Source organism: Nymphaea colorata, chromosome 1 (genome assembly GCF_008831285.2).
Source record: "Nymphaea colorata isolate Beijing-Zhang1983 chromosome 1, ASM883128v2, whole genome shotgun sequence".
In the NCBI taxonomy this organism is placed as follows: domain Eukaryota; kingdom Viridiplantae; phylum Streptophyta; class Magnoliopsida; order Nymphaeales; family Nymphaeaceae; genus Nymphaea; species Nymphaea colorata.
The window spans coordinates 5,990,685-6,062,773 of NC_045138.2; the positions used below are offsets into that span (position 1 = coordinate 5,990,685).

A 72,089-nucleotide genomic window follows, 5' to 3' on the forward strand; every position below is an offset into this window, starting at 1 on the left:
TTACTCTTGCTCTCTCCTTTATTTTTCACTTAAAGTTTCTCTTTGATTTTTTTAACCTTTTCCCCTCTTCATGTCTCTCTTAAAATGTCTCTTTCTATTTTTTATTAATGTCTCTATCTCTCTCTCTTGAGTTTCTTTATTTCTCTATATTTAAATCTTTCTTTCTATCTCTCTCTCTCTCTCCCTCTTTGATTCATCTATTAAATTTTTTCTCTCTCTCTCTCTTTTGTATGCTCTCTCTCACACACTCTCTCCCTTTCTCTCTTTGATATCTTTCTTTGATTTTTTTTTAATTTTTTTTTGTTAATGTCTCTCTCAATCCTCTATTTTTCTATTAAAATATATCTTTTTTGTGCACACCACATAATGCTGGTGCATTCTTTTCAAACTCCATAGTGCTTCTGCTCTCTTATATACCTTTAGGGACCGTTAGGCAATGAAAGCAACTTGTAACTATTCCTTGAATATGCTGAAAGAAATTAGAGCAGATTCAAGAAATACTTAAATTATCTATCAACATGCTCCAAAGATCATGACATATCATGTAACAGTTACAAATTGGTCTCTTTGCAAAATAAGCACTTATGAACTGTTACATTTTTTTGTTTTTTCCAACCTGAAGTTTTGTTGAAGGTCAAGCTCTGCTCTCTCTCTTACATTATGGAACCTGAGGGTGGAGGCATTTTTTATGTTAAATTCATATTATTGACCTTTTTTCAGGCAAAAGTAAAGTAACCTGCAAAAATAAAATTGCCGTTGTTCACCTTGCCTTGTTTTCTATTTTTCTTTTTTATGATGAGGAACCTTCGAAGAAAGAAAACCTTATGAACCGTTCGATAACCTTGGATTTGGGATCACTGGGAATCATAGATTCGCAGATTTCCCTCCCATCTAGTCTTATATATGAGGTTTTAGTTGTAGGCCAACGATTTCAAGTCCTCTTTTCCATATGGTGGTAGAATATGGTATTTGTTTATGCAGTGCAACCCACATGAAAGGGATTGGCCTATTTTCAAAAAGTAATATCATTGGATATAAATACATGCACCTCGCCTCACTATTTAGGACCTAATCTCCATAAGCAAGTTAAGTTAACTCATGGAACATGCCCGAATAGCAGCCACCAGAACAGTTAGAGAGGTTGTTTGACAACAGTGACAATAATTTAAATTAGTTGCATTTATTGAATATTTTAAAAAGTATTTTATGAATCTACGTAATTTTTTGGAGTAAAAATATAAAACAGTGTGAGAGAATAATACTACATCAAAGTACAAAAAAAAAAAGGAAAAAAACAAAATGAATCAACTATCAAGAACCTCACCTATGAATTAGGTAGCGATATCAACTAATGAACCTATCAAACCGCACCTATATGTTTAGCAGCTTGATAGTCTTCCAGTCGGGGTTACAGGCTTTAATAGAAAACCAATTCAATTCTTAAAACTAAAGGTTCTTGAAGCACCAAAACCTTGAAGTTGCGTTCCCACTTACTGCCCCATTCAAGTATTTCCTCCACTCCTTCAATGGTTCTTGAATCAACAAAGCACAAAAACCATTCAACGAGTTCACTCAATGGCTCTCTTGAACTCCAGCCAATGCCATCACCAAACCAGCCATCTCCTGGTCCTCTGCAATTCCTCTCAACCAAATTAAAGGTGAACACCGTCTTCCATTTTCCTTGCATGAATTTATAGACCTGAAACAGGCCCAAATTCCTAACTACTTCTCATGATTCTTACTCCATTTGACATTCCAATAAGATTTTATACAAATCCTTCCAGAATGCTCTGATTAACCCTTTCACTATCTTCTCATTCTCTCCATGCAAACTTATAACATTCTTGTTCTCCTACAAAATGCCAAAGATCCGTTTCCAATCAAGGTGAATGACATTTAGTTGTTGCAACACATAACAAGCACTTTCCCAAAGTTACTTTCTATGCACAAATACAGCCAACAAACGAGTCGACAACCTTGCTTGAAGACCATTTGAGCTTCACGGACGTTACAGCAGCGGGCACAACTGCAAGTCCTGAGAAGGCAACGAAAAGGAGATATCATCCATCCACTGTTCATTTATTCCATTGGACAGCCAAGCATTAAACACCACAAAATGCGTCCGCGCAACTGACGTGAGAAATCTGCAACATCTTGTGCAGGCAATTTAAATAACAAGAAAATTCTTCTAACAGATATACTACATAGATGCCAATGCCGATGAGAAGAGGGTGCTGGTGTAGCATTTGTTAAAAAATTATATATATATATATATATAACCAAAACCACTTACTAAAACCAAACTCATTAAAATTAATTAATTAAAATTTTCACTTTTGCAAGCTAACCTTACAGATACGATCGTAAGAGAAATTTGGTGAGAAACATATTATAAGTTAGTCATCTTTTTATTTAAATAAAATTTTTAGTAATAAAAAAATGAATGGCTTAGATAACATTAAATTTTTGACATTAGATAGATCAATGTTTTTTACAAAATTAACTTTAACAAAGCATGATTTATATTAATTTAGTGTTTATGACACACATCAGAAAATTCACATTTTGTTTCAAATAATTTTTTAGCACGAATTTAAGAGGTCAGGTTTTTATCCCTTACCTAATTGGTCTACCAATAATTTTATATATATATATATATATACCTCTGAACGCTGTTTTGGTTCAGCATTTATTAAAGGACATCAAATTTAGGCTGTCTGATCTAGAAGCAGACGGCCTAATTTTTGTTCATCTCTCTTTCTCCCTTTGCCTTCTCCTGTCTATTCTTCTTAGACGGGGCGGCATCTTCTTGGACGGGGAGCCACCGGGCAGCTCCCCCTATATATATATAACTGATTGGTAGATACCAAACTACTTGGGTAAAAGATAAAAATCAAACTTCTTAAATTCATGTTAAAAGTGTTTTAAACAAAATGTAAATCTTCTAATGTGTTTATAAACACTAATTTAATATAAATCATGCTTTAGTTCAAGTCATTTTTGTAAAAATAATTGACCTTTATTTATTAAAATTTTGATGTTATAAAAGCCATTCATTTTTTTAACTATTAAAAAACATTGTTTAAATACTAAAAAGTGACTAAGTTAATATATGTTTCTCATCAAATCACTCCTAGAATCATATCGGTAATGTTAGATTGGGAAAAGGTCTCGTTTTTGTCCCTTACTTGAGCGGTCTGGTGTGTGTGTATGTGTGGAGAGAGAGCGGTTCTTTATAATTGTCTTGGTTCGGCGTTGTGTAGTCTATTCAATGACGGAAGAAAAATACGAGACGTCCTGGGAAGGTTGTATGACGCTTAGATAACAAGGGAGAAAGATCATAAGAGGGAACAATGTTGCTACAGCGTCAATGGAATACTATTATCGTTCGCAATATTAAACCATTAATCTTATGTTGTGTGCATCAACTTGATGTGCTTAAGTCTCTTGATCTCATCTTGAAAAGAAGAACCGAATAAAAAGGGCGACGCTGATGCCTGTTGGATTGTCATTTTATTTTTCCAAATCCGTTCAAAACTTTCACATTCAAGAAAACGAGATGAGAAGGAATAATTATTTGGACACGTAACTCCAATGCAAGCAAAAATTCACTTTTCCTGATGGACGAATCAAATTCTTAATTTCGAAAGATAAAATAAGAAAAGAATAAAATGAAATTGACAATTAAAAACAATAAACATCATTTCGAAGAGAATGAAACTTTAAAATGATATAAAACAAGATAAATTATATTTCAACAATTCAAAAGATAAGAGAGGGAGAGAAACGGTCAGGGTTGGCATTCTTTTGAATTTTAAGCAATGACATCAAAAGTTACTTTCAAAGTTCCAGTGTATATATATGCCTTGTGGATAGGAATATAAAACTATTATGTATATTATCTATCTACAAGATGCTTTATTATCAAGGTAGAATGAAATTCTTGTCCAAATCATCAGTTTACAAGTTTAAGAGCTTCACCTAGAAAGCAACTCTTTGATCATTTAAGTGAAAATAAGATGTTTTTTTTTTTGGGTTTGATATGGCTACCTGTGGGCATTTTCCCACAGAAACCTAAAAAAAACATCTTAGTTTTCTATGCATGATGAAAGCTTTCTATGCATGAAATCAAGGAAGCCCACATGAAAGCAAATAGCTAAAAGGCTGGTAACAAAATAATCCACTAGCAATGAATCCACAAAAGATCTAAATGTAGCCATAGGATTAGGAGCCAAGTTGTAACAACTCTAGCTAAAGCCACTCTCAAAAATCAAGTAGTTGATCAACATACCGTGTCTACAGATGAAGACACTAGCTGCTCCTATGGAGACCTCGCACCACGATGTTTCACCTCCTAACAAATAAATAAATGAGAGAAAAAGACGACTAGGTCATAAGAGACGTTCTACGGGTTGGCAAGGCGATCATCCCATCCATTTTCATAATAAATAAGCATGTATTTGATGAGCTTCAAAAGTCGATTTCTGAACAGAACAAAGACACGACATCTAATAAATAGTTTAACAGAAACAGCGTCCACAGAAAGAGGAGAAATTTTTTTCTATACACCCAGACAGACATATATATTAACCACAACAGCCACCGTCACAGCCACCGCAGTCCCCATCACCACTTACACACCAGCAGATATCAAGTCCAACTTCACCACATCTGTCCGCTCGTGAACGCTTTGGCTTGCTGCCATCATCAGCGCACGAAAAGATGATCGTGGATATCACAAAAAGTGCCACCACTGCCGCAAAACAAATGACCAAGAGACCACCAGCAGAGGCTTCAAACGGAGAATATGCTTCAGCTTCACCAAGGATTATTAACCTAGCCATGCCTGCTGCCTCGATCACCTTCTTCCTCTGCCCAGCTGCCTGCCTTTCCTGTTCCCTGCTGGCCATGACGCCAGTACATATCCAACTTGCTTGTGAGTAAGTATTGATGCTTCCTAGCAGCTTCTTGCGTGGAAGAAAAAATTTCTTTTCATCATTTAAGATTATCAATATAATCTGAGGAAGAAAATGCGTCACCTTTCTTTTTCATCGTTGCCTCCTGGACCAGTATTGTTGATCTCTCCCATAGTTGCCATGCTAAGGTCGACGACATTCTAGTCATTCAATTTTATGGGGCATCTTGAAATTTAAATTTGAGTAGACATGATAGACAACGACAAGAGTCCGGCTTGGCTCAGCCGGACACCCGAAACTTGAGCATAGGTTCGGTTTGACATCTGAAACTTGCACTCTGACTCAGCCCTAGCTTGGTTATGTTAAATTAAAATTTAATTTTTAATTATAAAATATATATTTTTGAATATAAAAATATATTTTTAATAATAATATATATTGTTAAAGAGACTTTAAGTGCAAAATCAAAGAGAGAGAGAGAAAGAGAGGAAATCACAAAGAAAGAGGGAGAGATTATTTAAAGAGTAGGATAAAGAGATTTTAAAAGAGAAATCAAAGAGCGATAGAGAGAAACAGACAAAGAAGACAGTAAAGAGATATTTAAAAGATAGAGATAAATCAAAGAGAGACAGAGATATATATACATTAATAAAAGAAAGAGAAAAAGATATTTGCTTTAAAATTTGGATATTTTGATTTTTGATAAAAATTAAGATTACAAGTTTAAAAAATAATTTTAGAAATTTACATACTCGATCATTTTTTATGTGCAGAAGAGGAACTTGGGCTCAATAAAGAGCATTCGGTAAGTGTCCTAAGCCTGCTTAGGGGTTTATTTTGGAACACTTTTGAAACTGATGTAAAGTTAGTAACATATACAATATGGATAATTCTCGTGCTCCATTCCTATCAAGAATGTGATTCTAAAGGAAAATCACTCTTTTGATCAGACAACAAATAAGGATATTTAATAGATGTTTATCAAGAAAATGAGGATAAAGAGCGGTTAAAGAAACAATTTAAAACCACGAGAGAAAAATAGAGATTTTAAAAGATAAATCGGAGAGAGGGGGAGAGAGAGAGAGATTAATAAAAAAGAGAACAAGAGACTTTAAGAGGGAAATCAAAGAGAGAGAACGAAGAAGAAGAGAGATTTGTGGAAGAGAGAAAAACAAATTAAAAAAAGAGAAAGAAAAAGAGATTTTTAGTGAAAAAATTGAAGAGAGAGAGAGACGAACAGAGAGAAACACAAGAAAGAGAGAGAAAATGATTAATGAAAAGAGAGAAAAGGGGATTTTAGGAAAGAAATCAAAGAGAAAATGATTAATAAAAGAGTAAGAGAAAGAGAGAATTAATTTTATGGAGAAGTCGAAAAGTGAGAGAAAGAGAAAAAAATTGAAGAGAAGAAACCGTAAGATTAATAAAAGAGAGAGAAAAAGAGATTTTAGGAGAAAAATCAATGAGAGAGAGTTTTAAAAGAGAAAGAGTGAGTAAGAATAAAAAAAGAGAAAAAAAGACATTTTAAGATATTAATGTAAGAGAGGCAGATAAATAAAAGGAGAAATCAAAAAAGGGGAGAGAAGGGGATAAAGGGTGAGAACTATTAACAAAGGAGAAAAAAAAGGTTCTGAGAGACTAATTGAAGAGAGGAAAAGAGATTTTAAAAAGGGATAAATAGAGGAGAGCGAAAAAGAGATTAGTAAGAGAAAGAGAGAGAGTGGGTGTTGGTGGTGTAAATATAGATTTTTGATACTCAAATATTTATAAAGATAATTATGCAAAAAAATATTGTAGCAAATTTTATTTTGAATTAAAATTTGTAGTATATATATATATATATATATATATATATATATATATATATATATATATTGAGGTGGGGAGGCACCGTTGCGTCCATGATGCGTCTCTGGCGATGCTTGTGTATTTTCGTCCATGTGGTCCGGTATTATAAACATGTACATTCAACAGATTGAAGAGAAACATCTTGCTGTTAGAGGAAAAAAGAAGGAGCAATTTATCGTACATGGAATTTCTTTTTTCACATTAAAACCACTTCCTGCCATGTTGTTTAGATTAAAGGGACTGAGAAAGCTGTTGCAACTACACCCTCTCTAAATTAAACGGACCGACTTTTTTTCAAAGAAGGGCAGCCGAAGACTACAAGTCAATGGTAATTGTGGGTAGCCTGCTCTTTATCATTAGTTCTTGCTCTACCTGCTTTCCCTTCATTTAAAAAGAGGGAGGGAGAGATTAATAAAAGAAATAGAACAAGAGAGGAAAATCAAAGAGAGAGAAGAAAGAAGAAGAGAGATTGTGTGGAAGAGAGAGAAAGAAATTAATAGAAGAGCAAAAAAAAGAGATTTTCAGAGATATCCAAAATAGAGAAGGGAGAGATATTAATAAAAAATGAGAAAGTATATTTTAAACGAGAAATCAAAGAGAGAGAGAGAGAGAGAAATCAAGGAGAGAAAGAGGGGTTAAGAAAGGAGAAAAGGAGATATTTAAAAAGAAAAATAAAAAAGAGATGGAGAAAGCAGGAAAGTGACAGAGAAATTGAAGGTAGAGAGAGCAAAAGATTAGTAAAAAAGCGAGAAAAAGAGATTTTAAGAGATAAATCAAAGAGCAGAGAGGGAGAGAAAGAGAGAAACAGATTAATAACAGAGAGAGAACAAGAAATTTTAAGTGAGAAATGGAAGAGAGAGAGATGAAGAGAGAGAAACCTAAGAAAGAGAGAAAAAATAATAAAAATAGAGAAAAAGAGATTTTAAGGAAAAAATCAAAAAGAAAATTATTAATGAGAGAGAGAGAGAGAGAGAGAGAGAGAATGAATCTTATAAAGAAGTGAAAAGTGAGAGAAATAAAAAAATGAAGAGAGAAAAGTGTAAGATTAATAAAAATGAGAGAAAAAGAGATTTTAAGAGGGAAATCGATGAAAGAGAGAGAAAAAGAGTTTTAAAAGAGAGAGAGTGTGAGATTAATAAAAGAAAAAAAATGATATTTTGAGATATTAATCTAAGAGAGGGAGATAAATAAAAGAGAGAAAAAAAAAGATTTTGATTTAGAAATAGAAGAAAGGTAGAGAGGGGCAAAGGAAGAAAACTATTAATAAAGGAGAAAAAAAAGATGTTCTAAGAGAGTAATTGAAGAGAGAGAAAGACATTTAAAAAAGATCAATAGAGAAGAGGGAAAAATAGATTAATAAGACAGAGAGAGTGTGTGTCCGTGTGTTAGTGGTGTAAAAATAGTATTCTAATTGTATCAAATATTTATAAAGATAATTATGCAAAAAATATTGTAGCAAATTTTATGTTTGAATATATATATATATATATATATATATATATATATATATATATATATATATATATATATATATATATATTATGTATGAGGTAGGGACCGTCGCTTCCCCTACCCGTCTCTGGCGCCGCTTGCCTATTTTTCTCTATGTGGTCGACATAATCAAATTTCACCAGCTCGACATTTTCCTTTCTAAGGCTTTTGCTCATTTCACCCATGGGTCTTCCTCCGCAGTCGACGAGCTCCCACTACTGCAATCGACGAGCTCCCATTTAGCAAAGGCCGTCGCCGCCGGGGAGGGTTGAAGGTGCAGCAGAGGCGTCCTCTCTCTCCAGCCACTCCTGGCACATCTCCTTGCCCAATTCATCAGTACCCAAGAGAGGAAAAGATGATGACGACGATGATGTTGAGACGTCCCAAAAACGAAATCTCAGCGAGGACAACGACCACAAGCAGGAGGGGCATGAGATGCTTCTCCTCCGCCATGATTTTGACAGTCATGCCCCTCGATAATTGCTTTGGCCGAGTTTGCTCTCCCACCCATTTTCTCTGACCCAAAATCAAAACCACGAAGGGGTGATGAACAGGAAGAGGAAGCGAACGAGAAGACCAGAGAAAATTGAAGGCTCGCTCTCTCCAAAACCTGTCGCCTTAGTTCGAATTCTCGAGTTTCGTAAGTTGATCATATCTCTCTCTGCGCTACCTGTCCTCCCTTGCAACTCTCTCTTCCTCCCCTCCTCTCTCTCCATGGCCTTCTTAAAATTATTTCAGAAGGGCAAAAGCATTATTGTTGGGCTGCAAAGTTGGGTGTTCATTAGGATGTGTATGTGGCTTCTTCTCTGATCAATTTGTATGGGAAATGTGGGCTGCTTGGGACGTGGGACGTGCACAAAGTGTTTGATAAAATGTTTTGCAGAGATGTTGGCTATTGGAATTCCATGATTTCTGGGTTTTGTCAGAATGGCCTTGCTTCCGAGGCTGTTGTTGTCTTCGAACAGATGATCACAAGGAACGAGCATCTGAAAGGAACGAAGGCATTCATTGTTGGGCATAAGGCTACAATATGAAGAAGAGCAGTTCAGGGGGAGGAGAGGAAGATGACCAAATTGATTTTTACAACTAAAAATTTGCTGCTGTTTTATTTTCTGTGTACTCGGATACTGATATGGTGGTCAATCCAGTTCAGTATAATATGTTTTGTAATCTCTAAGATATGTTCCATAGCAATTTCATTCAATACTTAGTCATTCATTTTTGTATTCCATATGCTAGCCCTCTTTTCATCAATACTTGGGAAGAACATACCTATATCACGCCGATCAACTGCCTTAGTGGTTGCAATAAAATCTATATCACACCGATCAACTGCTTTAGTGGTTGCAATAAAATCATTGGGGGTGAGAAAAGAAAAAAAAAACAATATTTACCACATTAAATTGTTCTTGTGCATCAAATAGGGTTAAATTTACCACGTTAAATTCTTCCTGTGCATCAAACAGGGCCTCAGATTGGAAGAAGGAGAAATTTCATCCTGTAAATTTTTCCAAAAAAATTTACCATAGTAAATTTACCACGTTAAATTTCACCCGACAATCAAACGGGCCTTGTTGCTCTGCCTTTCTTTCCCTCCATCTAAAAATTGCTGCTCTTCCTCTGCTCTTCAATCTAGTGAGAAACAGGGAGGAGATGGTGGGAGTAATAGGTGCTCTTGCAGAAACAGCTATTTCTAATCTGGTGGCCGCTGTCACCAATTTGTTGAATCATAAGGCAGATGTTGTCTTGCATGCCAACGATGATCTAAAGAAGCTATAGAGGAAGCTGAAAATCTTCCAAAAGGCCATTAAAGATGCAGATCACAAGCCCTTTTTAAGTAACGAGTGTGACAGAGATCTAGAGAGAGATCTCAAGGATGTTCTTTATGATGCCAAGGACATCATCGAAGAAGATCGAATCAAAATTGAGGTCACCAAGAATGATAAGGGTTCTACTTCAACGAACAAGGTACGCAAGTGGTTTGATGAACATGTTTCTTTTCCCTGTCAACTTGGCAACGAAATCAAAAAAATCAATGAAAGGGTTGATGAAATAGAAAAGGATTGGGACATGGATCTGCTCAAACCAAATCCAAAGAGAATAACCAGGGCTCTATTGGTGGTGAAGATGGCAACTCTCGAGAGACAACCCATCACATAGGTGCACAACCACCCATAGGAAGAGAGAATGATAAAAGGGTGATTGTAGAAAAACTCTAGTCAAATGGCTCAGGACAGAGTAGAATGACAGAGAAGCATGATGTTTCTATTATTTCTATTGTAGGAGAAGGCGGGATCGGCAAGACTACTTTTGCAAAAATGGTCTTTAGTGAAGTCAAACAACAGTTCAAGGAACGCAGGTGGTGGGTTTGCGTTTCTGAGAGGCCAAACCATAAGGATTTATTGAGGAAAATCCTGAAGGAAGTGTGCAAGGGATCTACTGCAGGTCTTGAGAGTATGATTTCTTTGAGTGACTTGTGCAAACAAATACAGAGTGAGCTCTGGAAGAAAAGATTTTTGTTGGTCTTAGATGATGTATGGGAACTAGATTGGTGGCAGGGAGGGGTAGAGAGCACTCTTATGGGAGGTGCAATGGGGAGCAAAATTTTGATCACTAGTCGAAATATAGATGTCTCCAAAGGGGTTGGAGCTTTATATATGCATAGATTGCCATTATTGCCAAAAGATGAGAGTTGGAATTTATTTTTGAAGAAGGCATTGAGGACCAAAAATGAATTGGTGAAACAAAAGTTGCAAGATATTGCAAAAAAAATAGTGAAGAAGTGCGGTGGGTTGCCACTTGAGGTCCAAACAGTTGGGTCCTTAATGCGAACAAAAAGCATGGAAAAAGCAGAGTGGAAGGTGGTTGCGGATAGTGAGATCTGGGATTGGAAGATGCCTGCCTCATCCTCTTCCTCTCAATATGATAGCATTCTTCCTGGCCTCATACTGAGCTATGATAACTTGCCGCCTTATTTAAGCAGTTGTTTCATTTATTGCTGCATTTTTCCAAAGGATCATGAGATCAAAAGGAAGCGATTGATCATGCAATGGGTGGCACATGGATTGATTGAAGAAAAGGAAGACATAGATGTGGAAGTGACAGCAAAGCAATACATTGAAGATTTGATAAGGTGTTCCTTGATTGAAGAAACCGATGATAGAACTTATGGGGGCTCTTGTCTCAAATTGCATGACGTTTTGCATGACCTTGCCTCGTATATAGGTGGAAAAGAATATAGGCATGCCTCTGCTACTGAAAAAACACGCCATCTGTCATTACTTGGTGTAGACGATGCAGAAGCAGTCATGCAATGTAATGCTTCAGGAGCAGCAAATAAGGTGTGGATATTATTGAGTACATCCTTGTCTTCAGTGGAATTCACCAATTTCAAGCGGTTGAGGGTATTGTCATTGAGGAGATATCGAATGGATGAGCTACCAAACTCCAGTGAATGCCTTTCACTTCTAAAATATCTTGATTTAAGCTGGTCTCATGTGAGATGGTTGCCCAGTTCAATCGGCAAACTCTGTAACTTGCAAACATTGGATTTAAGTCATGGTCAAATTAAAGAGTTGCCCGAGGAAATGGGCAAACTGTGCAACTTGGGGTATCTTGGGTTGGAAGAAACCTTGTTTTTGGAATTTATGGCAGAAGGCTTGGGGAAGCTTACCAATTTACGGACCTTGCATAAGTTTTTGGTATGCGATGACAAAATTGGAGTCATTGAACGGGTCTGAATGTGGCAGCCTAGAGCAAGTAGTAGATGCCTGCACTGAGGTCATTGAAGGTGGATGGATGTAATATGCAAAGACTCTTGCTAATATGCCGGCCTTGGAGTTGTTGAGGGTAAGATATTGTGGCAGCATAGAGCAAGTAGCAGAGATGCCTACACTCAGGTCACTGAAGGTGGTCAGATGTAAAATGCTGAAGGCTCTTGCTCGCTTGCCCAACCTCATTCTCTTGAGATTGGATGGGACGGCTTTGGAATTTAACGTTTCCACCCTCCCTCAAGATTCTGACATTGAAGGACAACAATACTGTAGATCTCAATTGGGCAAAGGCGCCTGATTGGGTGTGGGGTCTCTCCCAACTGGAGGAATTGTGCCTACGATGTTTCACTAAGGACATCAGCTTGGGAGGCCGCTGGCAATGCCTTCCAAAACTGAAAGTTCTTCGGCTTTCTGACTTCCCCAATCTGAAGTCTCTGGTGGACGTCAATAATATTACTCCCCAACAAAATGAAACATGTCCCAACACTTAGGTATTTACAGTCCATCTGCCGCAGGAGTTAACAGACCATCTCGGAAAAAGGTTAGAAAGAAGATTATTTGTTGCTATATGATGTTACTGAACCTTTTATTTTCATTTCAAAATTGTCTGAAATGTGTACTACCATGGTTTATAGTCACTAGACTGGTACTAGCCATGGTTTATGATACGGCGACGGCTATTGCGGTTTTTCCAATGAATTATGGTTCTATTAGAGGGTATTTGAATGCCTTTAATGTTGATTTTATAATTGAAATTGTAAAAGCAAAATTCTACCACAAACTGGGATTCAAATGAAAATTCTACTTCTAATTTTTTTTTCTATTTATAATATGAAATTTTGATTTTAGAATTGAAAATGATGTGTTTGATAAAACAGAAATTAAAATTCCATATTGATGAACTGCAACCTTCGTAACCCTAAGGAAAAATGAAAAAAAAAAATGCAAAAATCTAGAATCATAATTCACCTCCTAAGATACAATCACAAGATTCAAAAGCGAGTCCAAAATTTTGAAATCAAAATTCTTCATTTGATAGCACAATTCCCATATTATCAAAAATAAATATTCTAATTTTAGAATTCTACAATTCCACCCTCATCAAATGCTCACTTAGGATGTCAATATATCCAATTTGAATCGCATATCTGATCAAACTATTACAAAAAAAATCAAATATGGAAATAATTTGAATATCCGATTAAGAAATCAGAGCCAATTCGGCTTTAAGAAATGATATCCCATCGGATTCGGATATACATAAATTTGGATATGGATTCAGATCACATTTATTTTTAAGCAAATATCTTATATTTAATGCTCTTACGTTTTGAAAATCAAACAAGTTTTGTTCAAAGTTCAAAATCGGATTCAAATATGAATGTAAAAATCAGATTCAAATTGTGAAAGTAGATTTTTGGTTCAGATTTGGATATGACTTTTTTTTTGGTACTCAAATCCGAACAGAGATAGATATTAGTAAAAGTGACAAAGAAAATTTAAAAGAGAAATAAAAAGAGTGGAAGCACGAGGGAGAGTGAATGAGAGAAATGAAAGAGAGATAAAGAAAGAGAGATTAATAAAAAGGGGAGAAAGAGATATCTAAGAGATAAACTAAAGAAAGATAGTGATTAGTAAAAGAGAGACGAAGGGAGATTTTAGGAGAGACATCGAAGAGAGAAGTGAAGAGAGATTAATGAAAGCAAGACAAAATAATTAAAGAGAGAAATTAAAGGGAAAGAGATTTAAAGATGAGAGATAAATTGAAGAGAGAGTGTGAGGGGAATCAATAAGAAAGATGAAAAAAGAAATTTTAAGAGAGATATTGAAGAAAGAGGGGGAGAGACAAAGATTAACAAAAAGAAAGAATGAGAGATTTTAAGAGAGAAATTCAAGAGAAGAGAGAGATCTAAGAGAGAAAAATGTATTTTAATAGAAAAATAGAAGAGGGAGGGAGACATTAATAAAAGAAAAAAAAAAGAATTTAAAAAAACTGAAGAAAGATATGAAAGGGAGGAAGAGGGAGAGGGCATAAAAGAGAGAAAAAAAAATATTAATAGATGAATCAAAGAAAGGGAGAGAGAGAGAGAGAGATTTAAAAGCGATAAATAAATTGGGTGAGAGGGAGAAATAGAGAAACTGAAGAGTGAGAGAGAAATTAATAAAAGATAGAAAGATACATTTTAAGATAGACTTGAAGGGAGAGAAAGGTTAAAAAAAGTGAAAGATAAACTTTTTTAAGTGAAAAATAGATGAGAGAGAAAAAGTAATAAAAGAATAATCTATTCCCAAAGAGAAAACCCTTCCCACCTTTGAATATGGGCCCAGACCATTTGGAAGAATAGTCAACTCTAGAAGAATTTAATGAAAGTAGCTCTTCTTGTTCTCTTGTTGTATTTTAATCATATGGAGGATGTACTTCTCAGGTGACACTAATAGAATGGTCAATAGATGCCTATTAAGAGAATGAAGAAAAGAATGTGATTAAAGTTTTGATTTAAAAATAAAAGAGCAAGTAGCGAGATTGTAAGAGAGAAATCAAAGAGAGAGAGATTAATGAAAGAGAAAAAAGGAGATATTTTAAGAAAGAAATCAAAGAGAGAGATTAGTAAAAGAGACAAAAAATAGATTTTAAGAAAGAAATCGAAAAGAACTCTATATATATATATATATATATATAATATATAGAAGAAAAACCAACTTTAAGAGAGAAATAGAAGAGGGTGAGAGAAAAAAAGAAATTGAAAAGATAGAGATGGAGAATGATAAAGGAGAGAGAAAGAGATTTTAAAAGAGAGATTAGAGAGAGAGATTAAGAGAAGAGACAAAAAGAAACATTGTAAGAGGAAAATTAAACAGAAAGAGATTACTAAAAGAGAGAAAAAAAGAGAGATTTTAAGAGAGAAATTAGGAAGAGACAAAAGAGATTAATAAAAGAGAAAAAAAACATTAAGAGAGAAATCAAAGCGAGAGAGATAGAGATGAATAAAAGAGAAAAAAATAGATTTAAAAAGAGAAATTGGAGAGAGACTAAAAAGAGAAAGAGAGATTAAGAAAAGAGAAAAAAAGAGAGATTTTAAAAGAAAAATTGAAGAGAGTGAAAGAGGAAAAGATCAATTTTAAAAGAGAAATCAAAGAGAGAGAAAGAGATTGGAATTAATAAAAGAGAGAGAAAGAGATGTTTTAAAAGAAAAATTATATATATATATATATATATATATATATATATACATATACATAAGAGATAAAAATATTTAAGGGAGAAAACAAAGAGAGATAAACTGAGATTGATATATAAAAGAGAGAAAATTTTTAAGAAGAAATTGAAGAAATAGGGAGACAAAGAATAAAAGAGAGAGGTAGAGAGGAAGAAATTGAAAAGAGAAATAAATTAATATAAGAGAGAAAAAGTGAGCTTTTAAGAAAGAAGTCAAAGAGTAGCAAAGAGAAAAGGAAAAGAAGATTAATAAAGGAGTCAGAAAGATTGTAAGAAAGAAATTAAAGGGTGATGAATCCACAAAAGATCTAAAATGTAGACCATAGGACCATAAGTTGGAGTAGTCTGCCCCAACTTGTCAATTAACAATGAAATTGGCCCTTGTTTTAATTTATTTTCTGGCAAGTTACCTTGAGAGCTAGAAGCGGGAGAAGGTGACTAGGAGCTGACTATCACACAATCATGCAGCAGGAACATAACAAATCTAAGGACTAACTACTAGCATCCAAGATTTCTCCACCATCATTATAAAAAAATAAAGATACTGAGAAAAATTTTTTTGATAGCATTACAAGTGGCTGATTGAACTTCAAGAAGATGAATTGCAATAAGAACAAAACAATGAACAACAACTTTTAACACAGATGGAAGAACAAAACAATGAACAACAACTTTTAACACAGATGGAAGAGGGGGTGGGATAACTTTCCCCCTCTTTTATTAAAAGTTGTTATTCATTGCTTTGGCTAAATTGCAATTCATTTTCTTGAAGCTCAATCATCCACTTGTCATACCATCAAAAATATTTTTCTCAATCTCTTTATTCTTCTACAATGATGGTGGAGAAATCTTGGATGCTAGTAGCTAGTCCTAAGATTTGTTATGTTTTACGTGCCAGTTAGCTCCTAGTCACCTTCTCCTACTTCTGGCTCTCTAGGTAACTTGCCTGCAAATAAATTGTTTAGATCTTTATGGATTCATGATTCATCTCCCTTTCATTTCTTTCTTGCAATTTTTTTCAGTCCTTTATTAATATTCATTTCCTTTTCTTTTCGTGATTTCTCTCTTCTCTCTCTTTCTCTTTGATTTCTCTCTTAAAAATCACTTTCTCTCCTTTTTATTAGTCTATTTCTCTTCAATTTCTCCCTATCCACCTCTTTCTTTTTCTTCTCTGTCTCTCTCTTTCTTCGATTTCTCCTTTAAAATTTTTCTCTCTTTTTTTTATTGATATCAGTATATCTCCCTTTGATTTCTCTCTTAAATGTTTTTTCTCTCTCCTTTATTAATTTCTCTCTTAAAACATTTTTTTTCTCTCTTTTATTAATCCCTCTCTTTCGATTTCTTTTTTGACATCTATCTTTTCCTCTCTCTCGTCAATTTATTTTTTATTTGTATTTCTCTTTCTCTATCTTTTGTTAACCTCTCTCTCTTTTTGGCTTCTCTTTGATTTCTTATTTAAAATCTCTTTTTCCTCTTTTTGTTGATCTCTATCTTTCTTTTTGATTTCTCTCTTAATTTCTTTTTTCTTTTATTAATCTCTTGCTGTCTCTCCCCATTTTCTCTCTTAAAATCTCCCTTCTTCTATGTTTTATTAATCTCTTTCTATTTTTTTCTCTCTCTCTCGTTTTGATTTCTCTCCTAAAATCTCACTTTCTCTCCTTTTTATTAATCTATTTCTCTTCAATTTCTCCCTCTCCACCTCTCTTTTTTCTTCTCCGTCTCTCTCTTTCTTCGATTTCTCCTTTAAATTTTTTCTCTCTTTTACATATTAATCTCAGTTTATCTCTCTTTGATTTCTCTCTTAAGTTTCTTTTCCTCTCTCCTTTATTAATTTCTCTCTCTTCTTGATTTTTATATATGTATGTATATATATGTATTTATATAAATCTCTAATTTCTCTCTTCAAACATTTTTTTCTCTCTTTAATTAATCCCTCTCTTTTGATTTCTTTTTTAAAATCTATCTTTTCCTCTCTCTCTCTCTTCAATTTATTTTTTAAAATTTCTCTTTCTGTCTCTTTTGTTAGCCTCTCTTTCTCTTTTTCAGGTTCTCTATCTGATTTCTCTTTTAAAATCTCTTTTCCTCTTTTTGTTGATCTCTATCTCTCTCTTTGATTTCTCTCTTAATTTCTTTTCTCCTTTATTAATCTCTCGCTGTCTCTCTCCATTTTCTCTCTTAAAATTTCTCTTCTTCTCTCTTTTATTAATCTCTTTCTATTTAATTTTGCTCTTAAAATATTTCTTTTCTCTCTTTTCTTAATCTCTCTTTCAAAATATATTTCTCTCTCCTTTATCAATCTTCATCTCTATATCTTTTCAGTTTCTTTCTCTCTTGAATCTTTCTCTCTCTTTTATTTCTCTCTTAAAGTATTTTTTTCTCTTTTTTATTAATCTCTTTCTCTCTCTTTTTGTTTCTTTTTAAAAATATATTTTTTATCTTTTTTATTAATCTCTCTCATCCCTCTTTCTCTTTGATTTCTTTCTTAAAATCTCTGATTACTTACTCTTTTATTTTCAAACCAAAACTTTAACCACATTCTTTTCTTCATTTTGTTGATTATCACCTATTGACCATTTTATTAGTGTCTCAAAAGTATATTTTTCTTTGAGAAGTACATCATCAATATGATTGAAATACAACAAGAGAAGGAGAAGAGCCGCTTTCATCAACTTCTTTTAGGTAGACTATTCTTTCTCATAGACTGGGCCCATACTAAACAATGGGAAGGGTTTTCTCTTTCAGAGTAGACTATTCTTTGATTACTCTTTCTCTCTCCTTTATTTTTCACTTAAAGTTTCGCTTTGATTGTTTAACCTTTCTCCCTCTTCAAGTCTCTCTTAAATGTCTCTTTTTATTTTTTATTAATTTATCTATCTCTTTCTCTCTGTTTAGTGTTTTTATTTCTCTATATTTAAATCTCTCCCTCTCTCTCTCTCTCTCTGATTCATCTATTGAATCTTTTTTCTCTCTCTCTCCCTCTCCCTTTCTCTCTTTGATATCTTTCTTTACTTTTTTTTTAAATTCTTTTATTTCTTTTATTAATGTCTCTCTCTCTCAATCATCTATTTTTCTATCCAAATATATTTTTTCAATAAAGGGAAGTGCATTCTTATCAAACTCCATTGTGCTTCTTCTCTCACCTTTGGGGACCGTTTGGCAATGAAAACAACTTGTAACTATTCCATGAAATACGCTAAAAGAACTTGGAGCAGATACATAAAATACTTAAATTAAGTGTTCTATGAATGTTCTCCAAGGATCATGACATATCATGTAATTGTTACAAATTGGTCTCTTTACCACATAGGCACTTATGAACAGTTACATTTTTTGTTTTTTCCAACCTGAAGTTTTGTCTTATCAACATCAGTCCAGTTTCATACGTGATCGGAATCAATTGGAATCACATGCCTTTTTTCTTGTTTTCGATTCCTTTATTAATCTTAAAGCTCTTTTATGAATTTTTTTTCTCCGTAGGCACATGAGGAAAATCTTTTGGTATGGACATGGGGACTTTACGACCTTCAAGTTGAAGAAGAATCTCGCATTTGGTACTCGGACCATGACATGCATGCACATGCACATGTCATATGTGCACTAACGCATTTACTATAGCAACAATTATCAACAAAATGAGATGAATACACATATCATGTATGGACCACATTAATGCATATCTTGTGGCCATTGTAGCGAATATATGTCAGCAATATGGCCCATCCATGCAGATCATACATGTTTTATACATTCAACCAATAATTTTCTCTTTAAGCGGTATTTGTATTTGAAGAGAATTGTAGAATTCAAGAATTAAAATTCTCATTTTCGATGAAATAGGAAGTGTGTTGTCAAAGAGAGAATTTTGATTCTGAAATTATCGGTTAACTCTTCAATCAAAATTTTGGAATTGTGATTCTACACTAGGGGGTAAAATTATGTTTCAGAATTTTAAAATTTTTTCATCTATTTTAATACACATGTCATGATGGTTTTACTTCATCAATTCTAGAATTGTAATTCCTGTTTTATCAAACGCATCGTTTTTAATTCTGAAATCAAAATTCCACATTACCAAACACAAACAGAAACTAGAACTGGAACTTTCATTTCAATCTCAGTTTGATGTGTAATTTTGTTTCCAGAATTTTAATTCTATAATCAAAATTCAAGGCCATCAAATGCCCCTTTAAAAGTCGAGTTTTGTAATGTTACTCTACTTTAGATAACCTGTTAGGTTGGATGCAAACCTCAATGCAAACTCTACTGGGGTCTTATTGGATCCGCAATGTAACCTGTTAGGTTACAGATTGAAAATTGTGAAAAACAAATAAAGGAAAAAACAGGAGACCTTCAAATAAGCCTTTACTTAGGCATTAAACTATACAATGAAAGAAATAAACTCCTCAACATCCAATAACTCTCATCAAAACACATCTTCCAGCATTACTGATAGCAAATACAATCTTCTCCATGCCTTTTAGATCAATACGTACAGACTGCAACAACAAATCAAGTTCACCTCTTTTACATTTTTCTTACATATTTTGTATTGATTTTGAAATATTTTTTTTGGAGCAACAAATCAAACGGGCCGAGCAAGGGGCTGCGCACCATTTTCATGCTTAATCACCCCTTGGGGAGTGATTTTGACCCTGTTGGGTGGACATTAGTCCTTTCCACACCCCAAGGGTTATTTGTTGGGCTAATGGTCAATCCCACTTGGTCAAAACCTTTTTTTTAAAAAAAATAAAAATCATTCAAAAATACTTAGAATTCACTTGTAAATTCAAGAAAATTCAAATTTTGAGTTCTGGCTCCAAAACTCTCTATATATTTACCCTCACAATCTCCTTTCTCTTGGGCATGAGCTAACTCTTGTGGAACATTTACTACTTTCTCACTTGAAAATCTAGAGTCTTCCAGAGATGCTCTCTCTTTCCATTTCTCTCTTAATCATTTGTTCTCCAACCTTGGGAGCAAGCTTCTTCAAGTTCACACTCTTCAAGTGAGTATGAGGGGATATCTTAGGGGGATACCTTCATCATCTTGCTGTTTCATTTAAGGCGACCCTAGGCTCATTCAAAGGAGGAGACTCATTCCTAATATCATATATATTCGAGGTATGTACTCATCTTCTCATTTATTTTCATTTCCTCTTGCCACATCCCTATGGCCGTGCAAGAAAGCTCTAAAGATTTTTTCTCTAGAGTCAAGAACTACTCTTGAGTGCATCGAGAGTATGAGCAAGATGAAATAAATTTCATATCTTCATTTATTTTTAAAAATATACTTGTTATGTCGCTTTATTCATAATTTATGTTTGAGATGATGTTCATGCATGATGGATTAATTTTACTTAATTAATGAGCAAATACACGGATAGATTGAGTGTTTGGATTGGGGGTTTCTTCATTATTATGTTCATTTTTTAAGTTGGGATTTGTCCAACCCGGAAATGTCATTCACAAATATGTACATGTTCACATATATCTTCATGTCATTATCACGTTTAGTTTTTCTCTTGATCACTGATTAGGAACTCCAATGAGTGCCTTGTTACGTTGCTCCTCATTTCATGAGTATTTGATTTTCTTTCATATCCAATGGTGGGAGAAATAAACTTTCTTATAATAAACAAAATAAATGTTCACGTACAAAAATATATAGAATCATGTTTTCTAAAAGATTTTCGAAAACTCTATTTAACGAGGTCTTAGAGACTTAACCTAATCTCTTCAATAAGCCCAAGTTTTTCTCTAATCTACATAGAAAAATTGAAGTCAGATATTTTTTAAGTTATTTCTTGATTTCAACTCTCATGAAAGCATATGCATATATATATATATATACGTGCACTTGACTTTCTCTCTTTATGATTTAACATATTCCTTTACAAATTCTTATACAGGTACATATATAAATGAATATATATATATATATATATATATATATATATATATATATATATATGTGTGTGTGTGTGTGTGTGTGTGTTCTATTTTCTCTCTCTCTCTCTAAAATCTTTCTCTTTTTTTCTAAAATCTTATTCTCTCTTTCCATTCGATTTAATATTTCATTTTCACAAACTTTCATATATGTGTGCGTGTGTGTGTATATATATATATATATAAAAGTACGTATATGTCAACGTATCTCTCTTTGTTGTTTTTTTAATCTTTTATTTTGTGATTTTAAAATATCTTTCCCTCTCTCTTTTTTCATATTCATCTCTAATTAAAGCATTTTTTCTTTTCATTCTTTTAAATATTTTTCTCCCAAGATCTTTTCATTTACCGACTTCACTAAGACCCAAACTTAAGTAATGACCTAATATTGTAATAAGACTTGATAGTCTACAACCCTATTTCATTTTCAAATTTTTTTTCTCTTTTCACCAAAAATATTTATGACAATTATAAAATGAGAAACTTAGACATTCATATTCACTTGTGAAATCACGAATGATCACAAACACCTTTATAAAAGAACTTAAGCTGGGATGAAACTCTAATTAGGTAGTAACCAAATTAGAGTAAATTATCAAACCTACTTAAAATTTAAGAGAACACTAAAATGACTTCAAAAAGTGATCTTCAAAGGTCTCCAAATTATATTTGTAAAGATTTCTTAATGCAAAATTTTTCAAATCAAAATGTTTTATACTCTCAAATGATTCTTCAAAACTTGCTCAAAAATTTGAAACATCATTTTTAATATTTTCTCAAACACCACACCACATTTAGAATGAACAAATGTTTAAACAAAAATGAAATGCATCAAGAATAAGCATAGCCCTTGGATTGGTTAGTCCTGATAAAGTGCCAGGACCGGTCAATCCTCTTATCGACGGGTGAGTCACTTTCTCTTTTATTTCAAATAAAGCCTCATTTTTTTTAAACACTCCAAAGACTAAAAGATTTTTGGGGATGCAAACACTATCGCTGAAAAGCCAACGCAGCTGTTTTGTCGGAACACTATTGGATGGGCCTGCTAGTGACTGTGGGGGAGGAGCCATCGAGGCTCCCCTTGAGATGATGAGAGAGAGAGAGGAGATCTGGGACATTTTGGTTCTAAATCGAATGGCTAAATATTCATGTTCCCTTAATGTCATCTATATATATATATATATACACACACACACACACACACACACGTATAACACATTCCCCATGCATGTCATAATTTTGAAATCAAAAGCAAAATGAAATTTGAAAGTGTTACATGGCAGAAGCCTCTGAGACTAAAGAAATGAAGATAGAAAGTAAAGCATATGCCTCCTACATTAAATATTGTAAATAAAACGTCTAAGGGTTTTAGGAGATCAATCACACCATGATCGAATGCCAAAATCTTCCAAATGTTTAACAGCCAAGAATCGAGTCATTAGCCAAGTGTGTGTCATTAGTCTTAAGCACACTATGCTTGTTGAGTGCATTTGCCACCTGAACCAACATTACAAAAATAAAACAACATTAACTCAATAGAAGATACATTCATGACCAGAGGCTAATCCCACTCCTCGGAGTAAAGGCCGAAGCCTCCCCATTTGCCTCTTTCCCTTTATGGTCTAGAGCTGCTTTAGTGCTTCAAGTGAACCCAATAAAAGATATAAATCTGAAATACGTCATATTTAAAAGCCACTAATAGTTCCTCTGTGGGATATTTTGTTTAAAACTAAATTCGATTCAAATCTGAATTTGATTTGATATTTAAGCATATCTTAATATGAATTTGGTTGGTGATATTTTTATATCTAAATCCAATCCAATTTTTTAATCAAATAATTTTTTTTTTCCATATACAATTTTTTCATAACAGTTGGCTCTGTTATCCGATCCAAGCTATATATTAGCATCCCTACCCACGAATTGAATCTGTTTTCAGCACAATAGATCTAGCAACTTGAATCGAACTTGCTTAACCTTAAGTCAAGGTCAACTCGTTCGGTTAACATGGTTCTAGCAAATGGTGATTTTGGAAACCATGAATAGATTTTTATTCTGCCTCAAATTTAAGGATCTCAACTTAAACAAGGTCAGACTTGGAACCCACAAATTGCAAAATCTACACCATGTAATTTCATGATGTAATCTATGCATCTTACAAACAAATGATTTCATCATATCCTTCTTTAAAAATAATGATATGCAATCTTGAAAGTTTAAGATCTATGATTAAAGATCTATACGTGACATCAGAATTAAAATCTGTTAGATTTGAGGCAATCAAAAACCCCCAACAAGTCGGGCACAAAACAAATAAACAAGCCTAGTTTGAGCTGAAAGATTGAATTGAGTATATAATCAAATTGAACTTGGATCTTAAAAAACCAGCATTCAAATCCACATTCGATTAAACGTGTATATATGCTCTTATGAAATAGTCTAAACTTGGGGCGCATTATGCAGAGACTTCCTGGTTTCACTTATAAGGGGCTGTCTTCTTGTACCGGTAGAGGTCTCGCCACCTAGTACTGATGTAGCTCTTGATCTTAAATGCAAGAGGAAGGAGGGAGGCTTCGACTCTTGCTCGGTATGTTGAAATTTGCAATTTTATGTATGGACTTTTGCTCTTATATAAGATATGAGAACTATGGATTTTACAGTAAAAGTTTTGCCATCTTGTCAAAAATATGTAACATCAGATCGAGTCAACACGGTGAGGCGCAACATCAAGCGCTTCGTGCCTGAGGCGCAAAAGATATATATACAGTTTTAAAAAAGAGTTAAAAACAGAAAAAAATGCCCGCGCGTTTTTTTCATTTCCCCAGCTTTTAACGAGCGAAACCCTGCGCTTGTGTCTCCCTCTAATTCTCTGTCTTCCTCTCGACTCACGGCCGAGTCACGCCTCCTCTCTCCCTCGATTCTCACCGCGGGCGCCGGCGCCCCTCAGGTATCTCTTTCTCTATCTTTCTCTCCGTCCTTCTGTCGATGTCTCTCTCTCTCTCTCTCCGTCTGAGGAGTGGCCGCCCGCCACTCCTTCTCTCTGTGGGTGAGGGCCGTTGGTGGCCCTCCCTCTCATTTCTCTCTGTGTGCTGAAAACAGGGCTGCCATGGGTAGCCTTGGCCCCTCTCTCTTTATTGCAATGTAAGCCCTCCCCTCGTCTAATTTCGTGGAATTTTCCAGCTTTTTTTTTGGCGTGAGGTGGTAAATCATTTCCGTCTGTAACTATACTTTCGTGGGGGCTTTATTCCAGTTGAGAATTCAACCGTTCCTATGTTTTCTAGGTCTTGCTTGTTTTTTTTTTTTTTTTTTTTAAAGGTACCATGTTAGGACAAGAGATTTTCTGCGCTTAGAAGCTATTGTTAGCATGGGTATACTACTGTTTAGAAGATTTTGCTAACACAAATCTATTTGAGGATGGCCAAATGTTTGTTAGATGCTTTGAATATAATTTCGTGATTGTGAATATAACTTGTTTTATCTTGCATTATGAGTATAAATCAATTGTGGTTTGCATGGGCGTGTGTGTTTAAAAGATGGTCAATATGAGTTAAATTTGTTCTTTTACATCGTTGTTTACTTATGCACTTGTTATTTTAGTTGTTTTTTTTGTTTTCCAAATTTTTCATTCTTAACTATGGTTCAAAGCCTTGAGACTTATACCTCGCCTCATGATAGGTCCTCGCTTCGCCTCATGGCATTTAGTAACATTGTATGCACGTGTGTAACTGTAATATATGGACGCACATGTGCAATTGAATATATTGATATTCATCAAAATGATATTACATTTAGTTTATCATCTTTGACTCATATAGCTGCTTTCTGTTTTCAGTGAGGGGAGCCAGCAAGGGATAACACATCTCCTTTTTGGTATCTTTTGCGCAGGCTTATTTACCATGGTAAACTTATTAACTAAAGTCTAATATATACACCGCAATTTGTATTTGTGCTTAAACTTGAAATTGTATTTATATTTGCTGCAAGTTCTATCTTTTCTTCTTGAATTCTGTTATGTTGTTGAATTATGGGGTTTGTTTCATATTAAGATCTGATTTGTTCAATTGCCGAATCATGAATTCTAATTTCTATGTGTCTCATATTAACTCTTAAGGTATTGAAGTTGAAATTCTGTGTGTTGTAGATTGAAGTGTTTTTATATTTCCGTGCACTTAATTTCTTGTTGCTTTAGTTGTTCTTGTCGTTGATGTTGTTATCTCAATCTTGGTTTTCCTGTTTTGCTTGTTCATTTACAAATTTTAGTATTTTGAACCATATTAGGAGTCTTTTCACGCACAGAAGGCATTGTTTGGATGGGAGATACTACCATTTATAGTGTTTTGTTAGGACAAGTTGATTTGGCGATGAAACTATGTTCTTTGAATTGTTTTCAATATGATTCCATGATTGTAGTAAATTAAGATGATTGTGGTTTGCATATAATGGTCACCTATATTTAGGAAAAAAAAAATCATTGTCCAAGGTTATTGGTTTTTCATAGTTGCTTGTTGAAGTTCATTATACTGTCACATAATGCCATAATGCTATAAGCTCAAATTGCAGTCTACGACTTGCAGTCAATCCAATTTCTCTGCTCTCTCGAATTATGCTTGTTTCCCTTCTTCTTTATTAATGAGCAGAACTTGTGAAAATGCTGGAGTAATAGGCTTTATGATATTTTGGCCAAAACTTTTGGTATTACAAACGTATGGATTTCCATTAAGATTGTTGTGGTGTTTCATATATTATAGTTATAGGTTTTATTATGGTTTTCATTGATTTTTGTTATTGTTTTTATTGTGTTTCTCCATTATAGGTTGCTCTTGAGAGCATTGATGTTAGAGAAAATGGTGGTATCGATGAAGAGGAAACACATATAAGAGTTGAAGAGAGCGACTCTTCAGAGGATGAGGTACATAGGCAAATGTTATAAATCTTACAAGTTATAGCTCTTCATCAATGATTTGAATGTGCAATTGAAGGCAATCATTTCACTTGATGATGATTTTTCTGTTGTTTTCTGTCTCTTTATCCTTAAGTTCTTGCTATTTTTTGTAGGTTCCTTCTAGAAATACTATTGGAGATGTCCCACTGAAATGGTATGAGGAAGAGGAACACATTGGCTATGACATATCAGGAAAGAAGATAAAAAAACAACCCCGAAAGGATAAACTCGATGCATTTTTAGCAGATACTGATGATTCAAAGAACTGGTAAGCTTTATTCAGTGCCTGTATTCCCGTGCATGGCATGTGTGTCTTGCATACTTCATTGATAAAGCTATGCCAGTAAGGTATCATGAGGTTTTTTCTCACCTAGATTTTCCATCAGAACAAACTTGTATTTATGTTTAAGAGTCTGTGTATGTAAAATAATGTTATTTGATTATATTAAACTTGTACTGCAGAAAACTAGGATTGGGTAAGCTGAAATAGCAGAGATATGTAAAGTGTAAAGCGTAAGCCAAGCCATAAGAAAAGGAAAAACAAAAAAAATATCAAAACTTTCATGTGTGTGTCCAGAGCTTTCCTGTTCACTTTCTTTGTTTCTGTCCATTCCAGTTGCTTTTATATGTTGAACTTGTCATGCAGAAATGTGTGTGTCCGGAGCTTTTCTGTTCACTTTCTTTGTTTCTGTTCATTCTATTTGCTTTTTCATGTTGAACTTGTCATGCAGAAAGTTAGCAATAGGTAAGATTAAACAACAGAGATAGTTTTTATATATATGAAACTTTTTCCTTTATGTGCTTCACTTTTACATCAGTCCAATTTACAGAATTTGAAAAGTTACAACTGCAGACATGGTTCCCCGTATGTCAATTTTTTAGAGCTTATTTTATACTTGTTTTTCTGTTTATGTGCTTTACTTTTACTCCCGTGTAATTTAGAAAATATAAAAGCTGGCTCTTTAGACTGTTTTTATGCTTTTTGTCAACCTTCTTTCCTTTCTTTGACTGTTTAAATTTGGATGCTTCTGGAGGAAAGAAGCATTTTACGGCTTAAGAGTTCTGTATCTCTTTTCAGGCGAAGAATATATGATGAATACAATGATGAAGAAGTGGAACTGACAAAAGAAGAGACTAAGATTATACAGAGCTTGTTAAGAGGAAAGACTCCACATGGTGATGCCAATCCTTATGAGGTATGCATTCAAACATGCTTTGACAGGTTTTATTTGCTTTAACTTGTTAACCTTCTCAGTTTTTGCTTTGATCAGTGTTTTACATGCATCCCTCTTCGTTAAATCTTTGGTTCATAAATGCAGCCTTCTGTTGACTGGTTTGATTGGGAAGGAAAAGGGCATCCATTATCTAATGCTCCAGAGCCAAAGCGACGTTTTATACCATCAAAATCGGAACATAAGAAGGTAGTTTTAGTTGTGTTCTATAACTCCTTTCTCAGGGCTTCAGGATGAGATAACCTGAACTTGTTGCTTTTTTTTGGACTGGCTTTTTTTGTTGTTGTTTCAGGTGGTTAGCCTTGCTAGAGCAATCAGGAAAGGATTAATAAAATTTAGCAATCTAACAGAGGAAAATGATCAGAGTTATTTAATGTGGGGTGATGATTCTAGTCCTAATGATAATGCAGAAAAGGGTTCAATCTATTTCCCACCACCAAAACCAAAAGTGCCTGGTATTTTCATTTTTTACTCCTTTTTTTTAGTATCAAATTTAAGATATGCTGTATTTATTTCTGAGGAATGTTTGTTCTAGCGTTTGGGAGTAGCTTACATTTTCCTTTTCCTTTTGTGATGAAATTGACAGTGACTGGGTACACAAATATGCATGGTCTGCATGGTGACTTGGCCATGCCATGGCAACTTCATTTCTAATATCAGATTAAATCTGCAAATATACTTGTAGAAGATAGTTATGCATTTTTTCTGAAGTGTCTATTATGATGTATACGTGCATATGAACTGGTATTTTAATCATATTTGTTTTATTAGTACATGCATATTCATCCTATTGCACATGAGTATTGGAACTTTATAGCATGTGTATAAACTCTATGTTATATATATGTGCATGTTTAATGTATGCATATATTGTCAAACAGAACACTTGCTTCATCATTGTCATATATGAAGATACATCATCTGGTAGAAATATAAATTGGCTCAATCATGATGAAGCTTGTTTGACTTGGCCAATCTTATCAGTTTCTTGGTTCTATTCATTTAACCAGGTGTCTGATCCGGACTTAGTCAACCAAGTGACTGGTTGACTTAGTGAGTTTCAATGCCTTTTAAATTGAAGAAAATGCTGTTATTTGTGCTTTTTATCATCTTGTTCAATTTGCCTTTCTTATGGAAGTTTATTTGTATGATGACAAGTGTGGGTTGAGTTTATGTTTTTTCTCCTCATTGTGTGGATCTGGGATTTTGCTTTGTGCAGGGCATGAAACGTCATTTCGTCCTTCTGTTGAGTTTATTCCTACACAGGAAGAGATAAATTCTTATGAGCTCATGTTTGAGGAGGACCGTCCAAAATTTATTCCAAGAGGGTATGCTTATACATCTTTGTGAACGTCATATATGATGAGTACCTTTTTGTGGTTAATGTTGATTTTTAACATTCTTCATTTTCTCGTTGTTTGTGTTGGCAGATATGAGTTCCTTAGAGAGGTTCCTGCTTACATGAATCTCAAAGACTGTTTTGAACGCTGTCTTGACCTTTACTTGTGCCCAAGGACTCGAAAAAAGAAGGTTAGTTTGGACATATACTGCACATCAAACATATTTTTTATGCTTGTCATCTCGAGACTAAAAGCTTTTGCAATGATTATTTGCTGTTTCTGCCTTCTACAGCTTAACATTGATCCTGAAGATTTAAAGCCTAAGCTTCCAAACAAGAAAAACCTGCAGCCATACCCGACAACTTGTTTTCTGGAGTACAAGGGCCATACAGGGCCTGTTACATCAATTTCTATTGAATCATCTGGTCAATTGATTGCTTCTGGTATGAAAAACAGTTTTCTTTTCTATAGTGGTGAGATAAATTATCATCTTGAACACTTAACGTCAATTGTTTCATTCTCATGTTTGAAGGTTCAATTGATGGAACTGTGCGTATCTGGGAGATTGAAACCAGTAGATGTCTGAGAGACTGGAGATTTGATGAGCCAATCCTGCATGTTGCATGGAATCCAATTTCTGAACTTCCTATCTTGGCTGTTGCTGTGTGAGTGAAATTTTTTATTTACTAAATGTTCAATTGCATTAATCCACTTAATTCTGAACCTATTCTTGCTTCAGGGGACAAGATGTGGTTCTTTTGAATGCAAGTCTTGGAAATGCTGAGGATGAAGAAAAGGTTAAAGACCTTCTGCATGTTTCAGCACCAGTTGAGACAGATGAATCAAGTGAGCTACTGATGCTGTATCTGTTAATTTTGCCAACTCATGTATGTTGGTCCTTATAATGTACAATATGTTAGGTAATAAAGTTTCTCCTGTGACCTGGGCTCAACATGGTACACATGATGGCATCAAGTTAAAACACTTCAAAGTATATCTCTGTCACTTTTCTCAGTGTACTTTGTGAACGTACAAGTCACAACATACTGTGTTGCCTAAAATATGCCTGTGTAATGTTGTGTCTAATTTTTATCTACTGTGGCAGGCTGTGTCATCAGTTGAATGGCATCGGAAAGGTGACTACTTCACAACAGTTGTACCAGATGATATCCATGGGCTGAAATTATTTGTCTTAGAACTATATATATATGATAGTTCTGTAAACCTGGTTAATATTTTCTTTATATACTTACAGTTATTTGTAAGTTTGTCAGCAAACTTGTAGGCCTTTATATCCTTCTGTTGGATTCCTTGACTTCTTTACACGGGACTCCAGATCAATACTTATACATCAGCTGTCAAAGAAACTAACACATAATCCATTCAAGAAGTTGCACGGAATTGCTGTTTCAGCTGTTTTCCACCCTTCTCGTTCAACCTTCTTTATTGCTACTCGGAAGAATGTACGTGTATATGATCTTGTGAAACATACACTTATTAAAAAGCTTGAGACTCGTCTTCGAGAAGTGTCATCTATTGCAATCCATCCTGCAGGTTTGTGTCCTTGCATTTTCATGGTCACTTTCCTGGTAACCTCAGTCCTTATGAATCTGCTTTGTATAGGTGACAATGTAATAGTTGGGAGCAAAGACGGAAAACTCTGTTGGTTTGACATGGACCTCTCATCTCGGCCTTACAGAACTCTGACCCTGGGGTATGTCAGCTGCTGAGAACTCTTCAAATATTTTTCTCTTTGTTGAATGGATGTGACAAACAGATAAACTATTTCCTGATATCTGTTTCTCGGGAGAGTTGCAAGATCACATTTTCTTATATTTGTACCCTAAATTGATCAATTTAGTATCATTTTCTGGATTTCCATTTGCTATTGGTGTTTGTCACAATGATGACACAGACACAGACAGCAGGCAAGCCTTTATTGAGGTTAATGTAATTTCTTCCAATTTGCAGGAATAAATCCAAGGACATTAATCATGTTGCCTTCCATCGTTCATATCCACTGTTTGCTTCATGTTCGGATGACTGCTTAGCGTCTGTCTTTCACGGAATGGTGTATTCAGATCTTAATGAGAATCCTTGCATTATGGCGCTTGAGACTCTAACGGGACATCAAAGTGCAAATGGCAGAGGTGTGTGTTTTCTTATTGCATGTTCTTTGGTTATTTTTGTATGTATGTCTTCATTAAGATAAAGTTTTGAATTCCACCATTCGAGTTTTTTTTTTGTCATGCTCAATATGCAACGGGTATGCTCCATGTTTGGTGTGTGGTTGCAGTAGTACTCACATTTTTCTATATGGAGAGGGACTTGAGTTTCTCTCTGCTTTTGATGCCACAAAAAACTATGGTAGTCCAAGTCCATCAGGGAATATTAAGAACTGTGTAGTTCTACTATAAGTATGGGTACCGGTACGGGTATGAACCACTTTCAAAAAACTTAGGTGCGGGAGTACAACCGTACACACCCGTGCACATATATATCAAAAAATTACAAGCAGAATAACATATTCACACACACACACACACACACACACACACACACACACACACACACACACATATATATATATATATATATATATATATATATATAAATTACAAACAGAATAACATATTCACACACATATATATATGCAAAAATTACAAACACAATAACATGTTCATAAATCGTGATGATCTACCAGAAAACTGAGAAAACAATGCAAAGCACACATGGAAGAAAAACACAAAAAGATTCATAAAACAGATGATCCACCAAACAAATGGAAAATGAAAATTGTGTTATTGGAAGAAAGTTTTAAGGAGGAACTGGAAAACCAAAACCAGAACTCTAACAAAACAGTTGCATCTATCGACAATATACAAAAGGACACAAAAGCAACGATTTCGATTTTCAAACATGACCCTGTTCTCAAGGGACAAAATTGCAGCGCACAACTGGACTGGTTGTTAGACTGAAGACACACACCAGGTTCTATCTACAACTATCAAGAAGTGCTGTTGTGGTCAATAATTCCATGTTCAGCATTACGAGAAAAGAAGAACCACAAATGAAACCAGGCAAAGAAGGAACAGAACCAGGAAAAGCAAGAAGAGGGAAAGGATTGATATTAAAAACTGAATAAAAAACAGAAAAGCACATTTAACCAAGTTCAGGAACTAAGAAAACAATTGAAATGCTAAATCTCGTCTATTAAATCCCCTAAAACCCTACAAAGAACAGAACAGAAAGTGAAGGGCCGACGAAAAAGCCAAAACCGGCCAAGAATGATTACGAAGGCACAAACAGAAAACGGAAGAACAAAAAATGAAGAAAGGAGCTCGCTCTTCACAAAACAAACTAGATTTTCAACAGATGAAACCAAAAGCTGCATCGGAAAGCACTAAAAACCTTTATCTTTGTCGTTCGCCACTCGCCGTTTGCAGTTCGCCTCTCGCCTCTCTCTATTTGCCATCGCCGCTCGCCGTTTGCCGGAGTGGAGAATCGCCTCCTGTTGTCGGTCTTCACAGGTCTCGGTGAAGAAGAGTGAAGAACGAACTTGCGTATTTTTAACGTGAATAAAGTAAACCGCGTTAAATTGTAGATCACGTTTAAAAACAAAAAAAAGGTCGAAATTGGACTTGGTCAACTTTCACCGAGTCCGAAAATGGATGGACTCGACCTTGGGTGCATTGACCGTACCCGGTACGGTCAACGCAGCACCTGCGCCGCACCCATACCGGTACCGTTGTCGAACCGGTACCATGCGGGTACTCCTCCTTAAATGGAGTACCCATGTGACATAGGTGCCATGTTGTAGTTTCAGTCCTTTGATTTTGTTGTCGTCCATGGATTTCTTGCTTTAAATTGTTGAAACTATAAGTATGAAATAACATGTCATGTTTCCTTCTGAAAAAGGATAGAGATCCTTTTGTTTAGTCATTATAAAATAATCAAACGCTGATCTGTTCTTTTCATATCCATACAGGAGTCCTGGATTGCAAATTCCACCCTAGGCAGCCTTGGCTGTTCACAGCTGGTGCTGATTCAATAATTAAGCTGTTTTGTCACTAATCTATAATTTTACAACGAGAATGCACATCATCAACTGCAGCTCTGGAAATAGAACACACCACTGGAAATTTTTGGATTGTGTACATATGAAGAGTCTTGGCAGCTTCTCTCCGCACCTTGGCTGGTTATCTATGCTGGTTAATTTACCTGTATGCTAAAAGAACCATAGAGGATGATTGGGAACAGATGGGCAGTCATGTTGATAACCTTAGGTAGTGGTTATCACGGATAGTATGCAAAGCTTTATCAGACCTCTCGAAGCCCATCCAATGAGGAAAGGTGCATTGAGAAATTAGGTAAGTGGGCAGATCATCAACATTTTCTCAAATTAATGGCCATCGTTATTTTTATATACCGCAGAATGCTAGTGGTTCTCTGATCTCTTATTGATAGGGAAGTGTATGCTTTTCCTACTCCTTGGTGCTTCTGTTCTTTTGTACCTTTATGGACAAGTCTCTAGTGTTTATTTTTTGAAACACGAAATTTTGTTTAAGGTTAAAAAGAAAAACTCCATCTCTCTCTCTCTCTCTCTTTTGTGGGAACCTGAGCGGCAAGGAATTTTTTAAGTTAGATTCATATTATTGAGTTTTTCCAGGCAGAAAAAAGGTAACCTGCAGTTTCTAACCTAAGTTTTGGGCCAAGCTGCATGGTGTATTGTTATCGTGGTAGAATATCTCCCAGTGTTGTACTGGTTGCTTTATTTATTTAATCATGATAACCTTTGAAGAAAGGAAAGCTAGGGGGACCCCGTCTACCATGCCGTTAGGCAGATCAACTCGTCGCCCTTGTTTACCACATTGGGTATTACTACTTGCATAATATGGACATCTTTTTGGTCCATTTTTAAGTCACTTCATGTTCATCAATTACTTCAATTATTTTTATATCATGGCTTGAACTTTACTTCATGTATTTTTGTCTTAAGCCATCCGAAGCTTGCTATAAGTTCAATTATTTTTCTGCCATTAGCCTGAAATCCCACGTAAATATTCAAGGGTGTTAATCCTTTGCGTTGTCTTCCAAATAGGCTGTTCCAGTGCAGACCTTTTGGGGAGGTTAGATTTATTCCACATCAAGAAACAATGAATCATACGACAAAAAGGACCCAGCAAAAGCCAAAAGAAAACCGTAGTTAAGAGGGTCCCAAAAACCTGGGATACAATCACAACAGAAATGTTGACAGCTATTTGAACAAAGGCGACTACAGTTCCGAGGGTCAACGCTATTAATCTTTCTTATTCCCAAACCTTGTCAGTTATAAAGCCTACCAGCTCTGTTCAGCACTCTGTTCATGGCACAAAACACTAAGCACATGTTGATAAATTCTATTTCATTTCTGAGATTTGGAAAACACAACTAGGGTTGCACATGAGCGCCTAGTTGGGGCAGCTTGAGCTCAACTCGACTCAAAAAACTCAGAGCTTGAGCTTGCCTTGGGGGCAGCTTGAGCTCAACTCGACTCAAAAAACTCGGAGCTTGAGTTTGCCTTGAGCTCGATAGCAACGATACAATGTCGAGCTCAAACTTGACTTGTTTAACTCTGTTAAGCATGTTTAGTTTCTTTCTAACACTAACTTGTTTAACTTGTATTGTTTGCTATTCTTTTAACTGTTTTCTCATATGCAACCCAAACAAATGGCATCATCTGTTCATCGCTATATCAGCACAGAAGATCAATACAGGTGGTAATTGAAGTAGGTAGGCTGGAACACATTGATCAGAAACTTACTACTTGATTAAAAATGTGCCTTATGAGAGCTGCTTTTCATGAATAAGACAACATTTGACTCTTCCAATTTGCAAGCTTTCTTGTAACTTTAGTTTTCAGATGTTTGCAATGTTCAACACTCATCTTTTCTATGAACAATGGGAGTCCTAAATAAGTAATAGGCAAGCTAGTGCATCTCCTCCATCCCATTAGCTCAGCAATTTCAGCACATTCAAAATCTGAAATGTGCACCGGAATGAAGCATGACTTCTGGGCATTGACACTTAGGCTTGCTTTGGATTCAGGCTCTCTATGGACAATCAAGCATTCAAGCGCGAATGATTCTAATTAGAACTTTAGGAACTTCCTTTCAACTTTGTCATATGGTTTAGATGGGTCCAACTATTTTTCCTTTATGGCTCGCAATGATGTTAACTAATTCATGCACTAATATATGATCTTGAATTACTCTTTCTAGAAAAAGATCTCCGTGATTGCTACCCCATTATCCTGGTTAGTCATTTTCTTTCCACCGACATTACTTTGGGTATAATTTATGCTCGCAATTAGGCAATGCAATAGGTTTAATATCCTCCATATTAGGGTGGTCTATACAACTTGAAGAAAAGAGTAACTTTAGCAACTAGTTATCCATATAGCCCTCTGCAACATCATTTCTAGTTATAAGCCAGTACTTTTTTTATAAAAGTCTGCCCCATACCCGTCAAGGCCTGAAGCTTTCCTAGGGCTGCACTATGAGTCGAGCCAGCTCAAGCTCAACTCAAACTCGCTTGCCTAAACTCTACTCGTTTGTAAATGAGTCGTGTTCAAGTTCAAGTGTATACTCAAAATGTTAAACGAGTCAAGTTTGAACTGTAAGAACTCCAGTCGGCTCAACTACATAATAAATGTTGAACTATAATGAAACGAGTTAATCGAGTTAAACGAGTTAATGAGTTAAAAAATTGAGACATGCTGAACATAAATGAGTTAAACGTGCGGAGTTCGAGCTTGATGTTGTATTGTCGAGCTGAGCTCAAGCTTGTTTTATCGAGCTCGACTCGAGTTCGAGCTCAAGTTTTCTGAGTCAAGTCGAGTTTGAGCTGGCCTAACTCGAGCTCGACTCGGCTTGTGTGCAGCCTTATTTTCGACTAGCCATATTAATGGCTGCTATCTGCACCTCCTCAACTGTCACTGGACCTTTTAACATTTCACTTTTTTCAATAGTGACCTTGGGGCAGTCAATTAAATTCCCTTCCCAGCTAAAATCACGTTGGTTTTCCAGCAAAGAACTCCATGAAATAATACATGCAGTAGTCTTGAATTTGCTTTGGGTCTTCATACTTGACATCATTTATCTCCAAGATTGAGATCCTCTTTTTCTGGAATTGGTTTTTCACATGATTGTGGAAGAATGAGGTACTTCTGTCACCATCCAGCAGACATCTAGCGATTCTAGCCCTTGATCTTTGTTTCCAAAGCATCTCTCCTCTCTACCTTACCTGCATTCATACTCTATGTCATAAGTCAAACCATTTGTGAAACTCGCCTGGATTTTTCATTCTTCTTCTTGACTGCTGCAACTCTCTGCGGCATCTTCCCATACACATTGGCATTCCACCATGACAAAGCCCTCCCCAGGTTTTGTGCTTCTTCAAAAGTCTAGTCATATAATACCCGTAATAAAAATGGCCCAACTTCCTTTGACAAAATTTTCGCATTCTCCGGCTGTCCAGCACTTTGGAAATGGTTCGCAGATTCATTAATGGATCTACAGACCGTGCAGTGATCGGAGATAGTTTTGAGGAAAATTCTCATAGTGAAATTTAGCGTAGTAACCTAACCTGTCACCAAATAGATTCACTAGAGCCTGATGAATTATACATTGAACATTTTCAGTACCCTTGTTATTACACCCTGCATGCAACAATTCAGGTCATTAATGATGATGAATCTTCCTTTAAATGCAAAATTTGTAACATTAGCACCGAGAAGCAAGATTTGGGCCTCTCCTAGTCTTATCATTTTGGCCCTTCGTGGCATTAAAGTCCCATACAAAGGCACAAAGCATACTCAAGGACTTCGCCATACATCCCCCACATCGAGCAGAGGCAGAGCTTCTTTTTTTTTTTTTTCTCCCTTTTCACTGCTGCCAAGTGATACTTTTTGTAAATTTTGTATAATAAATTTTTTATTTTTGTAAAACTTAGGGGGGGCATGCCCCCCTTTTGGCACCACCCCTGATTTAGAGATAGCCTTCTAATCAGTCTATTATAGTCCTGATAGACCACAAAGACTGGAAAGACAAAGCCAGACCTTTCTCCGCACATTCCGCACTTATTGCAAAACTCCTTAACAGCAATGGACTTCTCCTTCAGTGGGTTCAATTCAAATATAACAGCAAGAGCATACCCTCTATATATTTTCGTCCATAGCTCAAATTTGATTTATTTATCATGGGTCCAATACAAAAAAAAAAAAGTCTCAGGAAATGAATCGTTAAGTAACTCGGTCCACACATCACATTAATGGCCCAAAATCAAATATTGTATCTTAAAGAGAGTCGCTATCTTGGGAAAGTGTTTTGTATCATGCATAAAATAAAGGTCTTCCAAAACTTTGATTTCACTCTCCCACTCTCCTCGAGTTTCCCTCCATTCTGTGCAACGAGGAAGACCAATGTTGTTAAGACCGATGGATTCAAACTCGTTCCAATTTCATACATAGTCGGATATTCAATGGGAGTCACACGTCGTTCTTTATTTTTGTTTCTTTTTTTAATGTTAAAGCTTTTTATTTGTTTATGCTCAGACTTTTAGTTTTAGTTCAATCCAGAAACGATTCTGATTAGATTCAACCGATAGTCTGAATCGTTTTGTTGATAGACTCAATTTAAGAATTAACAAGGTTGAGGGAGACTGCCTTTACACCCTGTTTGTATGGAAAGAAAGGGAGGGAAAGGGAAAGATTAAAAAATCAATCCTTTGTTTGGTTAACTAACTAAAAACAAAGGAAAAGAAAGGAAACTAAAAAAATTTGTTTGGTTGCAACTAAAAGAAAGGGAGAGAAGAAAAGGAAAAGTCTATCCCTTTCCACCACATGTATCATTGACCTTGCGTGGCTCTTTATCTCCCTTCATGTCACTGATTAAAATTCCAATGGGTGCCAAGACTATACCAACCATCACCGAAGTCACCATCGCTGCCGTTGGATAATGGGTTGCCACTACTCATTGTGTTTCCTCTACACCTCTAGAATTGAATGTTAAAAGTATTATTATAAAGTAATATAAATTTTATCATTTCTTTTCTTTTTTATCCAAACAAACTTTATAATCAACTCTTTTCTTTCCTTTCTCTTTCTTTTCCCTTTCTTTTCTTTCCTCTCTATTTACACCCATTGCTAGTGAAACTAAGCTTCTCAATAGTCAATAGTGCTTCTTTCTCATTTCTTTTCTTTCCTCTCTATTTACACTCATTGCTATTGAAACTCAACAGTACTTCATTCTCATTTCTTTCCCCTTCCTTTCTTTTCTTTCCTCTCTATTTACACCCATTGCTAGCGAAACTCAGCTTCCCAAAAGTCGATAGTGCTTTGGTACATCTTTTGTTTTACATATGATTTTTTTTTTTCCCGCAGGCAAATACGGAAAATCTTTGCCAAACTGGTACGACCTTAGAGTTGAAGAATGTCAACACTTTGATACCCGGACCTAGAGTGCGTCTACATTGGCCTCATCTGATAAGCATCTCCCTAACCTTAACTGAGCCTCTTCTTACTCATTAAAGTTAAAAGATAAAAAATTTTGTTAATTGAAATAAAAAAAAAACCATGTCTTCTATCTTCAAAAATTGGTAGGTCTCTGCCCCACCCCCAAACAACCCAGCTTACTCACTAGAAATGAAAACAAAAAACAGTTTGTTCTTATTAATTAAAATAAAAGAGCCATCTCATCTACGAAAAGCCTGAGGAGGTGACAAGAAGCACCATATCAGTAGATTCATCTTTTTCTCAATCATGTAGAACCATGCTACCTATTGCTGCATGAGTGGCCAGGGAAGGCAAAAGAAGTCGCTTAAATCCTCATCAATGATATGCCATTTTGACAGATTAATAGAGCCAAAACAAAATTTCCAGGCCATAACAAGGAAAACAAAATAATATGCTATTGCACTGTCCACTACATGCAATCAACCCACAGTTCCAAGACTCATAAGGGAGAGAAAATTTGAAAAGGGCCATGGGTAATACACATATGGATTATAGACGCATAGATAAAGAGAGGAGTCAAACAGACATGAACAAAGCGAAGGCGGCATATTTCTAATAGCAGCAACATTCACGTCCCCTTATACTCGAACTCGCTTTACATCACTCCCTGGGACACTGGCATCACTGCTTGTGCTCTTAGATTCCATCAACGATGTTCCTGTCTGCTGCAAAGGTGCAAACAATGTCGTCACTAATTAAGCATAAGAAATATTATTAGCCTCTACGACTGGGAGGAAGGGCACCAATTCCATGTGGTATTCACAACGTCATCAGCTGCCCGGAGGTGGCTGAAAATATTCTTGACAATGCGTAGACCCAACAAAGGAAAAATTCCATTAAAGCAGCCAAAAATAAGGTTACAACTCACAAGATGCTTGGAACTATTTGAAACGTACTTGGCAAACCCAGCAAGTTGACTCGGGAATCACTCGAGTCAACCAGATCACCAAAGGACTGGGCCATGAGTGAAATACTATCCCAAATGCAACGGATTCTTAGAAAACTCATTTTTGGATCAGCTGAATGGGCTCAAATCATCCCATTCTTAAGCCTGGGCATCGGGTCGAGTTCTCGACAGGTACACAGTGCCCAACCCGACTGGAGCCTGTGCTTGGGCCCAAAAAAAAAAAAGGGCACCAGTCCGGCTTGAGTAGGCCCGACTAACCTCGGTTCGGCCCGATAAGATTTTTTGAATATTATTTTTATTGATTTTTATATATTATTTTATATTATTTTATATATATATATATATATATATATATATATATATATATATATATATATATATATATATATATATATATATATATAATTTTAACCAAGCCGAGCCAGACTAGGTCCAGGCTCGGGTTTCGGATGTTGGAACGCCCGATGCCCGGGCCTACCCATTCCATACTGATTCATTCAGCACTGGTCCTAACTAACACCCCATGTCACTAAGAAATAAGTTATAGTTGTTTATGGGAAATAAAGTAATTTAGTGCATGTTTATTAGTTATTATTTTGTAGTTGCATTCATTTATTATATCTACTTGATAGTTGCTATTTTATAGGTATGTTCAACTTTTTTATCATTTTGCAATAAAAGTATACTAAAAAATTTGGACCTGACCCAAATGAGCAGCCAAGCCAACTCATTGACCCGTGACCAAGTAGTCAGCGGATCTGAGTCCGACTAACGAGTTTGCAAACTACCATTGGGAACAGAGTCAAACCAGGTAATTTCAAAATCGGGCAAAATGAAGAAAAAAGCACAAATTACTATACAGGAATCAGAAAGGACAGAAAAGCGAACACTTGTTTCAGAGCCATTCAGCATACATTATCATCAGGGACAACTGCATATCGATCCGTTGGTGACACCAAAGATTTGCCTGAAACATGCATTTGTCAGCTAGAAACTTCAGCATTTATGGTAACTACAAGGCAGCTTCCGAGAACTGAATATAATCATACCTGATAAAGGATCAGTCCTTGAATAGTCCATCTGCTCACAACCAGATCCATCTACACTCAACACTTCAATGACCTTGGGAAGATTTCTACAAGGAATGCATGATGTGAGATATATGTTCAACAAGTCAAAACCGCACGAGATTCGGAGATACAATTGCCAGACAGGACAGTAATGGAACCGTCATTGGATTTTTATTCAGTTTTTGGTATATGACCAATTTATCAACGAGCATATGTGGTTGACCTATTTCTTTTGTTTCATGCCATACATATTTAAATTTCAAAATATAGTGGAGACTTAGAACTTCGTCTTGCAATACTAAAAGAAGGGAGAACTTCAATAATGAAACGACAAAAGGAACACAATATTAATAGTTTCCTAGTTACATCATACTAAATTTTAATGACAACCACATGTGAATTATGCTTGAACTTGCCCAATACATGTTCCCTTTCTTCTCGAAAACCAGAACTACATGCGTACATCCATTAACTCAGACAAAAGAAGGTATAGAAGCAAGATACACATACTGTTCATAAAACTTTGCAGGTGCATCATTGTAAATTTGTAATCTTGAAAGTCTTAAAGGATGAGCCTTGGAGGATCAGGTGGGTAGCTTCTGGCCATTCTAGTCCAACCTAGATCATTGGGGCTCGGTGTTTGTTTTGACTCGAAAATATAGGATTGAAATCTTACAGATAATTATGTGGAAGTCAATTTTACGATTATCAACAAGCTTGTATTTGTTTTAGAGTCTCTCTCTTTTGACATACTTTGATTTTATTTGAGATCACTTATAGTAGAATACTCTTAAGGGTATATCCATCCCTAACAGGTTCAATAAGTTACCTGTGATCAAGCTGATTTCACAATTATCATTAAGCTTGTATTTGTTTGAAGTCTCCTCGCTTTTGACAAAACTTAATTTATTTGAGATGATCTATAGAAGGACACTCTTAAATCTTAATGGTATATCCATTCCCAACAGGTTAAATAAATTAGCTGAGATCTTTGTGATAGAAATGTCCAGGTCTTGCAAAGAAGTTGATTTACATGTTCTCCACATAAAAACTCCAATTCTAAAACATGTTCTAAAGAAGGGAAGGTTTTATACCTGTCTGAAAAACAAAAAAAATCCCTACAGCTTTTAAAGGTGGACCAAATGTCAAATAATAAACCTTCATGTTGTAATAGTAAATTAACTTTGCTGCTTCTTCAGTATCATAGCTGAAAGAAATACCTAGAGTCTTGGTCATATAAGAGTTTGTAAACAGAGTAACAGACTACTTGAACAGTAAACAACCTAAACTGTCCCGAACGATAGGCCGATGAAACCCCTCCTGTATTACATAGTTATCTAATACTATGTATCAATAACCAGCAGATTATTACCTACCCATCAACACTGGCCTGACAGACCCATTAAACTAGCCATTTATGAGAGCAGACATGGGCCGCCAACAACAGGCAGATCATATACAGTTTCAAGCTAATTGCAGTTACCTATCAATGGAGTCACCATGTCCTAGTTGACCACATGTGCCCCTACCCCAGGAGAACACATTTCCTTTGTCTGTAATTGCTAAGGTGTGCCTCCATCCACAGGAAACCTGGACTACCTTCTGCTGACAGGCAACAAAGAGATGGAACCAGTGAGGCACCAAAATAAACCCACCTTCGATGTGAAAGAATAAGAAATCTACCTGTTCAGATGGAAATTTAACTTCCTGTGGAGAACAATGATCAATGAAGTCACCAACACCAACCTGCCCGAACTGTAAAAAAGGAATACGGCATGAGACTTTGAACTCTTCAAATAACAATGCACCATGAAATACTAGCCAACACCTATTTGACTAAGATGACTACCGTGCAAGATAGAATAAGCACCACAAAGTATAAAATAAATCATGTTATACCAAATAAAATTAAGCATAATGAATTACTAAGGGAAAACCACTAAATCTGGCTCCATGGAGGCCAAAGTTCATCCATAGCTATGCCAAAATAATGATTATCCAATTCAATGCAGATTTCTTATGGATCTCAACCAGGTAAATGTCAACTGAATGAGATCAGGGCCCAGGCTTCGAGATAAGGAACAACCTGTGAAGATATGCAGGTTTCAGCTTCATCTGTGTTCATCTTCATTATACAGCATGGCAAAATGAAGCATGTGGAACTAGACCAAATATTTCATTGAGGTAGATAGTTAGGGAAGGTAAAGGGCCAGATTTGTTCTAAAAAAATTCTTTATAAGTAGACACTAATTTCTCAAGGCAAATGACTTATGGTATATGCTTACCAAGATTTAGATGTTGGTCATGGGTAAGAAGTATAGCACATATTTTTCAGTCTATCTCTTCTCTTAAGGGTAAACATCATTTTATTTGATTATCACATGGATCCACATCTTAATGTGCATGCAGAAGGAATTCTCGCACAGTTGCATTTCTTCAGTACATAATGTTGATGCATACAATCTCTTTCCTAAGATTGGACCTTTCTTGGGTGACAAACTTCTTCTTTCCTCTCTAGTTTTTATTGCAGGCATAATCTTCTAGAATAGTACATCGGTGCAAGAATTTACCACTCAGAGAAATGGACTAAGAGCAAAACACAAAAGGAACAACAAGAAGAAAGCTTGCCTTATTCCATCCCCAGCCATAAAGCCTTCCATCAGATGTTAAAGCCATGGTATGTCGCCAGCCACCAGATATCTGCTCAAGAGAAAAGCAAAAGAATAACTATTAAAGAAAATGTATCCATTGCAAATGCAACAACCAGAAAACATGCTTATGATATTTATAATTTTATATATTTACAAAAGCATAACTATGACTAATTAGGTAATCTTATGTTGCTTAACCATGGGCTAACCATAATATACACATTCGAGATAGGGAAGGCGCCTGTTGAGAATCTTGATAAGTAGTTACTTAATCAAGCATGGAAATGCAATTTCTGAATAACTACACATATTTTTGTAAAAGCTATATTTTTGTGTGGGGGGTTCTTATGTAAGACTTGTGGATTTCTCTGTCCTCCCACAGCACACTAAGTCACTAACAAAGCATTGCATCGGGCAATGTGTTTAATTACACCTGCCCAATGCAATATTGGACGGATCTTCGGATGGCTGGAGGATTTCAGCTCCTCCTAATCTCTCTCTCTCTCTCTATATATATATATATACATATATATATATATATATATACATATATATATATATATATACTTTTTAGAATGTTATCCTAGATGAAGCTTCACATCATCCTAGTGTAAGACCAATCTCCATTCCAGTGACCAGCGCTTTACCACTAAGTCGCACGGGTGCTTTCAAATGCACCCAAAACCCGTGTTGACATGACACAGATGCGGGTGGGGACACGGGTGTGGCTTCGACACGCACCCAAGCCGCGCCTGAAATTTTCTCTTTTTTTTCTTTTTTTTTTAAAAATTTTTTCTCAACCTTTTTCTCCTTTTCTTCCCCACTTTTTCATTTCCCTCATATTTTTCCCTCCTCTCTGATTCTTTTTCAAACTTTCAGCTTTCTCCCTCTCTTTTTAAAACAGAAGGCAGTCAAAGGTGCAGTAATCGTCCTTGTTAAAGGACAACCAGTCTGCTGTTCTTTAACAAGGACCATTGACTATGTATATTTAAAAGAAAAACTTTATTTTATTTCTCTCTCTTTCTTTCTTTTTCAAGCTTCCAACTTTTTTATTTAAAAAGGAAGGCAGCAAAAGAATGAACAGTCTGCTGTCCTTCAACCAGGCTGCTTACATTATATATATATATATATATATAATTCAATTTAAAATTTTAAAAATTAACTGCCCTTAAAATGTCTGTCCTTCAAAAATGACGGCCAGACTGTTTATGTTTTAAAAGACATTTATTTTATTTAATTTAAAATTTTAAAAATAAAATAACATTCTATTTTCATGCACCCAATACTTACATTCAATTTAAAATGCACTCAACAAGCAAAATGACCTTTGAAAAAAACTTAAATTTCAGTTAAAAAAATATAAGCATACAGCATTATGTATCTATATATATATATATATATATATATATATATATATATAGAGAGAGAGAGAGAGAGTTGCACCCCCACACCCGAACACCTGCGCCCGCACCTATGTGACATAGCTCTACTTCTAAATAAACACAAGGCATCACATCTGTTGGTAAAAGAGAAACCGAAAGAAAAGGCTTCTTGATAAGCACAAGACTCCAACATTCTGGCATTTAAATTAAAAGGAAACAAATGAAGAATTAAATTGTTTTGGGTACCAGATAACCATGTATCTGATGTTTAGCTAAACATTCAGTCAAAGCCCAAAGTTCAACAGACATTGACAAATTACTTTGAGGTGGATACGAAACCTTCAGAAACAAGGATTAAAAGGTTATGGCCATGTAGCAAGATACGATCACACTAGGAAATAAATAAAAATCCTAAACTCACTAAGCAAAATAAACAAGTTAACAAGAGTAAGGAACAGCTTCCTCCCTTCCACACTCTAATCACATTATACATGTAAGATCATCACATAAAGGATAATCTTCTACAAAAAAAAAAGCAAGAAAAAATTAATAAACATTTAGAATCCCGATGCAATTAATCAGGGTCATAAAATTAGGCAATTAAAAACCTAGACTACAAGAATTATCAAAACAAATTGTCACCATAAATGTACGTACAGTAGAATAACTTAATAAACTAAACTTTACTAACTAACACTTAAAGACTGCAATGTCAGAAGATTTTTCAGATCAGTAGCAAGAAATATTATGAATACTTTCTTTCTTGAACAGAGATGCTCCATGACCTAACAAATTTGCTAGAAATTCTCCTAGGCTTAATTGATGCCTTTTAATGTGGAAAACAAGACAACATGAAACTGTATAAAAACATGATCCTTTTAACAACTGAACACTTCTGCCAAACTAATTTCCAATTAGATAGGCTGATTCATTATATCATGCTAAACCCTAATAAGCATGCCCATGCTAATATTTAGCCATTTCCCAAGTCGTAGAAAATGGTGCACCTGATGGCTTAAGGATATAAATTAACCATCTTTGGAGCAAAATAAAGAACATGTAAACTGCCAATTCTTGGTATACATGAATGAAACAGCACAAATTAATTGACCTGAGAAATGCAATCATTACTGAGGGCTTCCAATAAATGAGGAACAAGGTGATCCTCATAATCACCATGTCCTAGCTGACCATATTTGCTCCACCCATAGGTATACAATCTCCCAGAAGAAGAAACTGAGATTGTGTGGCGCCACCCACAGGCAACTAGTGCCATCTTTTGTCCCTGGGAAAGCAGGGGAAAAAAGTCAGAAACAGTAAAGAACACAGCTGGATAAAAACCTGTATTTGCAACTCAACAAATTCATGTGTGAAAATGATCGTTTACTTGGGAACCACCACATCCTCAAGCAATCTTGGTATTCTGAGCAATTTGCAGTTCTAGTGAACTTTTAAGTTTTAACCAATTATACAATACAACACACCCAGAATGTCATCGAAACAAAAGGGGGAAAAGAAGAAGACATACATCTGTAGCATCAACTCTTTGAGGAACAAGGCGATCATTCCTGTCACCTAATCCCAAATTCCCATATCGACCCCACCCCCATCCATAGAGCTCCCCATCATCGGTCACAGCAGCTGTATGCTCTGCACCAGCGGCAACCATTTTCACAGATATTCCCTACAGCATGCACAAAAATTATGAAATAACTGAATTTCATATGGAAACATAAGGGATGTACTTGAAGCAAACAAAGCTTTTTCTTTTTTCTAATACGAAAAAGAATCATTAACTAAGCTCATCTAGAATTCAATTCATTAGTTACACGTGCAATAATGCAGTGAATGTTCTCACAAGGAGCCCTAGCTACAATATGTATTGGCAATCAAAATAACCTCACCCAATTGCCCAAAGATTTGACAAAGACGAAAGGTATTAGGAACTCCACCATCCAACACAGCAAGAATCAACTTAAGTACCATATCAGTGGAGAAGGATGTGGAAGTCTAAGAGCATGTTATTAATGATTTTGTAGAATTGCACCATACTAAAGAGACAAACTTCATGTGACAATAACATAAAACAAGAGTAACAGTTTTTTTAGACAGCAATTTAATTTGTCCTGATCTACCTCGAAAGCTTGGATTTTCTGTGGAATAAGTGAGTCCTCCGTGTTGCCAAGCCCAAGCTGCCCATTTTGATTACGCCCCCAACTGAAAAAATAATGTCAGAATTACAACCTGATTCAATGACAGCAGTAACGGACAAGATGGTATACCTTATATACTTCCTTAGTACCTATGTGACAAGGGTACGAGAGATTTGCCCAGGTACCCGTGTCGGTACATGGGTAAGGGGACACAGGTACGTGGGTATGGCTGGATATGCCTGCATTTTAAAACATTTAAAATTATATTTTCAAACTTAATTTTTTCTTTAATTTTGATTTTTCCCTTCCTATATATTTCCCTTCTGCTAAGATTCTAAATTTCCTCCCATGTTTGTTTAATTTTGAGAATTTTTGTGGATTACTATATATATATATATATATATATAATATATATATATATTTACATATACACTTTGCAACACCCCCTGTACCCAAGTTTTCTAAAATCGCCATACCCGTAATTGCATGTCCGTACCCGTACCCATGTGCCATAGCTTTAGTACCCTATATAATTCCTTACCAAATTAGCATGCAAAGCCCAAAGCAAAATAAAATTCGTCTATGTACTACAGGAACAACAAAACAGAGGAATAAACTTAGATAACTAAAGTCAATCATTCTATCAGGATGCTGCAAGTTAAATACTCCGTCTTTATTATGAAGACATATATAATACTTTCACAGGGGAGAACTTTCATATGATATAATGTCAAACGTTAGCAATATTTTCAATATGATGGCCATGTTGTATGTAAAAAGATTCAACAATAGGACACTTAAAGCCTTAAAACTATCATAGCACAACCTTTACAGAATAGACTACTAAATCCAATCATCCAAATACAATTTTTGACTGATTCTACATGTTCTCCAACAAATCCATACCCCTAAATTTCTTCAAATATTTGCTTTTCATGCCCTATGGTAGAAAAAAATATATCAAAGTACTTGAATGAAAATTCAACCACTATGTCTCTCTACATTTGCTGTTTGTGTTTCCTTTACGTGTGTATGCTATTAAGGTCTAGAAACGACATTACTTGCAGCTCATGTCACTCTTGTGCACAACAAAACTCAGATTCAGCACAATGTCATAAAAAGGCAAAGGAAGGAAGACCTGTAAATTATCAAATTTTAATGGCCACAAACTTCCAGATGTCATGTATTAGTTGGCTGGTATTCTTTGCATTCATGACACAAGGATATTCCAGCTCTTAACTTCTATATCTAAGATCCAATATCAAACCCTTATAAAAGAGTACAAGTCAGAATTAACAATGGAACACATAAAGAAGATTATGTTTCAAAACGAAATGATGATGCAGTCTTAGGAAAGAGAACAAGTTAGAACAAAACATGCAACAGATAAGGAAGACTATGTTTCAAAACAAAATGATGATGTGGTCAAGAGACTCAAGACACTTAGGCAGCCTCCAAGTTGGACCTTCATTGCCTTTATTCCCTCCAAGCTTTGCAAATGTATCCAGTTTTGCAAATACATCTAACTTTTTCTTGCATAATTTTATAGCATTACTGAAAAAATACTCACCCACCTAAGTTTGATACTAATAATAAAAATCTAATTTGGATATAGTTAAATATTAGTCAGTAATATTGTTTGTCATGGTTAAAGGACATTGTCAAGAACATTGTCCAGGTTTCTGTCAATGAGGATTTTTTCAGGCATTATCAGGAAGTAGGTTTATCTTGGAAACTCTCAAATTCAAACGAATAATAAAACAAGAAATATGAACACTTGAGTTTTCACTAATTTTCTTACAGAAACATACACTAAAATACAAAATATTAGTAATATGTTAAATGAAAACTCAATATATATATATATATATATATACAAACATTTTGCTGAAAACGAAAAAAAAAACGTGATATGAAATACAGTTTTTTACAAAAATATAGTGATTTTTCCCTTTTTTTTTTTTTTTGAGAACTGGGTTGAACAGTGATAGTGGTTAAAAACTTAAAAGCGCTAACATAAATTAATGTGCACAACTTTCTTTTATATTAAGGTTTTAGTCATTTTATCTCATTAACACAACTTGGCTTGGAGTTTTAGTTAACGTAAGGTTATTTTATTAATGGGTGCAAAAATCATGTGTGCTTTTACCAATATCAAAATGTTATGCGAGTTTTCTGTTATTGCCAATTGCCAATATGTGTGTGTTTACATGCACACCTAAATAGCTGAAAAGGAAATAGTTCAAATTGACTGAATCCCCACTTCTGTTCAGCCAATAAAATTTTAGAATTTCTAAGCTCAAGTCCCATCCTTTACTCATTAATTACTTTTACTGTCCACCATATGAATCAATAGGTGGCCATGTTCTTAACTCATAGTTCCTACATTTTCCAACCACCACTGAATTTGTTACTTTCACTCTAATTGTTTTTGCATACTGTGTCTTTCTTCCTTTGTTTTGTTGTCCCTTGTACAAAATAAAAATTAAAACTAAGACCACTTTCAGCATTGAACTTGTACTCATTAAATGATTAAAGGACTTCTAACCTTATCTTATTAATCATATATATACATATTTTTCTCTCCATGGTCACCATAACTCCTTTGCAAGCACCCTTCCAGCAACTGCTGGTGTTTTTCCAATGATTTTCCTTTTAAGAATAACATGAATGTTATTCATATATTTATTTTTTGTGATATCTTAAAATTAATGCAGTATCTTCCTGTTAATATTGTTTCACTCTTTTTTGGGAAAATATTGTCATTATCTGGACTAAATATGTGTATCTTAGTTGTCAAGTCGTCGCCTAGGCATGGACTAGTCGTCAGTCCACATCCCACGCCTAAGTTAATAACTTAGGCGTGGGGTGTGGGTTTGGCACCTAGGCTATCGCCTAGGCTGGACTAGGCGCCATAGGCGTGCTGGCGCCTAGTCCATTTGGGTATTTGGATGACTTTAGCCTCTGACACTTGATTTGTTTTGCTTCTCAAGACCTGTTATCCCTTGAGTTTAGCTTAATTTTCTTGTAGGGAGTCTGATTGACCCAGTGATTGCAAAATTTATGTTGAAACAGATATTTTTTGCTATAAGTGTCTCAGAAAATTACAATTTGTGCAGAAATTAGATTGCTTGCAAAGTCTATCTTTTACCTGAATTGATTGAGTTAGAATTGTAGGTGTGATTTGAGTTCTGCCAATGTATGCATTAGACAGCTTAAGTCAGAGTTGTGTAGGCGTCTTTCACTCTTCCAAATTTGTCCATATTCAGTTGCCATCTATCATAGCTTCAGTTTATAGAGCACAGATTTTAAAATAGGTATTACTTTGGTTATTTTCTGTTTCATGTATATTGTTTAGAGCTCAGTTTCAGTTCTACCATGAGAAGTCTATCATCTGGTTTATTCTTCACTAAAATTTTCTTCTGCAGTTTTACAAGTTGCTTTCGACTAATCCTAATTTGCTAACATGCTAACTTAACACATAAAACATAAAGCTAACATTTTAAAATTAAACATAACTAAGCAAAATTGCAACAACTTTTGAATGCCTTTTTAGGCTAGGCACGCCTAGGCACCTCAACAACTAAGATGTGCATGTTTTTGTTCTTCTGTTATGCATGTCCTTTCGAGATTTAATGTTCTCAGAGTGCTAATTGATTTTTCTTATTTTCTTCCAACTGTAGTACATCTTTGTCGTTTATGCATATTAAGGATTTAGCTGTATCGAGTCATCCCCGCTATTCTTCAAATTTTTCTCCAGACCAATGATTCCTTTAAAGAAAATTTTCAAAATATACCTAAGGATTTAGCAATAACAAAAAAGGCACCTAACCTAACTTTTCATTCATAGTAATCAAAAGATTCAGAAAATTATTTTTATCAGACCAATTATTAAATCAGCAAAAAAGTACTGTTTTGCGGCTTTGCCCCCTACAAAGTAACATAAAAAAACATCTAACTTTGTTAATGTATGTAGATTTCCCTCCAATTAACTTAGTAGTGTTGATGAAAAATAGACATTCATGTAACTATTATAGACATTAATAAGAAAAAGTAGCTAATAATTCAAACATAGTTGAATTGTTAGTCACATAGTAATATTACTGAGTATACTTGGATAGGCGAAAAAAATTTAAAAAATTGAGATTTGCCTTTATTGAGCGTTATATTTGTTTTATCACATGAACACCACCTTAAGCCAATAATACCCTAGGGTTAATTGACAAATGACAGGTTAATTTTAATAGAGAAAAAGTTATCTGTGTTTTTAACAATAACAAAAAGTTAGGTATGTTTGCCACTTCTCTCAGTGTACTTTTGAAACCTTCCCTTTTCTTAATTTTGTGCTTTTTTCCCCTATTGGCCGTGGAGTCTAGTCCCACCAAAGGGTCACCACCTAGGACCTGCTTATTACTTTTGGCCACATAGCGTCATGCTAACTACTGATGTGGTTGCTGGTGCAGTGACAACATGACAAGGTTTGAAACATGAAAAGTGACAAGAGTCCAGGAGAAAGAAAGGAAATAAAGCAAGTTTACCTTTGAACATCACCATGTATAGTCACTGCCAAACAATGACTATCTCCACAAGCAATTTGCTTAATTTTCAGGCCTTGTAATGCTTTGATTGGTTGTGGTGTAAATACATCACTGGAATTACCATGACCAAGTCTACCAAAATCACCCCTGTAGAAAAGAAAGAATTAGCTATATTCACCATCACTGCAAAGAAAAAGGGAGGATGGAAGAGGGAATGGATAGATTGTTGCTTTTATCACAATGACAGACTCAGAAATTATGGTAATAATTGTCAACGGAGAGCATGATGAGCTCTAAAACAAATGGACATTTTAGATAAATGTGAACACATAAAACATAGACAACTGAAGGTTACAAACCAATGCAGGGTCTTTTAATGGCAGCGCATTAAGTTCAACCAACTATTGTTCCATCATAACAGTGCAGCACTCAAAGCATGATATATTCAATCTAATTTTTTATCATCTCTGCCTATTGTTGGAACATAAATAACATTTTACATCTCTGCACAGTGCAGCAACTTGAATGATAATACTACTTTTTCATAGAAATAAGAAGACAAAAATAAAAAAGAACTTGGAGAGGTAGCTTGGTAGACTAAATTTATTTTAGCAACAGGCTTGAAATTTCCATTCCAGAACGCAGTATCATGACAGACTCAGAAATTATGGTAATAATTGCCAAAGGAGAGCATGATGAGCTCTAAAACAAATGGACATTTTAGATACATGTGAACACCACATAAAACTTAGAAAACTGAAGGTTACAAACCAATGCAGGGTCTTTTCATGGCAGCCATTAAGTTCAACCAGCTATTGTTCCATCATAACAGTGCATCATTCAAAGCATGATATATTCAATCTAATTTTTTATCATCTCTGAATATTGTTGGAACATTTTACATCTCTGCACAGTGCAGCAACTTGAATGATAATACTACTTTTTCATAGAAATAAGAAGACAAAAATAAAAGAGAACTAACTTGAAGAGGTAGCTTGGTAGACTAAATTTATTTTAGCAACAGGCTTAAAATTTCCATCCCAGAAAGCACTATCATGACAGACTCAGAAATTATGATAATAAACTAATAATTGTCAACGGAGAGCATGATGAGCTCTAAAACAAATGGACACTTAGATACATGTGAACACCACATAAAACTCAGAAAACTGAAAGTCACAAACCAATGCAGGGTCTTTTCATGGCAGGGCATTAAGTTCAACCAACTATTGTTCCATCATAACAGTGCAGCACTCAAAGTATGATATATTCAAACTAATTTTTTATCATCTCTGCCTACTGTTGGAACATAAATAACATTTTACATCTGTGTACAGTGCAGCAACTTGAATGATAATACTACTTCTTCATAGAAATAAGAAGACAAAAATAAAAAAGAACTAACTTGGAGAGGTAGCTTGGTAGACTAAATTTATTTTAGCAACAGGCATGAAATTTCCATCCCAGAAAGCACTATCCCCAGCTTGTCTAATTGAACAGGAGCATGAATGGAGAACTCATGAACCATAATGTAGAAATCTTGCCTCAATAATAGATTGAGTTGGAGAAAGCTTTTGTATTTCAAGGTCAGTGGTGAAATCTGGGCCAGGTTTCATACTAGATGAAGAACTCCAGCAGACATGTACCCAGATATAGGACAAGTCTTTAGTAATTCTAAACAAAACACAAGAACTCACGTTGAAGACAGATTCAGGTTGAACTTCTTCTACAAAGAAATACAGAAAAACATCAAATCTACCCAGTTCATGTCCTGGTTCATATGCCTAACAATATCTGACTCAAACTGTAATCAGTCTTCCTTCTGAAATACCAGAAAAACAAGAAGCCAGGTATGGACATAAACCTTCAACCAGCTGGCACATGGCAGCTACACCAAGACTTGTGGCTGGCTTGCTTGACTTAAGCACTAGTACCCAGTTATCATTCATGATCCTTTTCCTATGGCTCTATCTTGACCAAATAAAGTCACTAAGTTCTCATATCTTGGACAGGTGTAGGTATTCATAAACATAGACATATATGTCAGCTTGCATTTTTTAGTCCAAAATAATTGAGCATTTGAAAAAATCAGTAATTACGAGTCATTATGAAGTGATCAACTGATGCAAATGAGATTAGAAAACACATAAAGGCACAAAATAACAGAACAAGGGGAGAAGGTATCATAGGCTTAACATTCTAGAGAAAAACAAAAAGAAAATTTCATCAATAGAATTAAATGAAAATGAACCAATAATGACATTGAATTAAAAATCCTCCTCTTGAAACTGACTATTAGACTATTACCAAGGGCCAGAAATGCAATTATTATGCCTCCTAAAGTGCAAGTTAATTTGAAGTCAATTGCAAGAGGCATTATAATTTATTTCTAAACCATATGAAAGCATATAGCAGAACAAAAAATTTCTAATGCAGAAAATAATTTCTAAATTATGAAGCAGCAATGATTACCATCCCCAGCTGTATACTTGTGCTAATGTTTCAGAATAGGCAGTTGTATGATCAGCTCCACTAGTAACAGAGACTATTTCATGGTCATTCAGTGCACTCAGCACGGTTGGAAGAAGTCGATCTTCAGCATCACCATGCCCCAACTGACCATCCTCACCACGACCCCAAGAGCAAACAACATTACCAGCTGAAATCATTAAAGCATTATTACCACTATGTCACATGGGTGCGGGTGCTGGTACGGGTGTCATTGCGGGATGCGGCAAGTTCCCAAAAAAAAAAGTTGGGTGTGGGTGCGGCAAGAATATATATATATATATATATGTGTGTGTGTGTGTGTGTGTTGTCTGTTACATAAGTAATTTTATTTGTCACTATTTTTAAAACCTTTTTTTATCAAGGTTACCTTAATCTCATACAAAATTCAAAGTTTCATTAAATAAAATAGAGGAGGAGAGAGAGAAGAGGGATAAAAGAAGAGGGAAGATGGGAGAAGGAGAAAAATGAAAAAAAAAAAAGAAGAAAAGAAGAACAAGTGCGGTCAACAGCACCCGATTTGGTTTGACTGAGTCAGGTGATGTGTTGGGCTGCACCCGCACCCGAGTCGACGAGGGTGTGCCACCATATTTGGCACACCCATGTGACTTAGTATTACCATGATTTGACAAAAATCAAGATCATAAATTTCCTACTAAGTCAGCGAACAATCAAGAAGGTATGGATTCTGAAATGTATCAAGCACAACTAAAGAAAGCACCCAACTCACAAGCAATAATCACACAAACACATACATATGTAATATGCATATATGGACATGAAGAGAAAGGAAGGGAGGGAGAAAGGACAGAGACCATTTCATGGTCATTCAGTGAACAATGCATGTCCATTTTTTTTAATTAGCATCTGTGATATCAAAATCCACAAAGCGTAGAATATATACTCCTTCATAGGGGGCATGCCTAAGTCGACATGTATTGATGAAAGAGGCATGCATGGCCAAAGCAAGAAAACCATCAAAATATACAAGTATTAGTGATGTTCATGCATTGTCTGAATCATTATGGAAATTAACGAACCCTTCTCTCATTCTAACTGTTGAGGATCTGCTAGATCCTCACAATTCTCTCATCTCTCTCTCAGTCTTCCTAATTCTCTCTTTTTCTGTCTAAGTCTTGCACAAGAAGTCATACATGGATGGATTTGATGTGTTTTCCAACCACTAGATTTACAACCATGGGTCATGCCAGCAACTTCAACACCTCGACAACCTCGTCATGTCCTAGGATCACGATCAACACAAAGGGAATTAAGTGGCATTCCCTTTAAATCTTACACTAAATTCTAGCCAATCTAGCTCTTGGACCACCGTTAGCCTCATTCCTAGTAAGCCACTTTTGGACCAAATCTTGTCCAAGCAAAGTATTTCTTAATTCATGCAAGTCTGGCCAAAATCAGGTATCATCAGAGATAGTAATCAAATAGGTTGGATCTTGACCTCATTCCAACCAAATCCTAACTCATCTAGCCAAGAGACTTTCTAGGCCTTGTTTCTCAGACGGAAGATTCCCCCTAGCCCAATTTGTGGACAAGAAAAACTTATCAATAGAGAACCACAACCTAGCCCTACGTCACATAGGTATTGATACGGGTGCTGGTACAGGTACAAGTATGAAGCATTTTTAAAGAAACTGGGACTCAACTCACCCATTCTCGACTCATGACTCAACAATTTAACTTGGTGACTCAGGCCAAGTTTTGTGCTTTTTGAAAGATTAATAATGTACAACTAGTCATTTTAACATAAAACCGTTATAGAATGATTTGATTACATGTATAGGTGAAAAGTAAGTCAACCAACAGCATGTAAGGTAGCAAATACATTATATACTTGAAATAACGAGAAACTGGACAATTAAGCTACTGCTGCTACTTCATAGTTGCACACTTTCACATAACTGAGCGTCAAGTATCAATATATCAATGAAAAACAATTCAACAGAAACAAGCAGTAAAGTCAATATGTTCAACATTTACAATTATATGGATATATATTATCTAAAACTAAAAGCTCAAAAGTAAAGAGCCTGCTCTAAAAATTGAAATAAATAGGTAATCTCATAATCATACATGAACTTGTGGCTAATCAGCTTTAACTTTTTGTTTGCAATGTGGAAATTTAATAAATGAGCAATAATTCTAAATTTTTTCCAATAGAAAAGAAGGTTCACGCTAGAAATTAAGTAATTAATAGTTAATAACCAATCACCTTTTTTGTTACAACATACAAAAACTATCACCAAATTGCTGAGTCAAACAAGTTAAAACCAAGCAAAATGAGTTTCAGCTGAGTTAAATCAAGTTTCTGCCGAGTCAAATGAGTGTTGAGCTAGTCACGCCAAGCTTTAAGCATAAACAAGTCGTCGAGTCCCCATATTGGGTGGACCAGGTAGGTGGTCGAATCGAGCCAAGTAAGCCAACAACAAATTGACTCGATGGATTTTAAAATACTAATACACGTCAGACTATGCACTTCTTAAACCCGGAGCAGAATATATGTGACATTGTTCAAACAAACATAACCTGTCCATGTTCGACTCACTAGACCTATGAAACCAGCTTCACACATGCACTACACACTCTACCACCTACTACTGATGAAGCACCATATCCTTGAAGTTGGGACAAGCTGGCCAGAAACAAATCTGAAGTGAATCGCTCATGCTCTAGAAAGATACAAGACAATGCTTCTTGCATGGACCTAGAAGTCCTTCTACATCCGATTGACATCAGTGGTTTTTCCTAACTAATTAAACTTCGAGCATCCATAGCAGGTAGATCTGTCAAGGCTTCCAATGCAAATCCTGGGCTTTAAACTTCTTAAACTCATCAAACACGGAGCATCCTAAGCTTCTTCCTTTAGATCGTCATGTGTGTTTTTAGATGTACAGTTTAGAAATGGATGTTTTATACTGTGAAAATCTAATGGAAACGTAAACTTTTAGACATTTAAAATTTCAAATGTAGCGTCATATTTATGAGATAGAATCTGAACTTGGTCACAAATTGAACCCATTACAAATGCTGAACAGTGAAACAAGCCAAGCACGATAGATAGCTATTGTAAGATAGAATTTGTCAACCCATCAACAGCTAAAACACACGTTATCTGCAGACCAGATGTTGTCAGGAAATGCTACCCATCTACAATCCCCTTCCCTCCCTCACAATCAGGACTGTTCAATATAATCAAATTTCAGAAATATTCCAGGTCGTATAGGCCAAAACAGACGATCAACACAACGAGATCATTAGAACTAGAGATGAACCTGCAACCACCTCAAACGAGCATACTCCCTCCGTGGTAGCAATTAAACAGAAGGCAAAATAAGAAAGTTCTACACATTCCTCAGTTCTACTCCTTTAGTATCCAATTACATTAAAACCAGTCATAAGCACAACCACAGACACTACTACGTCGAAGAGAGAGATAAATAGACAGAGAGAGGAAAGAGAGAGATTACTAAGGAGAACAACGGAGTGGCTGGCACCGGCGGAGATGAGGATAACCCTCCGCGATGTCCTACCGCTGCTCACCTCGTCCTCTGCCATCTCTCTACTTCCGATTACGCGATTACTTTCCAATTAACCAATAGCACCACGAAGGGAGAGCAACCCAGCACCACCACCACTTCCAACAGAGCAAAGCAAGAGACGACAACCGAAGGACACTTTTTAGACCAGTCCTCCCCAATCTCCCTGACAAAAGAGAGAGAGGAAAAGAGACGAACAACAATAGGAGCAGGTCGACGATCGCATTTATAGCTCGCCATGTGAAGCGTCACTCTCTCTCTCTCTCTCTCGATCTCTCGACCTCAACTGTACGGTGTTCAGCTCAGAGGTGAACGATAAGGGGGTGGATGGGGAAGGGGCGGGCGACTCTCTCCGTGATTCGTCGTTTCACCACCATGCGCCACCTGCGCACCCGAACTACCAGCGCCGTAAATATTGGTCATTTTATCCCGTATCGGAAACCCGAACGATACGATATTAACAGCGATACTCATCTCATCGGCATGAATCGCACCATATCACTCACAATAAATTAAGTACAAAAATTTCAAAAATATACTTTTTTGTTATTCATTTATTAATATATCAGCCAATTGTTTTACCAATAGATATTTAAGGGCACTAGTTTCAGTCTCGCGTTTTTTCCATATGCATCAACGTTATTTTCGTTTATTAATTATTTTAAACTAATTATTATCAAATTTAAATAGGAAACGCAAAAATAATGGTATATAATTAGACTCGAGGATTCAACATTAGATGTAATTAAATTACTAAAATTTAAAATCTCTCATTGAAAAACAGCCCTTATATTAATATTAGCTACAATTTATGAACAGTTTTGCTGGCTCTAGCAATGATTTATGATTCTTTTAATTAATCATCCAGCAATTGCCTCTGCTCTTCATAATCAAAGAAAAATATTTATAAAAAAATTAAATTTTATTTAATTTATTTCAATTTTATAAAAAACTAATTATAAAGTAAACATATAAAATCTTTAAAATATGCAAATTGAGCAAGTAGGAAAATTATCTAAGTTAATTTGTAAGTTATTCAATCAACCTACTTAATGGTGTACAAAATGAAAAGCACAGCTTTTAAAAAATGACCAAAACACACTTAAGTTTGAATTTACAGCTTTTATCGTGTGTAAAAAAGTATATCACAAAAAAATCAAGTGCTTTTTATAATCTATAATTTAAAGCATATCACAACCACGCAGAAATCACTGTTTTGTACGTTTATATGAAATTTTAGTTCCAAAAATGTACATAAAAAAACAATTTCCGGGAAAATTTTAGTAAGAATGAAATTAATTGCGACATAAAATTTTCTTCCTAACGGAACGGAAAAAAGGCCGTATCTGTAATCCGACAAGGTCTGGGAACCTAAAATTCTAACCCTCCAAAAGATTACACACCAGGAACACACGCACAGAAGGAGATGGTGACATCGTAATATTTGTAATTTCAAGGGGTTTATGTCAAAGGGACTCCCTTACATTCTTACCCCTGGTCGCTTGAGACGCGCGAAAAATAAAAAATTTCGGCCCACAGGTTACGCCGAGTAGTCCACATTATTTTACAAGTTTAACAAAACTCGACATTTGCCACTAATTTTCATTTTTACCACGCGAGCTCTTTCTCCAGTCCCAATCGAGCTAGCTGGGCTAATAGTTGGGCCAAAAATAGCTGACTTTTGGGGTTATCTTAGAAAGTACCAAGTCAAATCAATAAGATTATATCACTCATTCTCGATAAGGTTGGTGCAATAGATGGGATGGAAGCTAAAAAGCAGTCTGTTTTCGTTTTGAATTTTCGAAGCATTAATCTTTTATTATGCACAACTTAATGTGTAGCGGATAAGTCACCGAAAACACCAAGAGACTTAGTATTCTAGGTCATGGAAGAGTGGACAGAGCTTCGGCACTCTTTGTTAGATAATAAATTATTATGTCACTACTTGTACATACCAGTTATCTAATGCCCCCACATATAATGGCAGAGCCAGAAATTTTGGCGCTAGAGCATTAATTTCAAAAAAAGCTTACATCCTTCAAATACATAATAATGATTGCAAGATCTTAAACAAATAAAAAAGACATCGAGTTGTGAATATAAACAAATAGTTGGAGACAACCAATATGTAAACAAATAAATTACATGAGATTGTGCGGGCAACAGCCCACATGTCCACTCTGCAACTATAGTATATTGATGAAATTACTCTCACAATGTAAACAAATGGTTGTTATCAAGGGTAGAGCGAAAGTAGGGCCAGCTTGAGCCTGATCCTATCTCAATTTAAAAAAAAAAAATTACATGTAAATTTTAGAAAATTTCACTTGTTTTATATAAAATTTTTAAAAAATGATATTTCGGCCGTAGTCAAAATTTAAAAACTTTAATTCGGCCTCCCTCATAAATTTTTTTTGGCTCCACCCCTGATCGTCATAGTTGAGCCATCTACACAAGAAGATGAACAGCTAGCAACTTGAGCGCTATTAGATCGGTCAACCGGTCTTTGGCTATGTTAGGTGAGCCTGAGAGATGAGATGGTTTGCTTTTAAATTAGCTTTGTCTGACTCAGCTAACTGAACTTTAGATTTGATGACTTGGAGTATATTTGGAAATAGGAATGTTGTGTTCTATAAATGTGTTTATAAAATTATCTTCAGGGACGTAACATACATAGAAAGCATGTCATTGGTTTAAATTTGTGGGAAGGCCGTAACATAACTGGTCAGAGAGACGGTCACATAGAAAGCATGTCATTGGTTCAAATTCGTGGGTACCAGTTCCCTGGATGATAAACGATGGGATCATAATACTCTAATAACATGAGTATCATACCCCACCCCACTTATGTTCTGATGCAGCTCAGGACCTTGGGAGCAATGACAATGTGGGGTCTTCGGATTTTCTGGACAGTAGGTTGTTAACCTCCTGCTCACACCCAGAATGTATTGATAAAATCGCCATGTGAGCCACAACAATAAGACAAGTTGCTTCTAATTTTGTTTATGTCAGCTCATTAAGAATTGGATCTGATGGCTTTGAAGACCTTGGATCTGATGACTTTGAAGGTGTTTGGTAATAGGAATGTTGTGTTCTTTGGGATGAAATGTTTTTTTTTTATATATGTATAAAAGGTCCATATAATATATGTGACTGAGAAAAGTTATTGATTGTATGAATCACTGTGCATGTTCTATCATGCAAAATATAGTTGGCAAGATTTTAGAAGTAAGTGAGGAGCAAAATATAGACATTTAAATTTCTATAATGTTAGATGAGGAGTAGTTCAGATGGGTTATAAATTCATATGTCCATACATTTTCATGTCTTACTCTTAAGAACTCATCCATCAAATCTCATACGAATATTGACGACAGTGATTTTAGCATCATTTGAAGTACTTGATATGAACCATGCCCAACCAGTCTCGGACTGCTTAGAGCAACTTTTGTTCACAGGAAACTTATACAGTCATAGATAGGTGAACTAGTTTAATGAATTCAAGTTAAAGTGAAGTTAAAATTGAACTATTTAGGTACAGACCTTTTTTCTACATGAATGCAATGAAAGGACCTTTCTGGTAGGTAGGGGACACATATACTTGAAAGTCTTGTATTTTCTAACAACCACAATAATGCACGATAATTGTGCATCTTAAACGTATACTTGAAAGTCTTATATTTTATGACAGCCACAGTAATGCATGATAATTGTGCATGCACTAAGTTGGCAAATCTAGTCTCAAGAGACAGCACACAACTGGGCAGTAAGGTGGCTCACACTCAAAGGGTCCAACGTCCGAATGTCATGATCACTGTCATGTTTTGGTGTTTTATTCCTTTGGGCTATAAATGGTAACAAGCACGACACTCAAATTGAAGGTGTTTCGTAGGTCCACTTAGACAATGAAACAACCCATAATCATTGAGGCATAAGCGCATGGCCTTAGGAGTTTTATGCAGAAGGCGGTTTCTCCCAAGTAAACATTTAAATAAAAAAGTTGGTGAATCCAGAGAAAAAAAAAAACAGGGCCTGTGATAATAAGAAAAAAAAAATGCCAAATTTATTGATATGGTTGTTGGGCAACTTGACCACAGTGCATGGGTTAGGCCCACTTGAGGTCCACATAGAAATAGTCATCATTAGGTCAAGTGGGTGACAGATAGGGATGTCAACAAATCAGATTCGGATATATTCACATGTTCGCTTTGAATAATGAAATGTCCTATCTGAATCTGAAATCCGCTTTTAGAATCTACATCTGATCCAAATTTTATATTCAGATCTGAATCCAAATCCGAATTTTGAACTGAATTCTGCCAATTTTCAAAATGTAATAGCATTAGACATAAGATATTTGTCTAAAAATGAATTCGATCCAAATCTGTATCCAAATACAAATCTAAATCCAATTGAATGTCATTTTTTAAATCCAAATCCAATCCAATTTCTTAATCGAATATTAAATTTCTTTCCATATCTGATTTTTTGAAGTCAATTTGGTTGAATATCTGATTCAAATTAGATATATTGACATACAGCTGAAAAAGAACAAAATTGTTTTGTCAAAAGGCCTTAGCTGCATTTAATGCCTTCACATAGAAGCATGTTATGGCTCTTTTCAGAAGGTTGGTGAGCAACTTCATTGCTAGTAATTAATAAATTTGCAGTAGCATTTCATGTTGGGACTGCCCCTACAAGCCTAACCTATATATCACTCTGCCTTCTTTAATTTGGCTTTCACTTCTTTTACCTCTTCTTGGTTGGATAGCAATTACGTGGAGTCAGTTTTTTACCCATATGTATACACATGTCTGGAGAAAACCTCAGCACTAATAAAGACATGTAATTTTGAGTGGCTTAGTTAGTTATTTGGAGTGAATGACAAATATGAAAACGTAGCAAAGAAACATTAGAAAAATGTATAAGCCTTGGGTTCCTGCCATTGTTGAGTTCATGTTGCAATAGATTCATAGAAATCTTGCTGCGTTTAAGAAATAGCACTTGAAAGTATTGCATTCTTAAAGCGTTTTTGGATCTTTGCCGTATTGACATTCCAACTCTCTCTCTCTCTCTCTCTCTCTCTCTCTCTTACTTTTAAAGAAAAACATTTGGAAGAGAAATGAATGTCAATTAATAAAAAAAGGCAACGCTCCTAAGCCTAGGGGTACAGTACAAAAAACTTATACACACATATACAGAAGCTAGATTCCTCTAGCCTCTCACAACATACGCCCTGATGCATGCTGTGTGCAGAGATTCAGCTTTTATCCGATCTAATTTTTTCATGAGCGGAGTTAAATTATGAGTGGAGTTAAATTAAAGTTTATAAATTTTGACACGGGTCGAAATATCATTTTTCAATTTTTTTTATAGAGCAAGTAAAATTTTTTAAAATTTAGATATATATATTTTTTTTAAATTTTGAGGTAGACCAGGGCCCATGCGGGTGCCCCTTACAGGTCTCATATAAGATTTACTATGATGCACTACAGTAAATTACTAGGGTAGAGAGACAAAGAGACAAGATCTAGTACTTTGGATCCAGTAATCAATTACTTCGACCCGTATAACATGACCATTATAGACCCCACAGTACCTAGTGCGTCCCACACGTACTCACGTGATAGGTACGAACCAAACACTCGACTCAATCATTATAACCTCTCTTCAGTAACAACACAATCTATTGGTGCCGAGCTAGATTTTTTTTTTTTTTGAGGTCGAAATAATTTTTTGTTCTTGAATATTTTTTAAAGGCCTAAATACTAAAATATCAAGTCATGCACAAATGGTTTCCATTAAATAAAACTTCTGATGATTTTTCACTGGAACCAATTATATTTTTCAAATTTTTTACATGAGCCAAACTAAAAGTTATGAAAATCTCAATTGGTAAAATTTTATTTTTCTAAGGTAGTGTTTGATACGCAGGAATTCTACTGTAGCTCAGGAAAAATTATTCAAAGGGGAGCCACGGCCCCCGCTTTGCCCCTGGCTCAGCCCTTAACCATGTTGATGACCTTGTTTAACCATCAAACATGCCCTTGGTATATATGCCTACGGTGATTGCCCACACAGCCCTACAAATCCAACAATTTGTTTCCTCATATACTAGTTGCCCTTTAATTATTTTCGCGCTTTATGTGACAACCCTAGTTCAACCATTCTGTCTCTTTTGTTATTCTCCTTTGTACATTATTTTTCATTTCTTCATTCTCTATTCTTTGTATTCTTTCATCTGATCAATACTGGAAAGGATATCCCCGGCCCGCTTTGATCGGAACCATAAAATCTCTTTGAGTGTATATAGATGACTCCAAGGGTGGATGCAAGCGTGGGCAACTGCCCACACAGACCCATGAAAAATGAAAATAGATATTTCAGGTAAAATTTTCTCATTAATTCTCTAAAATCTAAAATTTTATAATTGGTGCCTCTTAACCAAAATTTTCTGGCTCTGCTCTTACATGACTCAATAATTGGGCTATGAGCTTGGGCCTACTGTTTTCAATGCCAAACAATCAAATTTTACCAAGTTGAATCTTGTGGGCTACCCTTCCCTTGTGCATTGGATCCACTTGAACAAGCACCTACCGTTCCTTTTGCTTGAAGGAAGGTTTAGGTCTATCAGGCCATGTGATCCCAGACCCATTTAGTTGGACCCTGCAACCATCTTAAACCCAGTAGTTGACTCAAGGCCCACAGCAGGGCTCACCTAGGCTAGAATAATGCCCAATTTACATCTCCCCAATAAATGACAATGGATCAGATAAGATCGATCCAAGACCCTGTTCGATTTCGAGAAGTGGGTCCATTAGTCGAAGGTCCAGATTCATTCCTTTCTTATCATCTTATGTGATTTAAACCAGTAACGGAACTACATATAAGCTGGTGTGGGCAACTGCCCATGCCAGCAACGAAATTTTTATTTATTCTTACATATTTTTACATAGATGTCTTGCAATTATTTATTATTTATATATGTTGTGCCCCTTTAAAAATGAGCATTTCTACAACAGTGCCCCATAGCCAAAGATTTTTGGCTTGGCCACTGAGTTCAACCTGATAAATGAATTTGTGTAATACGGGTCGGATCTCTTTTCCATTCGGAACACTCTCATTTTTGTGATCACATGCCAATAATGTTGGGCTGAAACTTACAGTTGAGTTATAAAGGAAGCACTGGACACAGCTCGTGTTGTCAAAATTGGGCCTGACCATGAGGGACAAAGCCTTAATTCACTTCTCTCCCTGTGCCATTGTTTTCAGAAGAGTCAAAGGTGATAGTGATGGATCGGGTCCGCAACAAAGGACTCTGCTCTGATCTGGAATGAGTGGTGGTGAGTTGGACCTCAATATAATTTAACCCAGATCTGACCTCTGATTTGATCCCAAGTTCCCAACCTCGGTATTTGTGAAAATCGGGTCGGATCAAGAGCGCATGAATGTCGTGGGACCGTGGACCATAAATATATAATTGCTGATCATACCAAGTCCAGGTCCAACATGTATGTGGATCAGCACGGCAGGACCTACTCCATGGACCCACTTGCCCCTAGTTCTAGCCCCATAATGCTTCAATTTGAGCATCAAGGACTACATATTGATGCCAAATGCCAAGATCCAAGTCCATGTCTGGGTGGGTCCGAGTCCGGCTCTGGATCCTTCTCAAATTAACTGCACAAGTTGGCCGAGTTGGGGGTGGGTCCAAGGACATTCTAGTCCTTAAATCCATTGAACATTCTTGAATTCATGGATTTCAATGTTTATGAGGGGGGCCCAAATGAATCAATGACATAAATATCTTAGTTTTCAATATAAAAAACTGACACACAGAGTGGGCATGGATCAGATCATGAATTATGGCCTAACAATGACAGAGGGAGGTGCATGTTCCCTAACAAGTCTCAAGATAAATTCTCAAGGAGTCACCAAGTGACAAAAGCCATTAGTTTTTTTCTATAAAATAAAAAAAATCCCTTCACAAAGACAAAATATCTTTAGTGTTTCCTCATGAGATGTATTTTCATCTTTTTTTTTCATAAATTATTGTATTCATCTCTAATGTTGAGCACTTGCTTGTCAACTTTTAAAAGTTGAAAGGTAATTTGTTATTTATTCAAATGTGAAGCACTTTTTCATAATTTTTTTTATACAAAACTATCTTCTTTAAGAGGTTGTTTGACATGCATGAAACATCAAGGAACAAACAGGACACATTCCAAAATTTTTAGAAAGAATCAAACAATGGACAAGAAACTCAAGGAACGAACTGGACAATGGAACATGAGGTATAAATACCCCCCATGTCCATTGAATTGTAACTCTTTAACTCCCAACTTATCTACATAGTGGACAAAGAAAAATCAAAGACTTTATCCCACTTGAGTCCTAGATATCTTTAAACACACATACACACACACACACAGAGGAGAGAGAAAGAAGGGATGACTGATCAGGGACAACCAACAAAGTGGCCTCTTGCAAACATTATAGTGGGTTTTCTTCATTCCCTGTTCAAACTGAGAGAATGATCAAGCGTAGAGGTGTAGCAGTAGCAAAATCTCTAATCCTTAGTAAATGTAACCTATTTAGGAAGGAAATGTGGTGCACAGCCTCAACTACATGTAACCTATTTAAGAAGGAAATCTCTGTCTTTTGGGGAATTAAATGTAACCTATTCATGGTTGGAAATATTTTCAAGTTGTGGGTAAGCAGATCTTTGCCATTTTATACCAAGAAATCAGAGGACAATGATCCATAACTGTATTGCCTTGTGCTTCATCTACTTATACAGAGGTGACTTTAAGTTGAAAAGACCCAAAGTTTAATACAATGCATAAATAAATATGATTGCTTTGCTTTTCACAACTGCGAGGCCAAATTTAATTTGGATAATCTTGGTGCTTTTACAAACTATTTCAGCTACCCTAGACAATTTTATACTTCATAGATGTAATCTAATTATTTATTTGTTCTTTTTTATATTTCCATGACATGCAAGAACTAGATGATGATACCCTGTCTCAAGTATTATATGGTTTATGAGGGAATGACTAGAAGCATATACAACACATGAGAACCTTGTCATCTACATCTTAGAAGTTAACTAACAAACATCATGTTTTAGTTACCAAACAGCAAACAAAATGGACAGAATGGATGGTACATGATACAAACAATAGACAAAACATATAGATGAATAGAACATAAATCAAACGTCGAACCGAACAGACAAGATAGACAATAAGAAAAACAAATGCCGGACAAAAGAAACATAATGTTTTGTTCCTAAGACCATTAAACAAAGGACATAGAACGCAAGTGAGAAGACTGTTTACATCCCCAAAATTTATTTCGGTTTTGGAGTGCTTCAAAAAAATAGAGTTTTGTTTTAAAATGAGAGAGAAATGGACTCACCCATCAATACAAAGTTTGGCCATTCCCAATGCCTTTATTGAGGGTAACCCGACCAAGAACTAGCCTCTTGCATTCCACATTCTTATATTTGAAATGTTGTCTTAAATCCTATATGCATGTATGCTCAAGTCTAAGTAAAATATATTGAGACAAACTTTGAAATGATTAAATATGATGTTTTGTTCCTAAGACCATTAAACTAGTACTCACCTAAAAGATAACTTGTATTTGAAGATAGTTTTGAAAAAAACAAAGTTTTCAACTTGTTTGAGGAAATATGATTGGAAACATACTTGTAAATTACTTATTTTGCAAAACATGACTTCAACTTGTCATGCTTTGCAAAAACAAGTTTTCTAAGTTTTGTTTGAAAATAAGATATCAAAACAGATGGACGATGACCATAGTTCTTGTTCATCATGGGGCTAAAGAGAGAGATTTTGGAATATTGCAAATATCAAAATAATATGTTGAAATGTATAAAGGTTTGATATTTGAACCAAGTAATTTGTAAAGTGTTTCACTTGAATATTAAATAAATTTCAAGATTTTGCCTTAATTTGATTATCACCTCATTAGAGCTTGATCTTGTCTTACTTAAGCTTCTTAGATATGTGCTTATTAGTATTTGTCATTCCCATAAGTGGTTGTGTATGCATGATTACATAAATTTTATATGCATGACAAAAATAAACCATTCCTACCATAACATACATCTATGAAACAATAAAAAGAAATATCTTGATATAAATTGATAGTAGTAAAATTTCATCGAGCGAGTCACTTAAGAGTGTATTGAAGTGGGCTAATGAAATTCTAGAAAAATGATTAAGAAAATATGAAAGGTGGATTTGCAATTCAAAAATAAAAAATGACATGCTCAATGCAAATTAACATGTACATCAAGCGTGTTTGAGTGTTTCTCGAGTTGGACATGTCCCAACCTCAAAATGATAAAAATAGAAAACTAACTCACCCTAAATCTTCACATCGTAATGCACATCCAAATACAATCAAACCATTAAAATGGAGAATAGACAAAGAAATGGAAAGATAAATGTATGATGAACGATCAAGAATATGTAGAGAAAAATGAAAAGAGAAAGAGAAAAATGAAAATACATAGAGAGAAATAAAGATGAAAGAGAGAGAGAAAGAAAAAGATATTTGAAAGAGAAAGAATTAAATGAAAGAAAAATGAGGAGAGGAATAAAACAGTAAAAAAATAAAGATGAGAAATTAAAATGTGAGAAAAATAAGTTAAAACGATAGAGGAAAGTTAAGAACGAAATAAATAAACATGAAAATGAAAATGAAAGGAGTAAAAAATGAGAGAAAAAAAGTTAAAATGAAAAAGAGAAAAGTTAAAATGAGACAAAAACAAGTTTACAAGAGATAAATAAGTTAAAAGAAATGAAGAAGCTAGTTAAAATGAAAAAAAAAAAGTAAAAATGAGAGGGAAAATGATCTTGAGAAAAATCTTTGCCTTGGTCACACTCTCTGGAGCTTCAAGGAAAATCCTTAGCTCCGGAGAGACTCTAGACATTCATCGGCTTGTTGTGAAAAAGATAGACAAGAAAATGGTAGAAAGAAAAATTATAAATACCATAAAAAAGTTTTGATGTAGAGGCGGCTCCTTTGCTCTTTCAGGCAAAAAGAACTCCTTGATAATGGCTTGAACGGGTTGGAGATGCTCCTCAAGAGTCCATCACAAGCTTCTCCAAGGTCTCGTATTGCTGAAAATGAAGGTTTGGAATTGAAGATTAAGAGAGCCAAACAAGAAAAGTTGAACAAGAAGAAGAAGAGAAGAAGAAATCTAAAAGAGGAGATAGAGAATTCAAAGGCTTGAAAAGATGAAAAGATGATGGATTTTTCATGTTAAATGAGAGAAATGATGAGGTATTTATAGATGAAGAAGAATCAAAGGCATTGTGGTCTTTTTCTAAAATGAAATTAGCCATTAATTGGTCATTATTGGCTTAAAATAACTTTAAAACATTAAGAAGGTCAAATCTGTCCAAAATTATGTAGACTAGGAGGTTGATTGTGCCGGGGGGGGGGGGGGAGCTTGCCCACCCAAGGCTCCTCAGGCTAGGCCTGGCCACGCTAGGCCTATCCAGGGGCTGTACCTAGCCGTAACAGGCCGGCTAGCACTGGGCCAAGCCAGGCCAAGCGAGGCAGCGTAAGGCTAGGCCAGGGCTGGGCCAAGCTGTGATGCAACCCCTGCCACCACAGCAATACCGGTGGAACAACACCGAGGAAAAGCTGCTATGGATCTCATTTCATGACCGGATGCGAGGCTAGCCAGCCTCCAAGTCAGGCCAAGAGTGCCTACTACCTCTGGACCACTAAACCCCTTCTCACCTGTGGCTGCTCCAGCACTTCGAACCAAGGCTGGCCGGTCTCTACCCGACCAGCCCTTGGCCATCAAGAAGCCACGGGCCAGCACGGCCCAACCACCCAGGCACCTGCAAGGGAACCTCGTTGAGAGACGCTCAGCTGGATTAGCTGATCGCCTAAGCACAACGAGCAGCATGATGCATCTGTCCATGGGTGCTATCCTCATTCGGATGTGGCAGTGCCCCATGAGGCCATGTGTCCCATCATCAAGCCAGGCATGGTCAGGAACCAGGCGGCTTTAGATGAGATGCATGTGCCTTTGGGCTATCAAACTGAGTGAACAACCTATGCAAAGATCCTTCATAGCCTAGAGTTGTTCGGTCGAGTCCCTTAGGATGACCGAAGCCATTCCAAGCGCAGTGGGGACCCTAGCAATCGTAGCCATGAGACACAGATAGCAGGATCTAAATCTGAGAGGCATACCGAGTGCAGAGTAACTAGAGGCTGCATACCCTACCTAGGGTTACTCGGTTCGGTGCCAGTAGAGGCTACCAGGCATGGTAGTGTTTGTCACACGGTTCCAGCCACATCGCCACTTAGAGTACAAAAGGAGCATACAACATCTGCTCGGTCTACACCGGCAGGCCGACCCAGCTCCGGAGCAGCCCAGCACCCTCGCAGTTGATGTTACCTAGTGATGGAGGTGAGTGCGCTAGGTTCAGTCCAACATGAACTTGCACACCGGTTCGAAGCGCACAAACCCATATCCACCCAACTCAAGGCCTATTCAAGCCTTCCATGGATTGGATTGGGCGTGACATTTTGGACTGGACCCGAGTCTAGTCGTTTTCCCTCCCAACCTCCCTTTAAATACTTAAGTTAGGGTTAGGGTTATCTCTTATCACGTTTTGTTATTGTTAAGTTCGAGTTCTCTATAGCTGCACAACAACACTCCTCCAATGGCTAAACGAGACTTCTTCAATGCAAATGATTGATGGAGGATGAAGCTTCTATTGTCTTATTCGGTGTGGTTCTCGAGTAAGCAACAATGATTCTTCTTCCCCTCATCTTTGTATAGGCGTGGTTCTTCTATGCTTGAGGATAAACTTCAATACCCAAAACCCCTCCACCAGCTTAAGCAGCGACGTGGTTCTCCGATGTTGTTCCAGTTTGGTTGTTCGAGTTTGTTTGGTTCTAGCTGTGGCATGGTTCTTTGTAGCAGCACCATTCGGACCACCCATGATTGACTAAGACACAATGCCATCCTTCGTAGCATTTTCTTTCCACCCCCGACAGCCTCCAAGCCACCCTCAAAAGCAAGAATCCAAACACCTCCAAAAGACCCATATCATGCTGGAGATAGGTAATATTCTGTCCTCTAATCAATATAAGGAGATACGTCCAGGTTGTGTATCATTGTTCTTGTGGAAGCTAAACAGTCACCCTTTGTTCGGTGACCGATAGCTTTGAATTCTACAGTTGGGTTTCCAATAGACGGCTGCATTGCATTTTAGACATCACTTCTCGGTTCCAATGAACCTTAGCTCATCCAAATCAGAGCAGTAGTCTAGAAGCAACGGGCCAGGAAAGTTACTCTTGTCCATCGACAGACCCTACCTGAAGCTCCTGCGACGGTCGAGCAAGTCATTCCTGTTCTGTGACTGATGCCATCCAAAATCGCCATCGTTTCTCCCTATTGATAGCTGCAAATTACTCATGATGTTGTCTGGATTCTTGTATGCCCAGACACCAATGATTTCCCTTAGTACCCTAGGAACAACAGAACGTTGAAGTAGCTGCACCCTACCAGAGGTGACTGTCACCAGACCCACCAGCGCCTGCGGCTAAAAGATCTCAATCCCCTGCTCTTGTCGGTTGATCAATCCCATAGATTGATACCTATGTAGTAACTATATCAATAATTAACACCTCTTGACTCATTGTTTGTTTACTCCTTTTAACTATTGTCTTCTTAGCTGCACATTGAATAGAGGAGTTAAATGTATGTGGTTTCCTGCTACGTCACAAGGCGCTATTAGTGGCTGGGTTGCTAGTTGACCCAATGCAGGAGCTCTTTGCTGCAGCAGACCAGTTCTACAAGGGCCCTCGCCGGCCAGCCTCTCCCATAGACTGCAGCAGCACTCTGCTGGAGAAGGACGTGCAATAGCAAACCATTCCAGCCAAGACAGCTGACGATTCGTGGCACCCTGCCATTTCCTAAGCCGAAAGCAAGAACAATTCAGGGCATGGACTATGAGGTAAAATTGTCTATCACCCTATAGATGTTGGGATGGTGTATTTGCTTTAAGGCTGTTACGGCCATCATCCAGCGTGGGTGAACTCTTGGTGTGCTTCAGGCACCCAAGCACCGCCCTAGGAGTTAAATGTATGTGGTTTCCTACTACGTCACAAGGCGCTATTAGTGGCTAGGTTGCCAGTCGACCCAACGCAGGAGCTCTTTGCTGCAGCAGACCAGTTCTACAAGGGCCCTCGTCGGCCAGCCTCTCCCATAGACTGCAGCAGCACTCTGCTGGAGAAGGACGTGCAATAGCAAACCATTCCAGCCAAGACAGCTGACGATTCGTGGCACCCTGCCATTTCCTAGGCCGAAAGCAAGAACAATTCAGGGCATGGACTATGAGGTAAAATTGTCTATCACCCTATAGATGTTGGGATGGTGTATTTGCTTTAAGGCTGTTACGGCCATCATTCAGCGTGGGTGAACTCTTGGTGTGCTTCAGGCACCCAAGCACGGCCCTTGGCTGAGCCAGCCAAAAGAAACCTATCTTATTGGGGAAGAGGGTGTGGTTTGTGCATGTAGGCATGGTTTGTGAATGTGCTTGAGCCGACCAGCGACATTTAGTAAATTGTGAATAGTTTAAAGCATTGTATCACTCATGCTTTGTACTCTTAAAGCCTTTTAACCCATATCTAAACTATATATGTGTAGTTAGGTGGAGAAGAAGGGACTTTTGTACTCATCTAGGGCTAGTTAGCAGGTTGGGGCCCCATCTAACCATGGGCTATTTTGTAACGGAAGTTAACCTCCCTTCGCTTTGGTGTCGACTTTCAGCGGAGGTCCAAGGAGGTAATGCTCAAGTCAGTGGCATCGACAGGGCCTCGGCAGAGCCTTGGCCAGGGCACACCAAAAGTGGTACAAGAGCCAACGTTGGTGTACAACTGGCAAAGGCAGAAACAGTCACAGTTTTGAATACGAAAGAGAAAAGTGGAAGGGTTTACAATGCCTCATTTGTTTTGAAATTTTATAGGAAGACACATAGTTATTACGGCATATTGTATGACGGTTCA

The 72,089-nt window shown here is 36.1% G+C and overlaps 3 protein-coding genes across 5 annotated transcripts; 2 read left to right on the forward strand and 1 right to left on the reverse strand.

Annotated features, from left to right (window-relative positions):
• The first annotated feature begins 10,495 nt into the window (after positions 1–10,495).
• Positions 10,496–12,323, forward strand: LOC116245991 (putative disease resistance protein RGA3). The gene is made up of 3 exons (XM_050075630.1): positions 10,496–11,742; positions 11,809–11,953; positions 12,066–12,323. Exons 1-3 carry the CDS (start codon positions 10,496–10,498, stop codon positions 12,321–12,323), a joined length of 1,650 nt encoding a protein of 549 aa, XP_049931587.1.
• Positions 12,324–24,030: 11,707 nt separating this feature from the next.
• Positions 24,031–33,298, forward strand: LOC116246378 (ribosome biogenesis protein BOP1 homolog). Its single transcript, XM_031618236.2, has 18 exons — positions 24,031–24,134; positions 25,020–25,086; positions 26,001–26,096; positions 26,243–26,397; positions 27,208–27,325; positions 27,449–27,550; positions 27,654–27,816; positions 28,581–28,689; positions 28,792–28,891; positions 28,994–29,144; positions 29,234–29,366; positions 29,441–29,547; positions 29,622–29,692; positions 29,807–29,867; positions 30,028–30,255; positions 30,325–30,415; positions 30,673–30,851; positions 32,690–33,298. Exons 2-18 carry the CDS (start codon positions 25,084–25,086, stop codon positions 32,773–32,775), a joined length of 1,953 nt encoding a protein of 650 aa, XP_031474096.1. The 5' UTR covers positions 24,031–24,134; positions 25,020–25,083; the 3' UTR covers positions 32,776–33,298.
• A 5,299-nt stretch (positions 33,299–38,597) lies between these two features.
• On the reverse strand, positions 38,598–57,382 carry LOC116254627 (ultraviolet-B receptor UVR8). 3 transcript variants are annotated; one of them, XM_031630159.2, is made up of 12 exons: positions 56,949–57,382; positions 53,428–53,614; positions 50,956–51,102; positions 46,400–46,481; positions 45,793–45,948; positions 45,376–45,549; positions 42,860–42,931; positions 41,915–41,986; positions 41,715–41,836; positions 40,211–40,296; positions 40,076–40,128; positions 38,598–38,916 (listed from the first exon to the last, which is right to left on the reverse strand). In XM_031630159.2, exons 1-12 carry the CDS (start codon positions 57,034–57,036, stop codon positions 38,833–38,835), a joined length of 1,323 nt encoding a protein of 440 aa, XP_031486019.1. In that variant the 5' UTR covers positions 57,037–57,382; the 3' UTR covers positions 38,598–38,832. The 3 variants fall into 3 exon arrangements, with proteins under 3 accessions (XP_031486019.1, XP_031486001.1, XP_031486010.1); XM_031630141.2 differs by having other exon boundaries at positions 38,598–38,919; positions 56,949–57,380; XM_031630150.2 differs by having other exon boundaries at positions 38,598–38,919; positions 41,715–41,833; positions 56,949–57,378.
• Positions 57,383–72,089: the final 14,707 nt, after the last annotated feature.

Excerpts from the sequence above, each read along its gene's own strand:
- LOC116245991 (XM_050075630.1), top strand. The coding sequence starts at position 10,496 with ATGACAGAGAAGCATGATGTTTCTATTATTTCTATTGTAGGAGAAGGC. Across the intron at positions 11,743-11,808 it reads AAATATCTTGATTTAAGCTG|TCATGGTCAAATTAAAGAGT; the intron begins GTCTCATGTGAG and ends ATTGGATTTAAG. Across the intron at positions 11,954-12,065 it reads GGACCTTGCATAAGTTTTTG|ACTCTTGCTAATATGCCGGC; the intron begins GTATGCGATGAC and ends TAATATGCAAAG.
- LOC116246378 (XM_031618236.2), top strand. Across the intron at positions 26,398-27,207 it reads ACTGATGATTCAAAGAACTG|GCGAAGAATATATGATGAAT; the intron begins GTAAGCTTTATT and ends ATCTCTTTTCAG. Across the intron at positions 28,892-28,993 it reads CAAGGACTCGAAAAAAGAAG|CTTAACATTGATCCTGAAGA; the intron begins GTTAGTTTGGAC and ends TGCCTTCTACAG.
- LOC116254627 (XM_031630141.2), bottom strand. The coding sequence starts at position 57,036 with ATGGCAGAGGACGAGGTGAGCAGCGGTAGGACATCGCGGAGGGTTATC. Across the intron at positions 46,482-50,955 it reads ATACATGGTGATGTTCAAAG|TTGGGGGCGTAATCAAAATG; the intron begins GTAAACTTGCTT and ends TTATTTTTTCAG. Across the intron at positions 40,297-41,714 it reads CATGGTGACTCCATTGATAG|AAATCTTCCCAAGGTCATTG; the intron begins GTAACTGCAATT and ends CATTCCTTGTAG.